Below are 57,829 nucleotides of genomic sequence, written 5' to 3'. Positions count from 1 at the left end.
CCACTAACTTGACAGAAACCATTAAATTGTCACATCATGCCCAATAAAACTCCATTTGGAGAAGGGGGTGGCCTGCGAGCCACCTCCAACCCTATTCTGGATGGCTCGCGGGCCATCCTAAAGTTGGGGTTGGGCTTCAAGCCACACTTGGAGGTGGTGTCGGCCGCCTCTGGGTGGCTCGCTCGCCACCCCCAGCCTATGGGGTGGCTTGCAGGCCACCCCCAACCCCCCCCCCCCCCCCCCCTTTTCTTTTTTTCTTTTTTTTTAAAAAAATTATATTTTAAGTTTTTAATTTTTAGTATATTAATTTTTTTTTTTATTAAGAATGGCACTTATTGTGTTTTTATTACACTTGACATGGCAGCCTTTCATCAAGTAGTGGAAGGAAATTGACTTCATGGAGTAATTTGTCAATTTCACATACTATAGAGACCTCTTAGTTAATTTTTATACCATAGAAAGTGATTTGTAAATTAAGCCAATCACATGGACTAATTGTGCATTTTTTTTTCCTAATATTAATAAGGTGAGTTTTCTAGTAACAAATTTGACATAAACTTCAAGGAATACTTCCATGTTTTAGAGGCAAAGTTGAGACTTGAGGAGATAAAGGATTCATGGTAATTAGTTATCTAAATTTATAATGAATCAAAATTCAACTTGAGGAGATAAGGGTCCATGATAATTAACCGTTCAAATTTGAGCAATTAATGTGAGAAGGTTTATATGAAACTCACATGTTCGGATAGATAATCGAACAATCTAAAATAAGATGTGTTCGGTGTCATTTTCTTGGCATCTTTTTTGCAAATTCACAATTGAATATGTAGAATACACATGTAGTCTCATAGATTCTACATATTTCTAGTAAGGAGATAAACAAGAGATGTGCAAGAAAATAAAACAAACATTTCTCATTGCAAATTTATTTGGACAATTTTTCATATGAATCTTCTCACAATTAATTACTATGAATCCCGATCCAACTTGAGGAGATTAAAGTACCATTAGAGCTTAATTACTCTATATATATATATATACTATTATTAATTTTTTTTTTTATTTGACTTAAAAAGAAAGAGGATACGCTATTTACTGATTAATTTTCCAAACAAATACAACGTGGTAAGTATGATTAGACAATCCGGCGGGGAATATTTTCACGTTAGTGTCTCTGTGTGTGAGACGAGAGAAAAGGGCACCAATTGTTCAATAATTACGAATTAACCAATTTCTTCTTTTAATGATCGTTCATCGCCGCAGCGGCCTGAGTCACGACTCACGAGTCAAGCCCCCGGACAAGCGTGGGTTCGACTTTATTGTCTGGAAAAGGTGGGACTCACATGATCTCAGTTTTATTTTATTTTATTTTTCTCTTTTTGTTTTATTCTCTGCCCTCTTCCTCTCGAAACCTGCAAAGCCTACGTGTTCCATCTCTACACGTAGATTCCTTCTACAAAGTTACAGAAGTCAAAACACATCTCTCAATTACTACTATTACGGTATTACCCTTGCTTTTTTTCTTTTTTCTTTTTTTTTTTCTTTTTTCCCTTAAAAAAATTTGTCGTCTACTTTGATAGTTTTGTTTTGTTTTTTTTTTCTTTCCATTTGGACGGTTTGTGGGTATATTAATTATTACCTGTTAAAAGTACACAAAAAAAAAAAAAAAAATACATTTAAAGACATGTAGCTATAGCCCATCTGCATCCATTATTTTATGGTCAAGATTTGGGGTAAATGACCATACATTGACCAACTGTTTAATGTAATATGGAGTACATAATTATATATTAGTTAATTGTTCTATAATATCAGTCTTAGATTATGGACAATATATTTTGGGAGTCTAATTCGCAAATTTTTAGTCATAATAAATTACATGCATTGTAAACTTTTAACAATTACAGTTAAATTGGGTCGTAAGTTGTTGCTTGAGTTGTTTTGGCGAGATCACAGTCATTCAGCGACCTTTTGATTGTATAATATTAAGGTATCGTTTGGTTTGCAGGATAGATCTATGGAATAGAATGACTATTCCATTCCTTTGTTTGATAGGAATCTATTATTTGGGATAGTTATTCCCATTATTCCCTTACGAATAGGAATAGTTATTTCTTTATGAATATATATATATAACTCATTATTTTCTATTTCCTCTTATTTTTAATTTTATTTTTTTTATTAATTTTTTTATAAAAAAAAACCCTAACCTACGTTACATCTGTGGTCGGCCAGCCACAAGAAGGCTCCGGGGGTGGTCACACCACCCCCAAAACATTTTGGGGTGCCCTAGCCATCCCCGGCCTTTTTAGTGGTCGGCCACCCAGTTTTCAATTTTTCTTTTTATATATAATTTGAGTTTTTTTTTTTTTTTAGAAAAAAAAAGGAAAAAAAAATAATGTGAAGAGTTTTTAGTAATTTTGATTTGATTCCAATTAAATATATGTGTCGTCACCAAACTAAGGAATAGGAATAGCTATTTTATTTTACTCTCTTTCCTTCCGAGTAATATCTATTTCATTGAAATATTCATTCTGCAAGCCAAACAATGCCATAAGCTTTTATCAATGCTATTATTTGGGATTACGGCCTACTACAAGTCTACAACCACCTCTTAATGATTTGTTTAATGAAAATAGCCTAAATAGCCCTTCTTTTAATGGCCTTGTTTACACATTCTTTTCAAACCTCCTTTCATATTATGTATATTTTTCTTCTTGAGTCCCAAAAAAAACCAGCCCTTAACAATTTCTTAATTCACTGATGATGGTGTGTTTTTTCTTAATCAATCTCGTCATCAATTGTAAAGTTAGGTCGTAAGACTAAGACCTAACTATTTTCTTTTCCCTTTTCCCTAAGCGCCAATCAAAAAAACGCTTATTTAAATAATGTTTACTTTTTTATATTGTCAAACAGCAATCTCGCATAAGACAGTGGACCTCTCGCTTTCCAACCACCAAAAGTCAGCCCTCAATTTCCAAGCTGCTCCAGTGCTCCTCCTCCTCATGATTATTTTTAATTTAATTTAATTTAATTTAATAGGATTAACTGTTCACCGGAGAATCTCACCGTCGCCCATCGAAGACAAAAAAGGTTCAGTGAAAAGGCTGTTTGGCAGCAGAAACAGCCCCTTTTAGAGGTCAAACCTGAAACTCTCAGTCTCCCATGTCATGCCTTGCCCTCCGCTGACGAGTGTGCGAGCGAATCTCAGAGCCTGAATATTCGACGGAGACAAATAAGGAGCGGTGGTACCTGGAGTCCCACGCCCAGGAGAAGGCGCGTCGGATTGGTGACTAGATCGATCTGGCCCCGTGGACCCCACCAACGTGGCTTTAACAGTACTATATATAGATGGGAAAGCCAGCTTCCCAAGGCTTGATCCACGTGACGACTTACTACCGTGGCGCGTGGGGTGTTACGTACGTACAACCTATCCTCCACCTGTTCGTTATAAATGACAACAATTAATTGTAAATTATTTTAGGTGTGTTGTATTTAGCTGTACATGTGGTGTCAATTTCAAATTTGAAAAATCTAATCTAAACTACTGAAATAAATAAATCTTATCCACTTCACAATTACTTAAAATTGAGATTTCTATCTATTAAATTCCATTAAACATTATTATTTATACTTTGTTTGTGTTGGACGGAAAATGTTTTTTGTAGAACAATACTTGCAATGAAATTATTTTTAAAAATATGTTTTTGGCGTTTGACTCGTACGAGAAATGAGCAACAACAAAAAACGATTGGCGAATTTTGGCAAGCTCCGATTGCGGGTTCTTGCGAACTCCCACAATTTAAGAATAAAACGTACAAATTTGAAAAATGATTTATTTTTTTGAAATAGAAAAAATTATTTTACAAAAATGAAAGAAAGTTTTCTGGTTAACCGAAAATGTCTTTGGTTTGAACACGATTTTTAATAGTAGTAAACACCGAAAAATAAAAATAAAAAATATTTTTTAGAAGATATTTTATATCAAAACAAACGGAGCCTTAAATTTAAATGAATTTCTAAGGTAATCTACCCGAGTAAAAGTTATTAAAAAGTAATTAAAACCGGAGATTAGTATTATATAAGAGTGACATGTGAAGGAATATATGTCAATCTTATATATGGGTCGTATGAAATTTCATACAAATTGGTTTGTAGGAAATTTTTGTCCTTAAATTTAGATGAATTTCTAAGGTAATATACCCAAGTAAAAGTTATTAAAAAGTAGTTAAAACCGGAGAGATCCTTTTATGTTAGTATTACTCTTTAGTCTTAGAAAAATGCTAGGAGTATCAAATCTTTTATTAAGATATAGGTACTCAGATGTGGTGGAGCTTATTCATTAGAAACTGTAGCATTTTTTTTTTAATTAATTGTTTTGATTTTCTTCAATAAATAAGTTCAACATCATTTTAATACTCATCTCTTAAAAAAAAAAAATTAATAATAATTTTAACATTTCTCATACTTTACTAAGATATAGGTACTCAGATGTGGTGGAGCTTATTCATTAGAAACTGTAGCATTTTTTTTTTTATTAATTGTTTTGATTTTCTTCAATAAATAAGTTCAACATCATTTTAATACTCATCTTTTAAAAAAATAAATAATAATAATTTTAACATTTCTCATACTTTAACTTAAGAGAAGTACTTTTATATCATAATTAATTTATTTTTGTTGTTGACTTGGAATATGGAAGTGCGACCAAATCAAGGGGAAAGCTAGGAAAATAAAAGGCTTGTGTAATAAGCTTTCTATGTATCTTTTGGTCACCCAATGGCATTAATGCTCCTTTCTCCTAAATATTAAATAATAAATAATAAATATTAAATATTAAATAATAAATAGCATTAGTATTAGTATTAAATAAATAAAGTAGTACTGCTAGGCTTTGGAGTTTGGATAACCAAAGAAGAGAGAAGTGAGAGAGAAAGGTGAGGTACATAAATGTTCATCATCATCATCTCATTTAACAGTCTCTCACTCTTTCTTCCTCGATCACTCTTCTCTAATCTATCTCTATTCTCTGTCGATCTACTCTCCCTCACAAACAGAATGAGAGCATAACACCCCACCATACCCACCATATTTACAGCCATGCCATCCCGCCCATCACCACCACCGGAACCCCTCAATTACCACCACCACCAGCACCGCCACCACCACATTCCTCTCCTGTCCATAGTCCTTCCAGCGACCCTGACCCTCCTCGTCCTCCTCTTGTTAACTCTCCTTCTTCTTCTCCACCGCAAGCTCTCCCGCAACCGCACCACCCCCTCCGACGAACACCAGCGCCGCTTCTCCTACACCCTCCTCCGGCGCTCCGCCTCCTCCTTCTCCTCCTCTGCTCTCCTCGGCCACGGTGGCTTCGGCGCAGTCTACAAGGCTACCCTCCCCTCCGGCCAGTGCTTGGCTCTCAAGCTCATGGACTCCCCCGGCTCCCTCCAGGGCGAGCGTGAGTTCCACAACGAGCTCTCAATCGCCTCCGCCCTCTCCTCCCCGCACGTCCTCTCGCTCCTTGGCTACTCCTCCGATCGCCGCCGCCGCAAGCTTGTGCTCGTCTACGAGTACATGCCCAACCGTAGCCTGCAGGACGCGCTGCTCGACAACAAATGCGTGGAGCTCATGGAGTGGAAGAAAAGGTTCGACATTGCGACCGATATCGCAAAGGGTCTGGCTTACCTGCACCATTTCTGTGACCCGCCGGTGATCCACGGCGATGTCAAGCCCAGTAATATTCTGCTCGACGCTGATTTCAAGGCCAAGATTGGGGATTTCGGCTTGGCGAGGTTGAAGACGGAGGATCTCGTGGAGAAGAGGGAGGGTGTGGTCGAGTGTGGAGAGGACAACGGGTCGATTCTGGAGGAGACGGAGAGCGTGACTACTGGGTTCGATGAGGGTGGTGCTGGGGTGGTTACTGATCAGTCCCCGGAGAGCTGCGTGGTGAGAATTTTGGATTCGGAGGCGTCGCCGGAGAATATGGCGGTGTCGCCGGAAGTTGGGCTCGACAAGGCGAGCGCATCGGACGGGTGCTTCGATAAGTTGAGCGTGGATAGCGGCAAGGATTTGATCGGAAATGGTAGAAAAAATGGGGGTTCGAGGAGGGATTGGTGGTGGAAACAGGACAATGGAGGTGTGTCTGAGTCTGGGAGAGTGAAGGACTACGTGATGGAGTGGATTGGGAGTGAGATAAAGAAGGAGAGGCCCAAGAGCGAGTGGATTGCGTCCCCGAGCTCGGCGGAGAACGATGGGTTGGGCTTAAAGGTTGAGCAGAAGCAGAAGCAGAAGCAGAAGCAGAAGAAGCAGAGGAAGAGATTGGACTGGTGGGCTTCATTGGATGAGGAAAGGATGGCGCGAAGGAAAGAGAAGACTCGGAAGCCGAGAGAGTGGTGGAAGGAGGAGTTTTGCGAGGAGCTTTCTAAGAAGACAAAGAAGAAACGAGCGCTTGGTTCGACTAGCGGTACAGAATTGTGGTGGCAGAAGGACGATGATGACGAAGAGGATGTGGTCCGCCAAGAGAGGAAGAAGAAGAGGAAGAACAAGAACAGCAGAGGTAGCATTGATTGGTGGTTGGACGGACTGAGTGGCGAGCTTAGAAGTGGGCGGAGAAATAGCCAGGATTGGACTAATGGAGGAGGAGATATACCCAAGAGCGGTGGTGTTAGTAGCACCCCCAGCATGCGAGGAACTGTTTGTTACATTGCTCCTGAATATGGTGGCGGTGGGCTGCTCTCCGAGAAGTGCGACGTTTATAGCTTCGGAGTTCTGCTATTGGTCATTGTTTCTGGGCGTCGGCCGCTCCAAGTGACGGCGTCGCCGATGTCAGAGTTTGAGAGGGCCAATCTGATCTCATGGGCTCGGCAGCTTGCTCGCAATGGGAAGCTTTTGGACCTTGTTGATTCGTCTATTCATTCGTTGGAAAAGGAACAGGCTTTGCTCTGCATCACAATTGCACTTTTGTGTCTTCAGAAATCGCCTAGTAAGCGACCCACAACCAAAGACATCGTGGGGATGCTGACTGGCGAGGCTGAGCCACCCCACCTGCCGTTCGAGTTTTCCCCGTCGCCGCCTTCTAGTTTTCCGTTTAAGTCCCGGAAGAAGGCCCGGTGAGTTTGTTTGATGCTTGTTGCTATTTCCATTAACTGTAGAGATCAACGTACTGTTCTGTTGTAGGGCATTTCTAATTTTTCGTTGTTTTGTAGAAATCGATCAAGAAAGAAGATAAACGGATTGTTATATATATTTGATGAATGAATTCAGGCTGTTTTTGTTCTTTTGCTTCATTGTTTGGATAATATCTTCTCTGGCCCACAAATTACTTTTCATTTTGAACTTTCGGAGAGCTATCATTTAGGTGCAACCAACCCACTCTTGTCCTTTGCTCCCCCACAAGTTGTTGAATTTTAGGAATCCCAGGCTTATTAATAGTAAAGGCCTAAAAGGAGGCATGGAGACATTTCTTTTACTTTTGAGAAATTTCCTTAGTGCTCTGAGACTCGAATGAGCAGACTTTAGGACCTATGGGGCCCCGGGAAGATTATCCTTTTTTGCTGTATGCAACCTTTTTGATTGTTGGCTGATTTTTATGCCAAAGTAGCATCAATTTCAGCAGTAGAAGACTAGAAGGGAACAAATCCTGGGCCCAGCCGTTTTCTTTTCAAAAGTGATTATTGTCACAGTAATGGAAGTGGGAGATCCACTGGGTCGAGTAAATGGTAGGATTAGGAAAGATGTAAATACCAGTTCTTCTTTTCTTTGCAGCAGTTGAAAAGGAAGCAGGAAACTGATGAATTTCAGATTAATTCTTTTATTCTCTAACTTAGAATATATCCCGTAATGTTTATATTCCAGGTTGCTATGCCTTTTAACATGTTTGTGACTTGTATTGGATTGATGACAGCTATGGTGGGAATATGACCTTTTATGGTATCTGTGATGACTTTTTTAACATTGCCTTCTACGAGCTTTTGTGTTGCAATTGATGCTGTATGTATCTCTTGTGTCAAGACTCAACACTTGTTACAAATTTGTGTACTAGAGAGCATTGATTTTGTTCTTTGAACCAAGGAGATGATTCTGTACAACTTTCAACTTGGAAGAGATCTCCCACAGATTGTAATGTTGAAAAGCAGAGAAAGATTTCCCATAGCTTATAATGTTGACTACGAATTTGCTTCTGCTCTATCATCTATGTTCATTTCATTGCTTTTGCACTCTGACAGTTAATGTGCAAATCTGTTGCATGAAATCTAATTAACAAGCTTTTACCTGTATTTACCTCATATAGATTGAATGATCGAATCTTGTAGTAAATGACTTAATCAAGCTTATAGAAGATTATGGAAGCAGCTCCTCTTCCTTTTTCTTCCATTTTTTTTTTTTTTAAGAGATGGGAGACATGTCAGCGATTATGAAATCCATCGCCCATCGGTGATGTTTTTAAAAGCATTCTAAGGGCACTAGCAGCAGACACCCAATCATTTTCCCTAAATGTAGAGAATTAAACTACTTTTTGCTTCCTTATCTAAAAACACTTTACAATAACTTCCCTTAATTTTTCTATAAACCATTAAAATATATATATATATATATATATATATATATATATATATATATATATATACACACTTTTACTTTATTTTTTTTCTTTCATTTTATTATTATAAGGAAAAGAGAGGTGAAAGGAGAGAGAATTGAGTTTATAATTATAATAATCATTAGGAATGCTACGGTGCTTCCCAATGCAAGAATGCTACAATGCTTCTCAATGCATTGGGAAGTACATTGGGAAGCAATGTAGCATTCCTAATGCTTAGGAAACCTGTAAAGAATCTGCTGCAGATGATTTTTTGTGATTTTTTTTTTTTTACGTTTTTCCTATATTTAGAGAAGAGAATCACCTATAGGGTATTTGTTATTAGAGCACTAGTAGCAGTTATCCTATATTGGTTCCATTTCCTATATTTAGGGAAAATTTCATGAAAAACATCAAAAAACCTTCCACAGCAGATGCCCTATATTTAGATGAGGGGGTTGGGAATGAATAGTGATTCCCTATGTATACATGTCTACTATTCATTCCCTATGTATTATTTTAATATAAAAGAAGTATAATTAATTGATATAGGGAAGAGAGAAAAAGTAAGAAAGAGAAAAAAAGAATAAAATAAGAGTAAAAAAATAATATTTAATTGATATATGAAAAAGTAAGGGAATCTATTGTGGGGTATTTTTTTATAGGGAAGCAAAAAGTAGTTTTGTTCCTTAAATATAGGGAAAATGGTTGGGAATCTGCTGCTAGTGCTCTTAGAGTACCAGTAGCAGTTATCCTATATTGGTTTTCTTCCTTATATTTAGGGAAAATTTCATTAAAAACATCAAAAAACTTCCCACAGCGAATACTCTATATTTAGATGAGGGGGTTGGGAATGAATAGTAATTTCTTATGTATACATGTCTACTATTATTTCCCTATGTATTATTTTAATATAAAAGAAGTATAATTAATTAATATAGGGAAGAGAGAAAAAGTAGGAAAGAGAGAAAAATAATAAAATAAGAGTAAAAAAATAATATTTAATTGATATAGGGAAATCTAAAGGAATCTATTGTGGTATATTTTTTTTTTTATAGGAAAGCAAAAAGTAGTTTTGTTCCTTAAATATAAAAAAAATAGTTAGGAATCTGCTGTTAGTGCTCTTAGTGTTGGAACACCAAAACCTCCTTTAAGCAATGTCATATGGCTCCTTCCCCACCAATACTCACTTCCTTCACGTTACCATTTTGTTTTGAATAGTTTTGGTAGCTATGTAAAGGTTCAATGAAAATGAAAATGAAAAATATACGATCATAAGTCACAACCAGAAATGGGAATTGCTTATTGTTGGGCATTGACTAATCGACTTGAGTACATACACAAAACACCACATTGGATCCCCTCTTTTAGCATGTTAGCATTGGTCTCCGTGATGCCAACATAAAATTCTTGTTTGCATGAGTAGGGAAAGCAGCAATGGAAAAGCCTCCAACAAGCATATGGCATGGCTGGTGGTTAGGGCAAATCAGCTATAAAAGGCATTAGACACTAGGTAAAATTGGGACTTTCGTCTATTTCTATTAGACATTATCTTCTACTTTCTTAGATTATTATCCTCGATTATAGCGACTTGAGCATCAAAGCTATCTCCCGCCGTCTTGTTCCATGACAAGCTCTTGTGCTAAAAAATTTCCTTTCTTTGCAAGCACTTTGGATTGTTACCTTGGCCCAAGGTCAACTATTTTAATAGTTTGGCGTTATCTATGGGAACCGACAATAGTTATTTGACATAATACCAAATGCTGAATATGCGATCGAGAGGTGTTCGTCATAACGATTATGCCACCTCCAACCCACTCAGCACGGGTACCTCTCAAGACCAATGTCACCACATCTTCGAGGCCATCTCTTGCAGCTTTCCCAGAATATGGATGCTTTGATGTAGTAGAACCATGAAATTATGGAGCTCCTTCAACGCAACCCATTGATGCGCGAGCCACATTAGCACAACAGTTGCTCAACCTAGCTCGGCAAGGATGAGGTTACTTGGAAAGTGTAGAAAGCGCAAATGGAGGTCGTAATGGTAAGGACCGACTGTCGTCCCGCTGAGAAGGGCCTATCATCCAGGTCGCCGAGCGGAAGGGAGTCAAATGAGTGTTTGCCTTGACGTGCTGCAGGTAAATTATGATGAGATGAAGGAGAAGCAGTCTTTGGTCGGGACTTGCTCTAGAATACTAACCTCCCCTTCACGGCCAAGGTTGTGGAGTTGCTATTGCCCCAAAATTTCAAAGTCCCAGAAATGCACACATTTGATGGGTCTAAGGATTCTATTGAGTACATTGAGATGTATAAAGCTCATATGACCCTCCACGGAGTCCCGGACGAGATAGCATGCAGGGCCTTCTTGGTCACCCTTAAATGAACCTCGCGAAGGTGGTTTGGAAACTCATAGTTGAGGTCTGTCGGGTCCTTTGACGAACTGTACTAACAGTTCCTCATAGTTCATTGTCGGTCGAAGATAGAGAAGACCAACGATGTACCTTTTTACTTTCAAGCAGAGAGCGAATCTCTCAAGTACTTTAAGACGCGCTTTAATAAGGAGAAGCTAGCGGTTGATGACCAAGACGAAAGAATAGTATTGGCCGCCATCCTTGGAGGAATATTGCTTCAAAGCTCATTTATGGTAGAGTTGGCTCGAAAAAACTCTTCGTCCCTTCAAGAGTTTATTAACAAAGCGGAGGAGGTCATAAACGCGAAAGATACCATTATGGCCTTCAAAAAGCCGAGCCAAAAAGATAGTAGACAATCGGATAACAACAAAAAGGACATCCCTCATACAGATAGGTGAGAGGTTACAGAGACGCTCTAGAAAACATGAGTGTCGTAGCAGATGCCGAGATCGTTTCCCTTCTTGGCCCACCGATTTGGACCTAAAGTCCAAATATCATGAATACCGTGAAAATTCATCTATAAATATTGCATAAAACTTACAGCCATTAACAAACATCACCGGTGAAGTCCAAATATCAGTGTGAACTAATTCTAAAGAGGAACTAGTTACACGTTTGCAATTTGGAAAAAGGGTTTTGTCTACTCTTGGCCAATTGACGCGGTATACATAAATGAAAGGAAGATTGAGAAGCTAAAATGGGAAGGTGCTGTAATGAAATGACCAAGCCTACTATGCCATACTGCCGCTGAAGTTTTAACACCAAGAAGGGATAGAGGCCATCTTCACTAGCTCCATACAAGAGTATTTTCCTGGTGAGGTTGTCCCTGACAAGAAAATAAGAATAGATTAGTTTGAAATAATAATGATTATCACGACATAACTTATTTATGGAAACTAGATTGGCTTAGGCTATGGGACAATGTAATATGCCCTTTAAATGAAGAATAGAATTCTGAGTTTTAAAAGACTAAGATCCAAATACTACCATTCCCAATTTACCAATAGCTATCAGCCAACCAATTCTCATCTTCACGCGATGCATTGGACTTAGAGACCCTGGCAACAAGCTTATTCTCTAAATTAGGTTTATCGATATTTATCTTATTTAAGTTTAGGGTTTCTTGTTCACTACTCATTATCTCTTTATAAATAGAGAGTTACGTAATAATGTTTAATATAGTGAATAGATAAGATGTAGCTCATACGTCTCTCTCCACTTCCGTTCTGTTTTTCTTTCTCTTTCACATAATATTATTTCTTTTATATTTATTTCTACAAGCGAGAATACTTGACCATTCTATTCCGCTTAATTTATAGTAATTACAATTTGGTATCGTTTGGTAAAGTATTCTCTCCATATTTTCAATTCTCCCAAAAAAATTCATCATCCTTTCAAAACTATTACCAAACAATTTTTTTTTTCACTTTTCTTTCACAAAAAAAAAAAAATCAAATCTCGTTTTACCTTTATATAGCATTAATCATTTCTTACCTATGAGTCCTACATATCTAATGGTTGATTTTTTTATTTTTTTATTTTTTTAAAAAAATATTAGAGTTGTTCAAAAGTTGTACAGAAGTTTTGAAGTTGTAAACGTATCATATCTCTTATATAAACAATGATCCGCAAGACTTCCAATAGCAATAGAAGAGCATACTCTGTTAGGCTACTTGTATCCTCACAAATATAATATACACTTTGCAAGTTTACCTTCTTCGTGGGGGGTGGGGTGGGGGATTGCTGACTAATGAGTAATGGCCTATTTGCTAGTTGTTTTGTAAACATTTTTTCTATTTCTAAAATAGCAAAATGCGTTTATGTACTGTTGATGTGTATTTGACCAACCGTTTTAAAAAAAAAAAAAATTCTGGAAACAACTTAATTATACATGTTTTCGAAAACAATTTATGATGATTTATTTAGTCTTTTTTGTTTTTCTTCCATCGTTGAGATATATATATATATATATTGTTATTTACTTATATTGTTATACATATAATTATATATCACATACTTATACATATATAATCTATTATATTTAACTATATGCATACTTATATTAATATTAGTATATTATATAACATATATAATAAATTATTGAATATACTTATAATTTATAGCATTATAGCATATACTTGTATGTTTATAGGTTATATATAAACACACATACGAGTCAAGTCTTATACGAGCTTGATCTTGAATATTAATTGAGTTAAGTCGAGTTTATACGAGTATGCATCATTTAATAATTGAGCCTAGTCTAGTATTCACTAACAACCCCATTTAATAATCGAGTCCAGCTTGAGCCAAACCTGAGTATGTTAACAAGTAGTTTTGTTAATTTACAGCCTTCCTTGCTTCTCTTCCATGGTAATTTCTCTTTCACTTATATATTCTGGGTTCCATTCCACAGTAAAAATGCAATATATTTTTTGGGAAAACTTCACTAAACTCTTTTGAATTGTCGTCACTTTTGCAATTACCCTACAAACTTAAAAAATTCTCAATTTAGTGTATCAATCTTTCAATTTCACCATTATGATATGATTTTCCATTAAATCCTACAAAATTTTCAAAATACCTCTGTTTTTTTGAAAATAAATTAATATAAAAAATTCAAAGAGGTGTGAGTGTTTTTGTAAATTCCGTTAAATCCTTACCAATGCTTATATCCTCCTTGCAGTTTGTTTCTCTTTTTTTTTTTTCTTTTTTTTTTTTCCTGAAAAAAAGAGAGGTATTTTGAAAGTTTTGACATGCATCTATTATGATTTAACGAAAAATTCTAATAGATTGATGAAATTGAAAGATGAATACACTAAATTAAAAGTTTTTGAAGTTTAGGAAGATAATTACAAATGTGATGGAAGTTCATGGGGTTAAGTGAAGTTCCCCCTCCCCCCGTTTTTACCATTTCGATTGATCTTGGGTCCCAAATTCAACTTATTTTTTAGTAATGGTGAAATAAGTTTGTTACAAATTTTGTAAGAAATCATTATGTGAGAAGAGTAATTGTTTTCAGAACACTTGTCCAAACGAAATTAGGCAAGTTTTTTGTTTTCAGAAACTGTTTGCCAAATGTTTTTTTTTAACGACAAAAAAACAAACAATTGTTTTATGTTTTTATTCTCGAAAAGAATTCTCATAAACAAAAACAATTGTTTTGTTTTTAATTTTTTTTTTTTTTTTTTCTTGAGTGGATTGCTGAGTAAGTTTACATTCAGGTTCATATACTGTCTTAATTTATTTGTATTGGAAGTCTGCATATTATTAAAAGGTCAATCTGTCAACAAGGCATGATTGTGAACCTTATGCTTTACCCTATGCCATTAATTATCCCAACCCCTTTCCCTTTAGATTAGGATGAATTCTGGCTGAGCTTTAATGCCATCATGAATAGCATGAAAAATCAGTTTTATTATTATTATTATTTTTTGTTGTTATATGACGTAAAAATAAAAATAATTTTGACTATTTTATGGGTATTTAATGTGTTGATTTGTTTGTCAATATTTTTACTTTTTTATTAAAAAAAACAAAAAAAGCATTAACAAAGGAGTCCTAAAACATCTCCACTCTCCAGCAAAAATACACTAGTAAAAAAGTGCAACTCTCCATTTTAGCTATGCTTTTTTTATACACTATTCTATCTACTTGTTTTTTAAATATTATTTCTCAATTTTTTTTCTTATATTCTATTTTTTATATTTTCATTTGAAAGAAATAAATGATGAGAAACAATTTTTTATTTGGACATATATACTGTAGCACCCTATGTATTTTAGCACACCTCTAACTAATCTACTAGAAATAAAAAAAAAAGAAAAGAAAAGAAAAGAGGCACAATATTAATTAAATTTAACTAATATTAACATTTTACCTCGTACCCTCTAAAACATTTCTCTTGGGGTTGATAGAACTGCCATTTACTGGGACAAATATTTCAATGTGAACCGCTTAAGCCTTGATCTCGTATATTTAATAAATTCCAGAATTTTATATAAATTATGTATTGTTGTTTAATGAAAAATTAAAAATACACAGTTTCTCTTGAATTTTGTTCAGGAAAAAAATAGAGTTCCACCTTTTTTTATGTTTTGTTATTATTGTTATTATTAACTAGAACCCATCTGTTATTCTAATTTAACATATATAATTGGTCGAAGTTTAGATCCCCTAATTGACATAATATTTGGGTGTAAGACATTTTAAATATTTAAAATTTACATGGTCGTTAGTACTGGTTAATTATAATTACAAAGTTGAACATATAAAATTTGCATTTGTTAAAAAAACGTACCAAAAAAAAAAGGAGTAATAAATAATAATAATTAAAAAAGAAAAAAGAAAAAAAAACTCACGGATATACGGAGACAACCTGCAAATTTATATTTTTATGTGGGGGCTGAGGTAAAGTACTGCTGACAAGTATACCTTCCCGTTCATACACCGACTTTATTTGACCTGTGTTTGGAAAAGAGTTTCCAGAGAAAAAAAAAAGAAGCTAAATAAGTGGTTGATGTGATACTTTTTTTTAAAATAAAAAAATAAAAAAAATTAACAAATAGCATGTACTATCATATATTATTCAAGAAAGTTCCAGTGTAAGGACAAAAATAAGAGGTACAAGACCCTACACCCTAATTAAGCCAGATAAATCTGACTTGAACAGCAACCAAAACAATACAGAATCATTACAGGGACAACATTGAGCCACTTTTTACATTTAAGCACAAACAACAAATAAAAGATGGCAGATCTAATACTTAAGCCAAAAAATAGTCTAGTAACATTTAAGCATCAAAGAGGCAAATTGTGAAAAGAAAAGAAAAGAAAAAAACATAAAACACCCTAAACAAAAGCCAAAACGAGGACTGGCATCGGGTGGCGTTGCGCCAGCAACGGCACGTGTAGCTACTGGAGACCTCTTTCACAGCAGAAATCTGTTGGAAGACCTCGGATCCACCGAAAAACCCCTAACCGCGCCCTGGAAGACAAGTCGTGACCCACACGCGCCGAGCGTGAAGAACTGGCACGGTCGTGGCTGGGGCTACTGAATTGGAAGAAGCCGGAGACCACCATGAAGAGGCGCGTGTCTTGAAAAAACTAGTCGAAATGAGCAAATCTGACTCCAAAGAAAGAAACCAAAACAAAGAAAAACCAGGTCAGAAACTTCGCCGGAAAAACACACTAGAAAATCGCTCAGGAACCCAAATCCTGTGAAGTCTTCTGCCAGGGAACATCAACTACTACCAGATCTAACCCAGGGAACAAAAACTCCAAAGTCCTAATGGTTGGAGGACACCAAAAACTCCACTGACTCTAACCAAGAAGGAGCAAAAAACATCATCCACCCTATAAGGGGGATGAGGGAAACACCACCGGGGGAGGGAGGTGTGGAACCTCCCCCCCGAATACCCAGCCACTTAGTCTTCTTTTGCTCTCTAGGGTCGGCTCTAGAAACAAGGCAAAAAAAAAAAAAAAAAATCAACTTATATCTATTACTTATTCTGATTTTCTGATGTGATATAAAATAGAAAAGAATTTTGAATTTTGACTATACTTATTTTATATGGGTATGACTATGGTAGTACCTGTTCGTTGGGAGTCACACAAAAAGGACAAAGACGGTGGGAATCGAAGGTACTCTCTCAAAGCTAATTTAACCATAACTTGACCTAACCATATTAAGGTATCAATGAGTTCTATGACGATTAATACCGATAAGATTAAAAATTCTCATTCAAAAAGTCAAACTCTTACCATAATATATGTTCAATTACTTTGAAATTTTGTTGAGGTCCCTTACGCTTTAGTCTATGAAATTAATGTCCACCCCTTTAGGTAAGGACAAGGGTAATAGCCAGAATTTGGCTGAGCATTAATGTCATCATGAATAGCATAGAAATACCATTTTTATTTTTTCCTTCTTTCCTTTATTGGTATTGAAAAAAAAGAAGACAAAAACATGTAAGTAATTTATTTCTTTTTAAATGCGTTTTAAGGAAAAGCTTGGATCTTGAAATTAATTCGTTCATGATAAAATATAGAGAAAACTTGCAACCTAAACGGACTATAAATCACCATTTTTATAGCCTCTAATAAATCACTAATATGTTGGCTAAAAACGTCATCTTTGAGCCTAAACCAAATATAATTGGGAAAAAAAAAAAAAAAAACCCTTTTCTCCTACTCGTTCGTTTGGCAAAAAAAAATTGTTGATAACAATTGTATGTTTAAGATTTCTTTTGATCCGACTCACACTCGCGTTCGGCATCATACGTTAGTGAATTGAATTTTGGTGTATCAAAAAGAATTAAATTTCAAATCACTCCCTCTTAAAAGATTTGAAACACCGAGGGTATACTGATTTTAATCACTCCCTATCCATTGCAAATTTACCCACCATCTCAACAGCATCCAACCAAATCAGACTGAAATGCGATTCAATTCTGAGAGGCCTCAAGTGTATGTCTAATTAGACGTTTTTCTTCCTCGCAGTAGGCGGCTCTAAAGTTGGAGTGTTCCTTTTCTGCAATCATTCCTTTTAGAGCTCCCATTGTCCTTTACCTTCTTAGAAAAAGAAATCAACAACCAATGTGAATCATTTTTTCTTCGGTCCACTTAGAAGTAGAGTCTTCTTTGAGTGTGCATATCTTCTATTCTTTCTTTCTACTTTGAATAGATTTGCTATCGGCCACTGCTCAACAGAATTATCTCAGTGACATTTTTGTGGAATTGCCAAAACCAAGGGATCTGCCCATTCTCAGAGCAGAGAGAACGCATAAGGACCTGAAGAGAATCCTAACATACACACCCTAATCAAGGAAAATCACCCAAGAATCTCAAGAGAAACCCTATCACTCTCTAGCCAAGCAAGATACACAGAGAAATCTAGATAAAAGACATGAAAATCTAGAGAGAAAAGAGGATTAGAGAGAGAAGCTCCCCCAACTCATTCATTTGAGCAAGATTGACACCCCCGTCCATCCCTCTTCCCTCTACGGTAGAGTAAAGCCCATTGTTGTGCCTTTCCCCACTTTCTTCCCCTCTGACTAGAGGCGAAGATCGGGGATGAGTTGCCAATGGCTGAACGACTCAGCATCAAAGTTTGAGAAGAAGTCGCTGGGACGGGAGGCAAGGATCGTGGCCAATATACATGTCGTTTGTTGGTTTAAGAATTGCTCGTCGGAGTGGGGATGAGAAAAGTGATCGATGAGTTGGTTTGGCTGAAAGATATGGTGTTTTCATCCTATTATTCTATATAGTGTTTTTTTTTCTAATATATCAAATTTCTACTGGAGGTTGTAAAAATAGTGTTTTATAGCCAATCTGTATAGAAAGGGATCTCTAAAATATATGGACTTATCGGCGAATATTATGTAGCTTGTCACACAACAATCCCTTAGAGCATTTCCAACAGTTATCCAACCCCCCCCCCCCCCCCCCCCCCCTTTTCTAAATGTAGGAAACAAAACCGAGAAATAATTGTTATACAACTTTTGTACAACTCTAACAACTAATATTTTCCAAACTAACCATTGGATCTATTTTCCTACATGTGAATCCTAAATATCTAATGGTTGATCTTAAAAACCATTCAAATTTATCACAATCCCAATCCCAAGCCGGGCTCATCTATCATGAGCCTGAGCCGAGCTCGAACTTATTTATCATGAGCCCCGAGTTTGAGCTCCTGGTAAATTTTAAAAATTAAGCTCAAGTCGGCTAAATGAGCTCGAGCTCGATAAGTGTTAAAAATTAAGTTCCGCTCGGCCGATTTTGTTGTAAGTTAGCTTATTTAACATACAAAAAAGAGGGGTGATGTTACACTCCGTATTTTAAGATATTGAATTTAATATATTAAAATAAGACTTATGGCCTAATAAACTAAATATAAATATTTATTCATAAATATTCATCAAGATATGTTCAAAGAGATTAAATGTTTATTGAAAAATATGTATAAGTATATCGGCATGTTAAAACGGATCTTAAACTTTAGAATAACAAAAATAGGGTCAAATGAACTCTATTTTGGTCAATTCAAAAGCTTGAACCCTCGTCTTGGAGTTCTCTATCTACCTATAAAGTTTCATATAAATCAAATTTTTGTAGGTTTGCCGAAACTATCCTTGAACCTACTACCCTTGGACTGGACAACATGCGTGCGTGGCAGCCCAAGATTTTGCCACATCACCTTCCACATCACCCTATTGATTTTCTGATGCTTTATTGAGTTGACAAGTGTCCATTATTGTCTTGTATGGTATTTAATAGTTATTATAAGGTCAAGTGAATATTTAAGGATAAAATTACATAACTATAGGATAAGGTTAATAAGATAAAAGATATTATGAAATATAATTATGATTGTGATGACTCACTAACTTGCCATTCAAATTGGTCTTCTAGCCATTAGATCAGATCAAAATGGATTGATCTGGACCATTTATTTCTCTATATAAGGATGGCTCCTTTCAAAAATTGCATCTTCTTCTTCTCTTGGAGAAATTCTCTCAAATCTCTCTCTTGGTTCTTTCTTTCTATCTTAGTGTTCTTCTGTTCTTGCAACAGAAATCAGAGCATGGAAGCTCTGATCTTCCCTCAAATTAGCAGCAGCCTTCTCCCTTTCTTTGTTGTGCATTATTAGAATAAAAAAGTAAAGAAATCAAAGAAGAAGGATTGCATCTTTTTCTCCTTTGGACGACAACTTTTAGTAAGTCTCTACCTTCTCTTCTCTTGATTTCTCTAGTTCTTTCATGCTTCTTTGCATCACTTCATCCATGGATGCCGTAGCATGAAGAGCTCTTACTCTTTTCCTTTTAGTTTCTATTCAAAAGAAGAAGAACTCTCTTTCCTTCTTCACGAACATATATATATATATCTCTAACTCTCTCTCTACTTCTCGGATTGGTACAAGAAAAGGAGAATCAAGGATCCTCTTCGTCATACTCTTTAGCCGGATCTCATCTCTCTTGGGTTTGCTCGTGCCCTTAAGTTAGTTTTTATGTCATTAGTGGTAGAATGAGATAAGAAAAGGAAATAACACTTTAAAAGATAAGAGGTAGAACAGATTAAGAAACGAAAATAGTATGTTTTATGAATATGTATGTTACAAAATATCCCATAATATATTTTATATATTTTGGATAAAATTTTTATTTTTTAATGTTATAAGTTATGTTTTAAAATAAGGTTTTCAAAGTAGAGTTTAATCCCCTGTTGTTGGTTGAGCGTTTGAAGTCTAATTGACCAAATATTGGGGTGGTGTGAAGAGTTGGGTGATTTGGGTTTTAAATATAAACTCTGTTGTTGTGAATAGTTGGGAATCTTAGAATTGTGGTAGTTGGCCGAATAGACTGTAATGTAAGGATATTGTAGATTTGCTGATCTAGGGTTGTGTAGTGTTAACTATGTATTGATTATGTGATGTTAAAATTGGTATTTTTGAAATGGTATTTTGGCAATTGTCATGGTTAAGGGTATTTTAGTAATTTAATAATGAATGCAATTATAATGCCCACATGAAATGTGTGGCATTATAATTGAAGAATTTTATATGTGGTTACTATGTCAAAATAATTGGATTAAGAAATCAGAATTGAGTATTGGGTTAAAATCTATGTTTAGTGAATTGTACTGATTCACTATTTGCTTGTATTATATATGTATATTGCAGTGATTATATCTGTGGATCAATCTTTGTAACAAGAAAGAACTGAGTATTTCTTACTCACTGAGGGTGATATGTGTGGTTTAGTCTTTAGTAATGTAGTGATTTCTATTTTATTTGATTATATGCTAATTAATGTTTGGCATTTAATATGTGTAACATGTTTTGGTTGAGATTATGGATGTGATGCTATTTGCATGATTATACTGTGGTGTGATATAAGTCTTGATAAAAAAACTGGAGGTTTAGATACCAATGAGTCAATGAATTGAGGAGACCAATGGATAAACAAAAGTTTAGGTACCAAGTCATCAATACACTGATAAAACCGACGAATGAACCAAAGGTTGAATGAATAATAGAGAAAGCAGTGATAGAAGAATGAGGTATGTGGTTGACTAATGGTGTGTTAAATTAGCAGAGAAGATAACGCTAATAATGTGTTAAGAAGAGATATGTCTATGAGTAGTAAAGAGTAAAGTAGATGAACCAGAATGATAATATGTGGATATGGTTATGTGGATGTGTAGCATGATTATATGTGAATGTGATTATATGTATGTGGATATAACTGTCAACATTTGGATGCATTGTACATGGTTATATAAATCAGTGTCATAATGTGGTTGAGGACCGTTGACTCACTCGACCACAGTATGTGATTGTGGTGTTAACTACAATCCCATATGAGTTTTGCAGGAACAAAGGCAGGAGTTGCTAGGTTATGGATAAGCTCCACATCAGTTAGTAATGTTCAATTTGTAAAAGTTTAAGTACATGTAACATTTCTTATACTTATTTATAAATCTGATCATATTAGAACTTGCCAAAACACAAACATTGGTGAGAGTCCAATGCCCCAAAAATCTAAGGATTCGTCCACCAAGGGTGAGTTAGGGCCTAAGATTAAGTCGAAAGGTGTAGTTAATGGACACCAGGTGAATATTTATGTATTGTCCCTTATTGGTCTCGAGGGACAAAAGAGGCTAAATTAGCTTAAAGACGGTTATCAGTTTAAGAACGCAAGATGCCCATACTTTTTCAGGGTAAGGAGTAGCAGAAAAAATACCCTTTGTAAATTATTATATAAAAAAATTAATAATACGCTAGCTATTTTTCTTTTTAATATATGGATGGTGTACTACTAAAAAAAATTTTGGTGAAGGGAAGGATCAGGTCCTGGCCGTGCTGCAGTCCTATTTCTCCAGTAATCTCCAATTAAAGGAAATTATTGATACATGCTTTTTTTTTTTTCTTTTTTTTTTGAGAATAAAGTTAATCTTTTCATTAATCAAACTGGAGTACAACCAACAAAAGATTACATAAGTTACCACCAAACTGGTGTACAACCAAACTGAGTTACAAGGCTCAGATCAATATAGACAGATGCTACAAATAAACCTAGTCAAACAGCAATAACTAGGTTAAAAGCACTACAAAACAACTTGTCAAACACAGGAAAAACATCTAAACAGAGCTACCGTTAGAAAGAGTTGCCGCTGGAGACGGTGTGTGTACCCACGTGCCATCCACGGAAGACACCCTACAGTAATCATTTACCACAAACCATCGAGCACCTCCAGACACGACACCAAGGATGGAGCGTGGCCATCACGAGTACTCCAGGGTGGCAAAAATCCTCGCGCGTGATAACCACGCACCGAGCACAGAAGGTCAGAACGGCCGTAGCAAGCGGCAACGAGACTAGAGAATGGTGGCAAACAAAGCTGGGGGGGGGGGGGGGGGGGGGCGTGTCGAGCAGAAAACGACAAAAATGCACAGATCTGGACCTTGTGATTGGTCTACTGAAGCTCGGCCAGAAACATACTGCTGGCGACACGAGCGGAGCGGCCGCTCCCATTCAATACCTCTCGAAAGTGCCTTCCTGCTAGAAACACAAAAAAAAACACACAAAAAAAAAAAAAAAACACAAAAACCTCCATAGTCCAAAAAGACTAGGAGAGACACAACCGCCACCGGATTTAACCGTTGGGACAAAAACTCCACAGCCCTAAAGGTTGGGAGACTCTAGCCTCCACAGGTAAAACCCATGGAGGAGCAAAAAGCTAGAGCCGGAGGGAGGGAGGCACGAGGCCTCCTCCCCCACGGCAACAGAAGAAACGAAGGGTTAGAACTTTTGGGTTTATAGAGAGAAACTCTAGGTTTAAAGAGAGAGATATTTTTGATACATGTTGTTATGCCTCTTTGTTCAATTGTTTTTTACTTCTCTTAAAGGGCAAAATGGAAAAGAAAAAAGAAATTGTTTTGTGATTTAAATTTTTATTTTATTATATTTAATTGTATATATAATATTCTTGCATCAATTTATAAATAATTTTTTTTGAAGGGTTAAATATTATTTAGGCCACTCAACTAACATCAATTTTCGATGAAGCACCACGAACTGACAAGTGTCATGATTTAACCCTTTAAACTGCCAATTTATTATTATTTAGTCACCTTCAATTTAGATCATTATGTTGGATGAAAAATCAAAGTTGACCAAAGTGTAACGAAAAATGCCCCTTATTTTGGCCATTAAAAAAAAAAAAAAAAATCAAAATTACCCTTTATATTTATTAATTAATAGAAAAAGACTAAAAAAGAAAAAAAAGAAGACTATTTGTAACGTAGGCAAATCACATAGATTGATATTGCATTTACCCCTATATTTTTTTTGTTTATTTATTTATTTTTTAAAAATAGTATTTTTTTTACTAATTAATAAATACAAGAAATTTTGATTTTCAATGGTAAAAATATGAGTATTTTCGAAATACTTTGGTCAACTTTAATTTTCTATTCAACATAGCGGTTAAAATTGACGGAAATGGCTGAATAATAACATATTGATAGTTTGAAGTGCCAAATATGATACATGTTAGTTTGTGATCCTTTATAAAAAGTAATGGTTGGTTGAGGGAGATAAATAATATTTTAATTTAATTTAATTTTTTTTAAAAAAAATCATAGTATTTCTCCATCACAAAATTTATAGCGATACACCAACCGCGACCTGCTGCCTAGCCACTTATTAATTTCCTGCCGTTGAAGTATGTTCTTGCTTTCTCACTCTCTTTCTCTCCTTACGTGTCTCCTTTCATACGCACAGACGAAATACATGGCAGACCAAATATCCTCCATCGATCCCTTAAAATTGCTCAGAATCAGCCTCAACCCAGATGGCTCACTCACCCGACTCGCCCCTTTTCCCACAGCGTCAACCACCACCGACTCCAACTCAGCCCAACTCGCCCTCTCCAAGGACATCCCTCTCAACCCCACCACCAACACCTTCCTCCGCCTCTTCCTCCCCCACCCTCTCCCTCCAAACCAAAAGCTCCCTCTCATCATATACTTCCATGGCGGAGGCTTCATTCTCTTTAGCGCCACCTCACAGCCTTTCCACGATTCGTGTTGCAGACTGGCAGCTCAAACCCCAGCTGTAATCGCATCCGTTGAATACCGTCTCGCGCCTGAACACCGTCTTCCGGCGGCTTACGATGACGCCATGGACGCCATCATGTGGGTCCGGAACCAGGCCAAAGATATCATCAACTCTGATGCGTGGTTGAGAGAGTACGTAGACTTCTCACGCTGCTTTTTAATGGGTAGTAGTGCCGGGGGCAATATTGTGTACCATGCAGCTTTACGCGTGCTTGATGTTGATGTTGAACCGGTTGAGATCCGAGGGTTGATACTTAATCAGCCGTATTTTAGTGGGGTCGAAAGGACGGGATCCGAGATGAGGTTTATCAACGATCGGATTTTGCCGTTGGCTGCAAATGACTTGATGTGGGCACTGGCCTTGCCAAAGGATGCTGATCGGGATCATGAGTATTGTAATCCGATGGTGGGCGGGTCCCATGATGGGAAGATCCGACGGCTGCCGAGGTGTTTGGTCAGGGGCTACGGTGGGGACCCATTGCTGGATAAGCAGAAGGAGCTTGTTAGGATGTTGGAGGCACGTCAGGTGCACGTGGTGGCCCAGTTTGATGATGATGGTTTCCATGGTGTGGAGCTCTTTAACCCTGCGAAGGCTCAATCTTTGCTCATGGATGTCAAAGATTTTGTTACAAGTTGTGCATCTGGCAGTAATGATCTTGCAGCCAGATCTACCATGTGAGGCTGTCTTCATATATATTATATATATATATATATATAATAAATGGAAGCTCTTCCTGCATTAGTGGTTGTTCAATTGGCTCTCTCGACCTTCACATGCTACTTCTTTTATTTTAGAATGGATTCTCCGACGGTTATTCTGACTGTCCAACATCCAAAGATCACGCAATACTGATGTATTGCTTCAATCATATCTTACATCCATATAATTGTTCCGCTCACTATTAGTTGGTCAGCTAATTATGTTAATTGAAGTATAAATTTCTGTGTCCATCATGTGACATCTTGGACTGCAATAAAAATACTTCATTTTAGCTGTATTCACTTTTTAACCTCTTTAATCGGATCCTCTCCCCCCTGTTTTGGAAAGGAATCTCTTCCTCTTTCTTAGTTACTTAATTTCTGTTCTTTTCATCTTGTACTCTAAAACAAAAAAAAAAAAAAAAAAAAAAAAGAAGAAAAAATGTTAGAAGTCATGTGAGCCGTGGTAGAGCAATACGTTCTACTCGATCGGTTGATGCCTAGCTAGCTAGGAAGCTATATCCTTTCATATTCAAAAAAGCATATGAATTGGCTAGAAAGAAAGAAAAGAAGAAAAAGCATATGAATTACATCTCTATTTTTAATTTTTTTTTTTTTTGATAACAGGGGAAAGGGAAAATAGAGTGAAGTCACAACACATCGAACCAATTTTAAGAGGAAGAAATAGACACAGACAATCTTACAAGCTTGACCCAACGTATCTCTTCAAAATGGCATATTCCTTGAAGTGATAGAGGAGCTTATACGGCCATCTCACTCTATTTTCTTTTTCGATGTGGAACAATAACACACTTTTTTGTAGGTTTGACAATTCGGGTTCACGAGTCGGGTTCGTGTCAACCCGATTGTCTAAACGGGTCAGACACGAACCCGACCTGATTATTAATTGGGTCAGAACTCGTGACCCGAACACGACATGTTAAACACGATTAGTAATCGGGTAACTCGTTAACCCGACCTGACCCAGCTTTTTTGAAATGATTTTTTTGAATGCTGTTCGACAGTTTGAGGCGAAACCCATAAATGAAATGAAAAAAAGGGGCGAAACCCAGAGAAGAAAACCAAAGAAATTCAACAAAATAAGCAAATTCCACCATTTCAAATCAAACCAATCAACAGATATACATTGTTCCATCAAATCCCAACTCAGTAAACACAATGTCAGGCCCAAATTTGGAAAGAAACACATCCCAGAACAAAAAGCAAAATAATATATAAAACTTACAAGTCTTAGAGGGAATTCGGGTTCACGGGTCGGCGACCACCGGGCGGAGGAGAGAGAGAGAGAGAGAGAGAGAGAGAGAGAGAGATTGCGTGAAGATGAAGTGTGAAAGAGACACTGAGTCACTGAGATAGACTGGACTGGAAGGGCCTCAAGGGACCGAAGGGTGAAACATTGAAAGTCTGGAAGAGAAGACGAGAACTCGAGAAGTGCGGCGTGCAGGCGGCGGGCCGGTTCGACCGTGCGGCTAGAGGGCTAGGGTTCGTTTCTTTGATTCTTTCGAGTGAATACATTGAATTGGCAATTGGGGTTTCTCAATTCTCACTTTCTCCGTGTCTAGATTCTTCGTTCTAGTTCTACCATTTTTTTTTTAATATAAACAGGGTCTAATCGTGCCATAATTGGGTCGACCCGATTATGACCTGAATCCGATTATGATAAACCTAAACCTTGTTTTTCCGTATCGAGTTTGCGGGTCGTGTCAAAAATTGACAACCCTACTTTTCTGTTTCTTTTTTCTTTTTATAACAGGGGAATGGGGGAAATTTTAATAATACATCTCTAAACACCATATTATAAATCAAATGATTGTATGATTGTATTCACCGTTCACAAATCGGTATTTTTTTTTTTAATTATTTGGAAATGGCATTAAATACCATATTATAAATCAAATCATAAATTCTCTCATTATATTTAAAACTACTTCAGCCCGCCGAGGGTCCACCAAATGAATATTGTGGAACCCAACATCATCGAAACAGGCCTCGACAGGGACCCCACATTTCACCAACATGGTCACGAACTCCTGCTGCCGATCGATCATGGGGTCCTCCCCGAAGCCGATAACCAGACACCTTCCCAGCCAACGGATCATATCGGCCATGTGCGGGCCCTCGATAATCGGATTACAATACCGATGGTCCCGATTGACCCCTTTTGGCAAACTGAGTTTCCAAGCAAGGTCCAACACAGGCAAAGGCCAAATCTCGTCCGTAGCCAACTCAATCTCGGATTTAGTTCTTCGCTCACCCGCAAACATGGGTTGGTTCAGTATAATCCCAGCAAGCCCCATTTGCAACTCAAAAGCCTTCAAAGACACAAAGAACGCCATGTTTGCGCCATTTCCGCAACCATACAGATATAACCTCGCCGAGTCTCCGCAGTCTCTTATCCACTGCTCGCCTTTGGGGTTCGCTACCTGTTGTTTCACCCAGTTGATGGCGTCCATGGCGTCGTCGTACTGCGCTGGCAGCCGGCTCTCCGGCGCCAGCCGGTAGTTCACGGACACGACGACGGCCGGGATTTTGATCGCCATTCTCGCGCAATCTGCGTGGACGTTGGCGTCTGCGGCGCTTAGGAGAACCCAGCCGCCGTGGTGGTAGTAGATTATGATTGGAAGCCGAGCGTTGGAAGGCAGTTTTGTTGGCAGAAAGACGCGGACCCACGTTTCGTTTTCCTCGTTGAGTGTGACGTCCTTCGTGACCACGAGGTCGCCGGGAGCGGCGTTGGGTTTTGCCTCGATCTTTGGGATTTTGAGGTGGCGTGTCAGCGTGCCGTCGGGGTTGAGGGCGATCTTAAGGTGGTCGTAGGGGTTGAATTTCGACATTGTTGTTAAGGATATAGTACTTCAATTCAGGCCGGGTTTTTCTTCGATCGATCTTCACGTACGTACGTAGTTGTGAGCATGAAAAGATGAAGACAGACGTGAGAAAGCCTTGGAACCATGAAATTAATTGGTGTACGTGTGGTGCTTTCGGTTGTTGAAAATGTCCAAGCTAGCGGCCATTCCTAGCTTATTCGGTTATTCCGTGCAAATTAAAAGGTGGCAAATGTCTCTAATTTCCGCACATGAAACGGTCTAATATTTCAGGTTAAAAAGAGTTCTCTAGATTTGCAGCGAATTTGTGCTATATATTTATGTGCACTATATATGCTCCGAAATTAACTCCATTTTCCCTTTTTATATAGCTATGATTTCCAAAAAATATGCCATATAAAAAGGAATATCTGAAATTGGAGTGGATGAAATTAAATAATTAATTAAACTGAGCCGCAGTTACTTCCTAGCTAGACAAATAAATAAACATTTATATATACACAATATCTTTCAGATGCATGATAATAATTAATTATGTAATTTAATGAGACATTGTATTGTATTAATTCGATCTAAAATGAATCAACATCCGATCCTCTTAGAGTTCGTTTGGTTCATAAAATAGATCCTTAAAATGAAATAGCTTTTGAAATAGCCATTATTTTGTTTGGTAGCACATTATTCTAAAGAATAGCTATTTCATTACTAAGAGGAATATATATTCCTCTAAAAAGATAGAGGAATAGCTATTCATTTAAGAATAGATTATATTTGTCAAAAAAAAAAAAAACTCGATCACATTCTTTTATAATTTTTTTTTTTTATCAAACTCGAATATTCAAATAAAATAAACTAAAAAATAAAACGGAATGAAAGACTGCATATTAATTAACATTGTTGATCTGCAGCAAAAAGATTGTCGTTGATATGCAGCAAATTAAATTAAAAGACTGCATATTAACATATTGTTGTTGTCCCAATTTCCTGGAAATAGTGGAAAATCATCTTCGGAATTCGATCCCCCTACTTGAAACTGCAGCATTTTGTAAGTGATTAAAAAGTCAGAGGTGATGTTGCATGGTGCACCAAGAATGCCGAAAAGTTTCCCATTGATGCTTACAGAATCGATTTGATGTTCTTCAACTTAATTCAGCCACCATATTCAGAGAGGATTTCATCTCGTGGATGCGAAATCATGATTCCCATTGACCATAGTCTTTGGAATCCCTTGGAACTCTATGTAATTTTCTATTCGTTTTTTTCTCTGGTTATGCAATTAATTTTTTTTTTTTAGCAATCCAGAGAGAAGGAGATCCACATTTTGTGAAACCACTTCATAATCAGGTAAATTGGGTATTTTAGTAATTTTGATTGTATTCTAGTGAGGCAATATGTATTGTCACCAAACTAATGATTATGAATAGCCATTTCATTCAACCTTTGTTTATTTTTAATAATAATTTTTTTTTTAATAAAATAGTTATTCCACGATGCTTTTCGTTTGTTAGGGCTCAAAGTTGTTCTTTTTGTTTCTCCCAAATGACAAACAACTTAAGGGCTTCCGGTTTGGAATTTGAAATTTGAATGGATCAGGATATTCTCAAATTTTTTTGTTCGAATTTGAAAGAAATTTGAATACGCTGATGTGACATCTTTCATGACTTCGAAATTGCGGGGGGAATCTTGTCCTTTGACATGGGCCTTGGTTTTACCCAGCTGGAACTTAACAGTTGGTCCCAAATGAATACCACATTTTCAAGCCCAAACTTGCTGGTCCAAATACAATTTGCATGTGCCTTCCTTGTGTTCCAAGATCAAGTACCTCTAATTTAAGAATATTTATACGAAAACAAACGTACCCTTTGACGAAGACTATAAAAAGCATTATATTCTATATCTTACTGATATGAGATGTGTTTGATGTTATTTTTTTTTTTTAATTTATAAATTTATTATTGAATTTGTAAAATTTATTATAATTTTATATATTAAAGGCTAGATTTACACGTCTTTTATATGGAAATTGACAAAAAATATATATAAAAAAATGAAACAAAACATTTATTTTTATAGAATATAAAAAGACAAGTAATCCTACATATTTAAAACTCATCTCATTTTAATACAATTAGACTGACGTGACTGCACATAAATTATTAGATTAACCTTTATTAAAAAATACAAAAGATTAAAAATGAATGAAAATTGTTACATCATTCCAATTAGGTGAGATAAAAGTTAAATATTCAGGGTTTATTTGGATGTGAGATTTTTTGAAAAATTACAAATATAGATAGAATTATTTTTTGAAATTATGTTTGGATGGTTTAAAAAATTTAAGATAAAATAAAAAAAAATAAAAAAAAATGAATAAAAATTTGATATTCAAAAAATATTATTTAAAAAGTAATTAGAATTTTTTTTCTCACCCAATCATGCCCTTAGAATTGCTCTAAATATATGTACGTAGGAATTGAGGAAACCACCGACATTAAAAGCGCCGCCACTATTAACTGTAGACCCTCTACGACCGTGCAATCCGCATAAACGGCTGTAAACGACCACAACATCGTTCACGTAACGCAGTGAGGTTTGAAATCTGAACACTCGCACCCAAGTAAGGGATCAGAATAATCACACCAGAGATTCCCTATTCCTTTAATGAGTAATAAATAATCGAATCCAATGGAGACCAGATGGTCCAACTTCAATTCGAAAAACAGAACTTCATAGCATTTCAATTATTCTGTCCTGGCTCTCTCTCGTCAGAACTTCACCCAAGCCCACGCGCAATGAGCGACGGTGGAGGTGGAGCTCTGCCTCCTCCGGCGACAAACGGCGGCGAGTTCCTGCTCTCTCTGCTCCACAAGCAGCAGCAGCAGCACCAACAGCGCCAAACCCCGCCACAACAACAATCTCCGACCGTTGATCCTGCCGTCGCAGCTGTTGGCCCTCCCCTCCCCTTCGCGCCACCACCATGGTCGTACAATTCCAACGGCCCCGATCTTCCTTTCCCTCTTCCTCCTTGGCCCCACTCGCTCTCTCCTCCTCAACCTTTCCCTCCAAACTTCCTAGGGTTTCCGCAAAACCCTTTTCCTCCTCCTCGGAATCAGTTTTCCGGAAATCAAATTCCACCAAATCACAGTCTCTTCGGCGACGATCCCAGAAGAGTAGGGTTTCCTGGGATTGACGCCAGAAGCAATAGTAGAATCGACAAGTTTACCGTGCAGCAGACACATCAAGAGCCGAAGATCAAGTTCGGTTCTTTCGCTAGCGAAATTCGGAGCCCTGAGGTTTTGTCAAATGTGATTTCTCATAATTCTTTGGATACTACGAAGTTCACCGCTCCGAAGGAGGGCGAAGCGGGTTTGGGTAACAGAAGCTATAATGGGTTGGATAGGAATTGGCAATTCGAGCCGCGGGTGAATTCGAATTCGAATTCTAATCCAAATTCAAATGCTTTCCAGCGGGCGAATTATGATTCTCGAGAGCAAGAGCGACGAGGAGGCGATAAGTACCACAGTGAGAACTATCGGTCTACTCCACCACCGGGGTTTCCGCGCAAGCCGAGGGGAAAAGGGAATTGGGATTCTGGGAATAGGAGGAGAGGGTTAGAGCACAATGTGGATAAGCAAAAGGCAAATTATCTTGAATTTGGTAGTAGCTATATTTCCTCGGATGCTGAGGATGAGAGGCTGAGGAGATTATCAATGGAAGGTGAAAAGTCAAGTGAGCTGAGGCTCAGTAGACAGCTTGATCGCCCGGGGCTGACAGCGGGGAGTAACCTTCCTTCGGTATCGGGTTTGGACATTGAAGAGTCCATATCAAATTTGCATAGTGAGATTGTTGAATTTGGTGATGGCAATAGTTTTCAGGGTCGAGACAAGTTCAAGGAGGATGGAAGTAATGAACTAGATGATATTGGCGAACAGCTTGTTGATTCATTGTTGCTTGAGAATGAATCTGATGGCAAGAATGGCGCACGCAAACATCGGACTTCTCGTGAGAAGGTTGACTATTTGTATTGCTTCTGTTTCTTTCTATTCTTTTATGATGTGTTAAATAGGCTTAAAATATTTGGAATTTACAAATAAAGTTTTATCCTGATGGAACTGATATTTGAATAGAGATCTATGATATAAATATGATGTATGAATACTTAAGGTTTTGAACTTTTAGCTTCCATATACTGTGCTAGTTAGCCGTTGTTAGTGAAAAAATGTCAATCATTGTGTATTCTCAAGGGACATCTTCTTGAATGGAATAGAGGTTGAAGTTATTATTAGCGTTGGAAGATTAAATTTTGTGTGGAAAGTTAATTAAGAGAAACAAACGGTTTAAATGTGGGATTCACTTGTGGGTTGTTCCTTATCGGGTCGGTTGTGAGGCTGTTGCTTCTTGTATACTCCGTGTGTACTAGGGGCGCCTTACGCTGTCTTCTAATAAAATTGCAATTACTTATCAAAAAAAAAAATGTGGGATTCACTTGTATTTGTTATCATCAGGATGCAAGGTCAGATAGCAGAGGGCAACGACTGCTTAGCCAAAGGATGAGAATGTTAAAAAGACAGATGCAATATCGAAGTGACATACACAGATTAAATGCACCTTTTCTTGCAATTTTTGAGTCCCTAGTACCTGCAGAGGAAGAGAAGGCGCAACAGAAGCAATTGTTAGCATTATTGGAGAGATTAGTTTGCAAAGAATGGCCTAGTGCTCGGCTCTATCTTTATGGATCATGTGCAAGCTCTTTTGGTGTTTCTAGAAGTGATATTGATGTTTGTCTTGCAATTGAGGATGCGGATGTTAACAAGTCTGAGATCTTATTAAGGTTGGCGGATATTTTGCAGTCAGATAATCTCCAAAATGTGCAGGTATATTAGATTGCTCCTTTTGATAATCAAAGAGTAGACACTCTTAAAATTTACTTGATTGAAACTGTTTGTAGTGTATATTGATGTTGCATTTGTAGACCAGTTTAGATCCTTAGATTAAGTAGTTTGCTTATATTGCCCTTGATTCCTAAGTTAGATGATGAAAAATGACTGGGCATGGCAGAAGAACCTGAATTGAATGTCACCTTCTTAAGTTAAATTATCATGCCATATTTTCATGGTCCTTTTTGTTGCTGAGGGGAACATAAATGTAAGTAGTGACTTTTTATTGTTTTCTTATATTAGAAGAGTAGATTTCAGTCCAGCAATTCAGCGTTTTATTTCTTTCTTTCTTCTTCTTCTTTTCTTTTCTTTCTTATTTTTTTTTTTATTTTTATTTTTTTTTTTCAGTCGAGTTTATTAGCCATGTGAGCTGCGCCTCCCCTGGTGCATTTGCTAGTTGTGGACTTTCTTGCATGCCTATAAGAGTACTCTTACATGCTCTCGGATGCCCCTTATTTTGGGTTTTTTTTTGCCAATTGCTACTGCTTCTTGGGAACTGACGCTTGCTATTTTATGTACACTGTGATTCTTTAAATATCATTGGCCTTTCATAGCATGTGAGCAAAATCCATTTGCTTTTTTTTTTTTTCTTTTTTTTTTTTGTATAGCCTGTCAGGTTATATAAATATGGCCATGTTTGGCACGGGGTTATAAAGAGCTGGACTATATTTATTGTATTGTATTGTATTGTATTGCATTGGGTTGGATAAAGAGTTTCCTACCCCAAGTTCAGAACATACTTGGATTGGATTAAATATAGGAAACTCTATTTATTTTATAGTTGGCGGGTTGTTGTCGATGTTAAGAGATCTGTGGTCGAAAGGATAACTAATAAAAAAAAAATTGATGGTTAATGTTGCTGATAAGCTCAAGTGGTGGTAGTTGGCCATTGATGGCAAACTCGAGTGGCTGGAAATATGTTGCTGATGGCAAGATTTAACGGCATGTGGTAATCTTGAGATTGTTGGCAGTGATGGCAAGGTGATAAATTGCAGTTTTAAGACAAATTGACAAGAATCCATATTATTTGGTTTTTCACGAATTCCATGCTAGAGTTAAGTTTGAACTGAGCCTTAATGTTACTTTTATCCCCTCATCTCGAAGATCCTAGGGGTTGTTGATCCCAAAGACTTTCACTCGATTAGTCTTGTGAGTGGCATTTACAAAATTATTGATAATATTTCAGCAAACAGGCTTAAGATGGTGTTAGAAAAATTATTTCAAAGTCTCAGAATGCTTTCATCCAAGGTAGGCAAATCCTAGATCTTGTTCTTATTGCCAATGAATGCCTTGATAGTAGATTAAGATGTAGGGAGCCGGGCGCTCTTTGTAAGCTGGACCTAGAAAAAGCCTATGATCATGTTAATTGGGATTTTTTGGTGTACATGTCGAGGAGGTGTGGCTTTAGGGGGAAGTGGTGTTCTTGGATTACCCATTGTATTTTCACAGTGTGGCTCTCGGTTTTGGTTAACGGCACTTCCATTGGTTTTTTTAGTAGCTCCCATGGCTTAAGACAAGGGAACCTTTCGTCTCCTTTATTGTTTGTCATTGTGATGGAGGCTTTGGGTATGATGATTTTTGCTGTAGTGAGTGGGGGATTGTTATTTGGCTTTTTCGTGGGGATAAGGTTTGATTGTTTGTGGATGATATTTCGATTTTTTGTGAGGCTGACCTAGATCATCTTCGCCATATGCGGTGCATGTTTTTATATTTTGAAGCTGTCTCGGATTTGAAGGTCAATTCGACTAAATTAGAATTGGTTCTTATGGGTAATGTTGCTATGTAGATGGATTGGCTGGTATTATGGGCTGTGGGGTTTCCCTTTTGCCTTTAAAGTATCTTGGTCTTCTGTTGGGGGGGCTTTCTACAAGGCCAAGTCTATTTGGAATGGTGTTATTGAAAAGATTGATAGTTGGTTGGCTAGTTGGAAAATGATGTATTTGTCTAAGGGTGGTAGAGTCACCCTTATTAAGAGTACTCTTTTCAATTTACTTATGTATGTCACATCCTTCTTTCCTCTCCCTGTAGGTGTTGCTAAACATATTGAGAAGCTTTAACATGATTTCTTATGGGGTGAGCTAGGCGAAGAGTTCAAATATCACTTGGTAAGCTGGTCCAAGGTTTGTTCTCCGGTCTCAAAGGGAGGGTTGGGGGTCTGAAACTTGCTGTTGTTTAATTGTGCTTTCTTAGGGAAATGGCTTTGGTGCTATGTGTATGAGAGTGACTTGGTGGAGAGTTGTGATGGACTCTAAATTTGATAGTTCGTGGGGTGAGTGGTATTCTAATGAGTCTTTTGGGATGTATGGGGTGGGATTATTGAAGAATATTAGAAGGGGTTGGGGGAAGTTTTCTAGCCATAATAGATTTGAGGTGGGAGATAGCTCAAAGTTTAACTTCTAACATGATCTGTGGTGCGGGGATATGGCCCTTTGCCTTTTCAAATTTATATGGCATTGCTTATGCAAAAGATGCCTGTTGAGGCTCACTTCGAGATTTCGGGTGGCTCCAATCAATGGAATGTAAGCTTTGCTAGAGTGGCTTATGATTAGGAGGTGGATGTCTTTGCCTCGTTCTTCAGGGTGTTGTATTCAACTAGAGTGAGACGGGTAGTTGAAGCAAGCTTTGGGCTGTCTTGGGTTATTCTTAGACGAGTGGTCGACTTATATGCGTGTTGGTGGATTGTTGGTAGTGCCCGGAGTGATGCTGTGTGTAAAACGGTGCCCTAGTTTTTGTTATGGTGTTTATGGAAGGAAAATAATGGCAGAAGTTTTGAGGACCGTGAGAGAATTTTGGAAGAGATTAAAGCTTTATTTTTTAATACTCTGTATTTTTGGACAGTTGCTTTTATTTCTCATTTTGTGATTAGTTGTCATGATTTCCTTATTCTTTTTTCTCCTTCTAGCTAGGTGTTTTATCTTGTTTATTTCCTATGTACTTGGGGGCGCCTTATGCTTTTAATGATATCTCGATTACTTATTAAAAAAAAAAAAATCCAAATTATCCCTATTGGTGGTATGTAATAATGTCACCTCCCCTATTGTGTTGTTATTTATATACACCATATGGAGTATTAAAAGATCCAAAGGAATTGTTATATCCAGTCTCAAAGGACATGCCATACATTGGATATGGATAACTTTATCCAATCCAGCCTCTATATACAGTACCAAATGTGGCCTATACGTATTAAAGAAGTTTCTATATTCTCAAGATAACTCTTAATTGGCAAGGCCAACTATGGAAACGTCGATAAGGGTTTGTATATGTTTTTTGTCATATCATGATGAACACAGTTTGTCCTAATGTGAGAGCTTCTGATCTTGTATGGGGAACTTATTGGCTATGGTCCTATTTAATTTTTTTTTCTTCACATTTAGTTTCCTTTGTATTTTGGGGAAAGTAGAGAAAGGGTGAAGATAAGATTTAATCCTTACTTTCATGCTACTAAGATATTAACCCCCTATTTGGATCCATGTTCCTTAATTCATTTTTGTTAGGAAACGTTAATAGATTGCTTTGGGAATTGTGCTCCTGACTGTGAAAAGAAAACTTTGTTCCTCTCTCTCTCTCTCTCTCTCTCTCTTTGCGGCCGAGTCCGTCACTTCGCGAGATTTGTTACTTGGGCTTACTTCCGATCGGCCATGGCTCCTCCGGTGCAGTCTCAGCGGTCTCCCTCACATCTCAACCGTCCAATTCTTTAGTCCCGGTAGAGATGGAGCGTTGCTTCACTGTGGAAGCTAAAGGCTTCTCCTTTTTGGTGAAGGCAGAAGCTACTGAACTTCGCCTAGAGGAGAGGAGGAAGGGGTTTTGTGGGTTCATCTTTTTGGGTCTGCAAGGAGCAGCATGGTTGATGGCCACCGTTGTGGAGGCATTGACAGCCCTAGTGAAGAAGGATTTCGTCAATTATTTTCGGGAGGATGTGAAAGCCTTGATAGTTTGAGGGGGTGGTAACAAGGTCAGCCGCTACCTAGAGGTGGTAGCCTACGCTAAGGGTGGTCGAAAAGGGGCCATTTGGCTCCCGGAAGGCTGTGAAGGTTGGGGTTGGTCTTGGGTTGTGGGTGAGTTACAGCATATGTTGGCTTTCCTCGAAGCAAAGGAGTGGCCACTAGTTTCTGAGGTGCCTGTTTCGGGGGGGAAACAGAAGGAGGGTCTTCTATCCAGTCGCTCCTACACGGTAGTACTACGTTCGGTGGACAGAGTTGATGAGAAGACGGTGGGGTCAAAGCTGGTGTCTGTGACTCCTCTTGATTTGCTTCCATTGGTGTTGGCGTACAATGGTGAACTGCTTCGAGCTTGATATCTCTAGGTTGTCGGCGGTGCTTTCCAGTGTTGCAGTGAAGAAGACGATAGAGATAGAGACGAAGGGCAGTTCTGTCATTTATTGGCTGAAGGTGTTTCTAGGGCTTTCTCGATTAGTGATGGATCGGATCAGATGATATTTGGGCCAGTTAGTTGGGTTGAGTTCTAAGTTCAATGGGTTCAAGCCTAAGAATATCAACAAGAAACCCATTATCCACCTTAAAAAAGTTTGCAAGTTAGGAATAAAGATTATCAGTTTCAAATAACTCATTAACTTCCTTTTTGCTTCCCCCTTCTTCTAATTGTCTTCCTAGTAGATTACATAGTTAAGATGGAGAGGTGGTGCTGGGTGGAGGCGAAGTCGTTTGTGTTTACGGGGGTAGAAGGAGCCTCGGTGGTGAGAGTGGAAGAAAGGAGGAGGAACTTTTCAGGACTGGTTTTGCTTGGTGCTTAAAGTATTGGGTGGCTAGTTTCGACGATAGAGAGTCTGTTGTGGTTTCCGGGGGATAAGGATTTTGTTAGGTCTTTCAGGGAGGGGTCAAAGGTTCTCATTGTTAGACGAGGTGGTAATGTAGCTGGTAGATTTCTCGAAGTGGCTGGTTACGCTGTGGGGGGTCGGAGAGGGTTTATTTGCATCCCTTAAGGATATGAGGGGCGGGGTTGGAGCAAATTTGTTCTTGAGCTGGGTAAGGTCAAAGATTTTCTCAATGTTCCGGATAGGCATGGCACGGTTCGTGTAGCTTCAGTTCCAAATTCGTGGAGGAGGTGTGGATGTCAATGAAGTTTCTGTCCCCTTTATCCCGGTTTGGTTCTCCCAGCAAAAATGGAGTTTCTTCCTTCGTGGAAGTTTTGCGTAGAGGTGCCAATTGTCCGAGGGTGGAAAAGAAACTGCCTCATCCAGTGGCTCTGGTAGGCGAGAAGCGCCGTGATCACTCGGTTGAGGAGGAGCTGTCCCGAACAGAGAAGCCATTGGAGAAGGATTTTTGTGACTGTTGTGGCGTAGAGAACGTGAAGGATGGAATGGGTGGTAGTCTGTTGCCTATGAAGTCTGCTGCTCGAGGCAAGGGTGGTAGCTTCTGTGGTGATTCTGCGGTTTCTCAGCTGACAGGAGAAGAGGTTTCCCTCTCTTTTGTTGTGGAAAAGCCAGCTGGAGAAGCTGAAGGCTGATGTGGATCAAGCTCTTAGCAGGATTTGTGAAGGGCTTTTCTCGTTTGGGCCTGGGTCTAAGTCCAAGTGTATTGGGCGGAAGAAAAAAATTAAGAATAGGAAGAGAAGACTGCGTTGGGTTCCGAAAGCCCCAAAACCCAATTCTTTTGACCCGTTAGCGGAATTGGTAGGGCGTCCTGAGGTGGGTCCGTCGTCGACGTTGGACTGCGGCGGGTCTGAGATTCCTCCGGCAGTCTCTGAGCCTCCAGGTGGGTCGTGTCCCATGTTAACGGCCGGTCTCTCTGTTTCGGAGAATCAGTTTTCCAGTCCCGTGCAGGGCCCTCGGCCTGATTCTGTTGCAGCGGATAGGGAGGATGGAGCGGGTCCGTCGGTGAGGATGGGTTCTTCTCCGGTGACTCCAGAGGGTTCCGGTGGATCATTTTCTTCTAATGCTGTCCACGAGTTGGTTAGATTGGTCTATCAACCGGAACCTTTTTCTGGGGCTGTTCTTGGTCTGGAGGGTCCGGAGGCCAATCTTGCTGTGGTCGACTATCCGTTGAAGGCAGAAGATGCGCTGGTGGTCGGGGCTGTTTCGGACCCATCGGACACTTTGGTTATTTCGGATCTTTCTCCCTCTCCTTCTTTGGTTTCTGGCCCTCTCGGTTTGAGGTCTAGGAATGGGCTGGTTTCTGTTTTGATCTCTAAGGGGGATGGTGTTTCTTCTGTGGGCATTCCAAGAGAGCAGGAGGGCTCAAAGGAGTTGTCCTATTTCAGTTTCCATTTTGATTTCAGGTCTGTAAATGTGGAGGGTGGTGTAGGGGATGAGGTGGAGGGTTTGGGCCCATTATCGGTTTTGCCTTTGGCAGTGGAGTTGGACAAGGATTCTGCTTCGAATGTGTCTCCTAGATGGGTGATGGAGAGGGTGAAGGGTTACTACAAACTAGTAGGAGTGTCTTGTGACCAATTTGAAGATAAATTGTTGGCTTTGTTTAAATAAATTGAAGCCAAGCGGGACCAATCTTTGGTTGATTCTTTGGCTTTGGTTACTTCTGTATCAGGAGTAAAAGGCCAGAGGGAGATTAAGCGGCTGGATTGTTCTATTAACTATGAAAAGAAGGGAGAGCAATCTTATAGAAGGAGAGGAAAGGGCAAGGGCGTGTCTTGTGTTAATGAAGCTTAAAATTCTTTCTTGGAATGTAAGGGGGATTAATGAGCTGGATAAAAGATTGTGTATTAAAGGGCTCATTAGAGAATGGAATGTTGATTTGGTGTGTTTGATGGAAACAAAAATGGAAGTCATTACTAGTGAGGTGGTTCGAAGTTTATGGGGTTGCCATAATGTGGATTGGTGTTATATGGGGGCTAGTGGGGCATCAGGTGGGATTTTGATTATGTGGGATAGGAGGGTTGTGGAGAAGGTTGATGAATGCATGGGACGGTATACTTTAGCTGTTTCGTTGCGTAACGTTGAAGATAATTTCTTATGGGCTTTTGGGGGTGTGTATGGGCCTAATGATGATGGGGAGAGGAGGGTATTGTGGAATGAGATGGCTGGCTTGATGAGTTGGTGGGATAGACTGTGGTGCTTTGGGGGTGATTTCAATGTGGTGCGGTTTCCGAGTGAGCGATCGGGAGTTGGTGGTTTTTCTGCTGCTATGGAAGATTTCTCGGAGTTTATACATGGGCAGAGTTTGGTGGATATTCCTCTCCAGGGAGGGCAGTTCACTTGGTCCAATAATCAGGTATGGTCTAAAATTGATAGGTTTTTGCTATCTCCGGAGTGGGAAAAACATTACCCTGATGTGTCACAAAGTCGTTTGCCTAGACTTTTATTAGACCATTTTCCTTTGATGTTGGATTGTGGATCGCATAGAGAGGGGAAAAAATACTTCAAATTTGAAAACATGTGGCTCAAATCTGTTGGCTTTGTAGAACAAGTGCAACGTTGGTGGGAGTCTTGTGATTTTCAAGGCCTGCCGAGTTTTGTGCTGGCTAGCAAGTTGAAAGCTTTAAAAGTGGACTTGAAGATTTGGAATGCGGAGGTCTTCGGTGATGTAGGGAAGAAGAAGAAAGAATTATTAGAAGGTATTAAAGAGCTAGAGTGTTTTGAAGAAGCTCGGGGGTTAGTGGAGGAGGAGCGGGTTCAGAAGTCAGACATGATCAGAGAGCTGGAAAAAACTCTCCTGTTTGAGGAGGTTAATTGGAGGCAAAAATCTCGGGCTCTGTGGTTGAAGGAAGGGGATAATAACACTAAATTCTTTCATAGGGTGGCCAATTCGCATCGGAGGTACAATCATGTGGGAGTTTTGAGGATCAATGGGGCTTTGTCTTCTGATTCGGTGGTAATTAAGGATCATATTGTAAATTATTATGACTCCCTGTGCACCGAGCAGAGTTCGTGGCGGCTAAGGGTGGATGGTATTTCTTTCTCCTCCATTGATGCGGATGAGTGTCTTTGGTTAGAACGAGGTTTTGAGGAGCAGGAGGTGTGAGAGGTGGTGTGGGGGATGAACGGGGATAAGGCACTGGGTCCAGATGGTTTTCTATGGCTTTCTTTCAGAAATGTTGGGGGGTTCTCAATAAAGATATTATGGCGGTATTTTTAGAATTTCATAATAGTTGCCAATTTGAGAGGAGTTTGAATGCGACTTTTGTTTCCCTTATTCCTAAGAAGGCTGATGCTTTGGAGGTTAAGGACTTTAGGCCTATCAGTTTGGTGGGAGGGGTCTATAAAATTATTTCTAAGGTCCTTGCTAATAGGCTCAAATTAGTGTTGGGGAAAATTATTTCGAACTCTCAGAATGCTTTTGTTGGTGGTAGGCAAATTTTGGATTTGGTTCTTATAGCCAATGAATGTTTGGATAGCCAAAGGCGGTCAGGGGAGGCCGGATTATTGTGCAAACTGGATTTGGAGAAAGCTTATGATCATGTGAATTGGGATTTCCTTCTTTACATGCTTCAGAGATGTGGGTTTGGGGAGAGGTGGAGGAAATAGATTAAATTTTGCGTTTCTATGGTAAAATTTTCCATTTTGGTAAATGGCGTCCCTTCTGGTTTCTTTCAGAGCTCGCGGGGGATTAGGCAAGGTGATCCTCTTTCTCCTATGCTGTTTGTGGTGGTTATGGAAGCGCTTAGCAGGATGTTGAATGCGTCTATGCTCCAAGGCTTGCTTTCAGGCTTCTCAGTGGGCTTCATGGGTAATGAAGCTTTAGTGGTGAATCATTTACTGTTTGCGGATGATACCTTAATTTTTTGTGGAGCTCAAGCCGAGCATGTTCGAAATTTGAGGTGTACCTTCTTATGTTTCGAAGCGGTGTCAGGGTTGAGGATCAATTTAGGCAAATCTGAATTGGTCCCTATTGGCGAGGTGGAAGATGTAGAGTCTTTGGCTCATATTCTGGGTTGTAGAATTGGGTCTTTGCCGATGACTTATTTGGGTATGCTGTTGGGGGCGTCGTTCAAATCTATTTCTATTTGGAATGGGGTTATTGAGAAGGTGGAACGAAGGTTGGCTAGTTGGAAGAAACTATATTTGTCCAAGGGTGGTAGGGTAACTTTGATTCACAGTACTCTTTCTAGCATTCCTACTTATTATTTATCTCTGTTCCCTATTCCTGTGAGTGTAGCAAAGAAACTGGAGCGGCTTCAAAGGGAGTTTCTGTGGAGTGGTTTGGGTGATGAGACTAAATTTCATTTAGTCAATTGGCATCGAGTCTGTACTCTAATTAAGGCTGGTGGACTGGGTGTTCGTAATGTTATTAATTTTAATCAAGCCTTATTGGGGAAGTGGATTTGGAGGTTCTCTCAAGAGCGTGATGCTTTGTGGAGATCGGTGATTGAGGTGAAGTACGGGAGTGTGAGGGGAGGTTGGTCTTCTTTATCGGTTACGGGGCCTTATGGTGTCAGTGTGTGGAAGTTTATTCGAAGGGGGTGGGATAGTGTTGCCAAGTTTTTGCGTTTTGAGGTGGGAGATGGGTCTCATATTCGCTTTTGGCATGATCTTTGGTGGGGGGACAAGCCTCTCAAGCTCTGTTTTCCAGCTTTGTACTCTATTGCGCGTTCTCCTGATGCTTGGGTGGTGGATAATGTCTGTGGTTGGAGGCGTGGTTCATTGGAATGTTCTCTTTACGTGCTATGCTTAGGATTGGGAGGTGGAGATGGTGATGTCCTTCTTTGATCAGTTATACTCTACTCGGGTTCGACATGGGGAGGTTGATAGGGTGGTGTGGAATCCTTCCAAGAGGAGGAATTTTGAAGTGAAGACTTTCTACAAAGCTTTAGTTTGTCACGAGGCGGTCTCTTTTCCTTGGAAGGGTATATGGCGTGTTGAGGCTCCGAAGCAGGTGGCGTTCTTTGTTTGGACAACGGCTTTAGGAAAGATCTTAACTCATGACAATTTACGTAGGCGTGGTATTGTGGTGGTTGAATGGTGTGTTATGTGTAAAAAGCATGGGGAGTCCGTTGATCACCTTCTTCTTCATTGTGATGTGGCACGGGTTGTTTGGAGTTTTTTTTATAGCTTGTTTGGGGTGGAGTGGGTTATGCCTAGTAGTGTTGTGGATTTATTGAGGGATTGGGGCACTTTGCTGGGTCGTGGTCCTGTTTTTCGTATATAGAAGCAGGTTTCTTTATGTGTTTTGTTGGGCTTGTGGCGTGAGAGAAATTCTAGGCTTTTTGAGGATGTGGAGTCTTCAGTTGGGGCTATTTGTAGAAAGGTGCTTAATTTGTTATATCTTTGGGTGTCTGTGCATAGCCCGGGTAGTTTGTTGTTTGCTGACTTTTTACTTTCTTGTTCTTTCATTTCCTCTGTTTAGGGGCACTTTTGTATACTTCATGTGTACTAGGGTTGCGCCCCTCTGCGCTTTTTAATGAATTCTTACTTATAAAAAAAAAAACAAGTTTGCAAGTCTTCGGGTCAGGGCTTTAAGGTGTGTTTTTTTTTTTTTTTTTTTTTTTTTTTTTTTTAATTTTTTAATTTTTTTTTTTTTAGATCTTCCCTTCAGCCCAAAGTCTTTGGCGTGGACCTTCGGTTTTGGCAGGAACTTTTGGAGCTTTTGATGAGATTTCTTCACCGATGATCTTGACGGAGGAAGGTTTTGGGCTTGTCCCGGTGGATGGCTTGGTGTTGGGGTTGCCGGAGGTTGGGTTTGAGATGTTCTCGAAGGACCACCGGTTGGGTAACGAGGTTTTGGTTTCCATTGCTCGGGATGGGCTTGTCGCTGTGAGTTCCGGTCCTTCTCCTTTGACATCTCTGCTCGAGCAAGAATCAGCTACAGTGTCTTTGGAAGCTTCTCTCAAGTTTGAGGGGTCTGCTTTGGCTCCGGTTCACCTTTTCCTCGGTGGTTCTTCCTCAGGGGCTGTTGAGTTGGGAGAGAGGCTTCGTCTTTCTTGTCCAATGGCATTTACCTCAAAGCCGTTCCAGAAGTATTATAGGAAGGCTAGGGAAGGTTGAGTTGTGAAAATGGGAAGTATTATAGGAAGGCTAGGGAAGGTTGAGTTGTGAAAATGGATGAGCGTTTATTTTTTGATTCCGTTGCGGTGATGAGATTAGATTTTGCTGATGGGATTCATTTTCCTCTCTCGGGTGCCACTCTTGAGCCAGAGCTTCCTTTGGAGTCTAAGCTAGTGCAAAGCTCTTGGGTGCCACCCCTTGTTGACGAGGCAGCTTTTGTGAAGGATGTCATTAAGCAAACTCCTTCGGAGAGGGGTTTCTTACAGAGCGGTTTTCTCAACTCGAGTACGGCAAGGCAAGTTTCGCCTAAAATGCCGGTCGTGTCGCCATCGACCCTAGTTAAGGAAGATGAGGTGGTAGGGACTCCCTCTCATTTGGGTCGTTACGTCTCTCCATCAGCTGATAAGGGTGAGGACCTTAGGGTGAGCTGTCTAGTCGAGTCTCAGAAGTGGCCGATTGGTTTTAGTCCGTCTGGGGAGGTTGTTATGTGGGATCAAGGCACTGAGGTCTGGGATGGGAAGGATGGAGTATCCCCTTTCCCTTTGGGTGTTAATCCGCCCGATGAAGAGGATGAGGCTTCGCTTTTGGCTATCTTGGATGCCAGTGTTAGCGAAGAGGAGTTTCATCGGGAATATATGGTCGCGCGTCAAAAAACTTAAGGTAGGAGAGAGATGTTGAATTTGAAAGCTTTATCAATTATGGCGATGATTATGCAACCTTTTGGCGTCGGAAAGGCAAGGCTCACTTGATATAGTGTTGAGTGCCTCGTGGGTCTTAGGTCTTTTAGGTTTTTAGTGTCTCGCGGGTTTGTTGGGTCTCTTTCTTTTTGGGTTGGTTTGGTTGCTCCTTTGGATACTTCTTGTGTATTGAGGGGTTCCTTTACGCTTTTTAATAAAATTTAGTGCTTCATAAAAAAAAAAACTTGTTGGCTATTGTGATGCACTAGGTGACTGTTGAACTCTGAATATATAGACTACCATAGGTTGTTCAAGGTTGCATGAAATCTGGAAGGCACTGCTTTCATAAATTGGGAATCTGTCCCAAACTGGGGTGTTGGTAAAATACCACGATTTTGGAAGTTTCAACAATTTCATTTTCTTATAATTTTGGAAGTTTTTGTTTTTGGATTAACCTATTAGGCATTAAACCCTATTATGCATATGCAGGCTGCATTGGAATATATGGACTTTGACTCACCAATAAAGTGGCTAATTAATATGTCAATCATTTTCTAAATTTTCATGTTTATTTTGCGAAATTGTCAAGTTGTTGGATTCCTATGTCCTGTTGCATCTCGAAAATGACATTTATGTTCCTCTTTGAATGATTTCAGATTGTTGGCCCTAAAATCGAGTAGTGATAAGTTTTGCAGATTATTTTATGTTATTTTCTCTAAAAATATTCTTCTTCTTCAGCGTGGCCCTTTCCATCTAAATCTGTTCTTTTAAGGCTTTGCCTGTTAAATTGTTACTTGGGACCTTTTCTCTTGCATGAGGTTATGAATTAGAAAATGCTCTAGAAAAGCATACCATAAAAGTGTCAAGTCACTGTCAACCGAAGTTTTGCCTCGTGTAGGGTGGTGTGTGAAATCACATTCATAGGTTCTTGTATAGTACATCATTATTTCGTTTGTTTTGTATTTAAAGCGAATTTGTTTATGGGTTCTTGATTTAAGTTTTGTTTACAGGCGCTGACACGTGCTAGGGTCCCCATAGTAAAGCTTATGGATCCAGTGACTGGAATTTCCTGTGACATATGCATTAACAATGTTTTGGCTGTCATAAATACTAAGCTTCTTCGAGATTATGCTCAAATAGATGCGAGATTACGACAGTTGGCTTTTATTGTGAAACATTGGGCCAAGTCAAGAGGAGTCAATGTAACTTACCAAGGAACCCTGTCTAGCTATGCGTAAGTTAGCTATAATATTTACTTGTATTCTGAAACTCAACACTTAAAAATTGAGCAACATTTGCCAGTGATGGTATCATGAGACTGCTTGACCCTTGTGAATAAAAATAGAATCACAAGAACTTACCTATTTGGTGCGATCTTCACAATCCTTTTTTTTTTTTCAAAGTCACAGTTCATAAACATGCCTATGATGAGGATGTGCCTATTACTATCTTTTTTTGTGTCTCTTTATTACATTCTTATTTAACTACTACTATTTTCTTTTCAGGTACGTCATAATGTGCATACATTTCTTACAACAGCGCAGGCCTGCTATCCTGCCTTGCTTACAGGTGTGTATTAATTTGATTCAGTTTCAAGCATGCCAGGATGCAAGGCATTTGTCATCCCACATTTTCTTGCTAACAAGTTTCTATTGCTGTGCGTTGTATGTTGTAAAAATGTATGATAATGTGTTAGCAACTACCAAAATAACAAACATAAATTGATGCTTTGCCGACTTCTTTATCATTCTATTAAGTACTTTTTGGGCTTCCATTCAGGATGTACCTAAAGCTGTCCCCTATCATTTGGTAAACTCCTGGTATGGTTTTTAATTAGTATGTTTTTCCTTATTATGTGTTTGCTCCCTGGTAGGGCTGTATTTGAGCTGAGCCGAGCCGAGTTTGGGGTTGCTGGACTCTGCTCAAATACATTATTAGGGACTCGGACTTGGCTCGAGCTCGAGTTGAGTTTGGGATCAATGTTTGAATTTGGCTTTTCAAGAACCTATCAAAAAAAGAACCTAGTCAAGTTTGAGCTTGGTTCAAACTCGGCTAGGTTCACGAGTCGAGAATCCAATCTAGCTCGAGCCTATTTTTATACATATATATTTATTAGGGGGCGGTGTTATATTTATTTAACCTATTTTTATACATATATATTAATAAATGTGTTTATATATAAATATATACGAGCGAGCTAATGATTCGAGCCAAACGAGTCGAGTCAAACTTATACAAGTCGAGCTCACGAATTTTATCCGAGTCGAGTCGAGTTTATACGAGTATGTCTCATTTAATATTCAAGCAAATTCTTGTGTTAACGAATGACTAATTTATTATTCGATCTGAGACCGAATCGAGTTTAACTAAGCTGAGCCAAGCCAATCCGAGTTCACGAGCAGCTGAGCTCATTTAACACCTCTACTTCCGGTCATGATACTTGAACTCACAGGTTGAGGATTCAACTTTAATGCAAAAAAGAATACTTTGACTTCATAGCAATTGTTAGAATATTAATTAAATGATTAAATTGACTATTTTCTATCAGCTTGAGCTTTTAGGACTATGATTTAATATAGTATTAGAGCAAAGGTTCTAGGTTCGAACATATTCCAGTTAAATATTTTACGTGTTTGGTCTATTTTTTATTTTATTTTTGGGGGGTGAGGGGAGTTTGAGCCCACACATGAAAGGAAGTGCTAGAATATTAATTAAATTATTAAATTCACAATTTCCTATTAGTTTAAGCTTTAGGGACAATTGGTTATTTAACAACAACAAATGAATTGCTTTAGTATGATAAGGCAAATTAGAAAGTGTGAACCATGTGATGTCATGAAAAGGCTGAAACTTGTAAACCTTACTAATTCAAACTACTGTGTTCTGTACAATCAAACTTGTATGTTGGTGGAATGTTACCTACATGTAATGAAGAATATCCTTTTGGTCTATATTTGAATTTACAGAATCCTATCTAAAGGTATTATCTATTAGATAGGAGTCTTGTATCCGAGTTTGTTGAAGGAGTTGGACGCTGACTAATATTCTGCACTAGAGAGGAGTCTTCACATTTAGATGTATCTGGACATGTTGAGATGACATTGATATTGTTTACATTGGGATGGTCTTTTGAAAAGGAAACTTTTCACTATGTATGAGCTTATGCTTTTTCAGTTTTAATTATTAATTGTGTATAGTAACACTGTTATTCTATATCAATTACATCACTATAAGAGTTTGGCCCCATTTTTTCCCACCTGAATGGAAGGAAGTACGAAAAATACTTTAGACATAATATTGCTGTACAAAATTTTAAAACAAAATGGAGCTTTATTATCATGCAAAAGATAACAAAGAGCTCCTTTCCTATGCATTTCAATGTGCGAATGGTGGTTGCCACATCGTTTTTCAAAAAATTCTGAATGATTTGTTTGTTTTTTTGTCTGACATTACTTATTATATTTTAGGCCTTCATATGATTAAACAGCGTACCAAGAATTGGTTTTGGAACATGGTTGTTGCTGGGTTGTGGCTTACTATGGCCTTAAATTGGTGTACATAGACTTATCGTATTAGACATGTTGGTTCTTCCTTTATCTCACTCAGTACTTTCTCTCATGGACTTAGTCAGCCTATTTTCTAACTTGTTGCTTGGTTTATTTACTTTCAGGAAATGGAGCCTACTTACTCTGTGACTGTAGATGATATTGAATGTGCTTTCTTTGATCAAGTTGAAAAATTATGTGATTTTGGATCCCGTAACAAAGAAACTATTGCTCAGCTGGTGTGGGCATTTTTCAATTATTGGGCATATCGTCATGATTATGCAAATTCTGTTATATCTGTTCGTACAGGAAGCGTAATCAGGTTAGATGTCAAATATGGTGGCTTTGTTAGAATTCTGGTTTACTTATTAGAAATACAGAAGAGGAATGATTATGGAAAGTTTAATAATTATTGTGGCTCCTGTCCTTATAAATGACAATTGGAACATATATACGTCTGCCATTTTCCTTAAAGCTGTTGCCAGATTGTTGCCCCTAATTCTAATCCTTTCGTTGAGGTCTTTCTTACATGTTGAAGGTCGGATTCATACATATGCTGTGGGTATGTTTTTATAATATATATCACTGTTAGCTTTAATAGCCATGCTTCAACATTGGAAAATTGGATATGGATAATCTGTTTAGACAGTTAGATAAGATTTTCTGTTTCAGCTTTTGGCATTAATCTTGGTTGTCCTGTTAATGTTATTTTGTTAAATAACAAAATAGTTCTTTAAATTCGTTGAATCTAAAACATGTCTGATTTCATTTTCATTGAAATTAAAACTGTAGTTGGTTCTGTTCCTGTGACTAACTGAATATTCTTCGCGCTGTTAATATGTACAGCAAGCAAGAGAAAGACTGGACAAGGAGAATTGGGAACGATCGCCATTTGATATGCATAGAGGATCCATTTGAGGTATCTCATGACCTCGGCCGAGTGGTGGATAAGTACAGCATAAAAGTTCTGAGGGAGGAGTTTGAACGAGCAGCCGACATTATGCAGTATGATCCAAATCCTTGTGTGAAGCTCTTTGAACCCTACGTTCAAAGTTGACGTGTCGATTGCTTGTTTGAGCAGAATGTAGATGTAATTGTGGTTAAGGTAACCAGTCTTTTGCCCCCCCCCCCCCCCCCCCCCCCCCCCCCCCCCATCTTCCTCCTTTTGGTCCTGGCATTTTGTCCATAGAATGTATTTAGCCTTGTAGGATTCTATTCAAATGTCCAAGAGTGTAAAGAAGTTTGGTTCTGTAGACCTCTGGTCTGGATCTTTCCTTTCAGATCAGAGATAATTCAGTGAACCTACTTTTTCCCCCTTGCGGGGGAGGTGAGGGGCATTCTCCTTTCCGTGCTGGCAACATGCATGTCCTGTGTGGACTTATTGGGGAAAGTGTGGGTGCTGAATTGGAACTTTGAAAGTACTATATGTTTGAAACTTATCAATCTCTGGATTTTTTGATTAAATCAGATAAAAAATCTGAAGTTTTGCTTTTTATATAAATTCTTTTTGTATGGATGATAATCTATATATATTATATATATATATATATATATATATATATAAAAATTGGAGACCAATATAGAGCAGTGCTTAGGAGAAGCACATTTTCCGGAATTCATCCGGAAAGTGTGCTTCTCCATGGCACACTTGTAATTATTAAAATTATAAGTGTGCCATGGAGAAGCATTTTTTCCGGATGAATTCCGGAAAAAATGCTTCAGATAAGCATCGCCAGCAATTGAAGGAATTTTACTCTGTACTTTTCGCTTTCCTGTTCAAATGTATTCTATAATAGCTTTAGCTTTTTTTTTTTTTATTTTTTATTTTATTATTTTTTTTTTTTTTATCATTTAAAATTTCTTTGTGAGGGAAAAAAGAAAAAGAAGAATGATTTTTTTTTTTTTTTAATAAAATAAGTAAAATGAAAGCTAAAGTGCTTACTTAAATTTTGGATAGTACATAGCTTTCCATCAGTTTAGGGAGTGGAAGGAGAATTCGCTACAGGTGAGTTTTAAAAAATTTAGTTTCACTCTAAATTTAAAAAATTAAGTTAATTTTTGTTTTCTTATTCAAATACACTCTAAAATAGCTTTTCTTATTTTTCTCTATAGCATTTATTTTATTTTATTTTTTATTCTTTATTTATTTTGAAAAATTATTTCTTTATTCTCTCTGCCAAAGCCACTCTCTGTCCCTCACTCTCAATCATGACATCCACTTTGAGGATGTCTTGGTTGGCATAATAGATCTTCACACGCTTGGCTTTCAAGGATTTGATCAGCTACCCTATATTTCTTTCGGATTTTATTTTAATCCCATGTATGGCTTGCAAAGCTACATCCTCATATCTTGCAAATCCTTTCAATTATTTTTTAAAATGTCTATCGGCATATTCATACATCGTTTCACTTTTTGTTGCAAGTACGAAAATTTCACGAAAACTGACTTATATGGGAGTAACGCCTTTTTTATCGACTCTTGAGAAGTAACTTTAATATTAATAACATTGTCAATCCTTTAGGTTAATTTTAATTAAAAAAGAAAAAAGTAATGATAAATTGACAATGTCACACCAGCGGAGAAAGATGAAAAAAGAACAAGAGAATACAAAGTATCATTTTTTTTTTTTTTTATCAAAAGTTGTCTCTCTTTATAGAAAGAAACAAATTAGATTGTGGATAAGAGACTTGACCTATCTATAAATAAACGTGTGATTCTCTATCGGTCACTACTTTAACGTGGGAAAAAGAGAGGCTTAAACATATTGTGAGGGTTCTAAAATCCTACAAATTCACATACTTTTAATTATTATTTCTTCAATTCAAGCATTTACCCAACAGTAACAAGATGCAGGTGTTTTTGTAATTCTCTTTTATATTTGTACCTTATTTTTCTCATAAAATCTTATACCCATGACTTGGAGGATTATAAATTACATCGTGAATCATGGCTGTTTATATAATTTTGTGTATTTTATAATGTCTATTAGCTATTTAGCTGTATAGCAGTGTAACTATTAAATTAAATATTGAGAGGTCAAATTTCGCTTATTATGTTTAAGTGTACTTGAGAGTAAATTTCAAAATATTATTTGAGCGAAAAGAGAAGTAGAAAAGAAAAGTATAACCAGACACAGCTAAGATTATCCAAAGAAAATGAGATTCGCTATTTAGCATTTTCAATTGACATGACATACTTAATTATATAAAAAAAAAAGGGTGTTTTTTTTTTTTGGTAAAAAAAATAATGGTGAATTGAGTATACTGCGTGTAGAACATGTTGAAAAATTGCTAAATTGCATTCCTCAAAGAAAAATTAAAATTCTACCAAAATTACATATGGTTTGATCATTTTCTATTGATACTATCAAAATATCATGCTTAAACATAAGGTTAGCAATTTTTAACCTGCGAATCCGATACGAATTCAACATGAAATTAATTAAAATATTAAGATTGAGGAGTTTGATATATTTAATTAAATGGGTCGAGTTAAAATTGACTTATATATATATATATATATATAACCATGTTTCGACATAATCTGAACTCGATACACGACATAATGACAGACAATTTTTGACATGACTTGAGAATCCGACATTAACCCAATATAAAATTAGAGGATTAGGTTTGAAAGGTTTGATCTATTTAATTAAATAAGTCAGATTAGAGTTAACTAATATAACATTATACTCATACATTAACACAACCTGAACCCGATACACGAACATCTATTACCACTCCTACTTAAACACACGTGGGTATTGCATAGAAACGGAATTTACGCCAATAACGCAGGGCCTTGTGAAGTATACACAACTCACACGCCTTAAAATTTGACAAACGGGAAAGTATAGAGAGGAGACACTTGACTGTCCCCTCTCTCCCTATTTTCATTAAAAAAAATAGATTTTAATTAAAAAGTATAATCCCTTATCACTTTTTTTATTTATTTAATTTTTTATTAAAATTTAATTTTTTAATAAAAAGAAGGAGAGAGAAGACGGTGAAACATATCCGTCCACAGTTGCATTTGCGCCGAGATTCACCGGCCACCACTACATAGTGATTCCTGAAAGATTCCAATTAATATATATTTATTTTGTGGGTATTGAAATGGAAAAACATGATATTTGAAGGGTCAATAAAAAAAAAAAAAAAAATTGTGGTCAAAGTGGAGGAGATCGAGAAAGTTCGCTGAAGAAAGCAAACAAAAAAGCATGATGTATGCACGTCTATTGTCAGCTCGATATTAAACAAAGTGATGTGTGGGCTATGCTATCAACAAGAAACTAATTATTTTTCCTCCAATTTCAGTTCTTAAAACTCCCAAAACAACATCAATGGCAGCTCCTAATCATCAAGTAAATCATGAGTATGAGTCCGGAGAGCTCCCACAAATTCTAGTCCTTGAGCCACCGCCGATCATGCAACTCTATGGGGACCAGTTCTTGAAAGATTTCCGGGTGTTGAAAGCGTGGGAGTCACCACTTCCTCTAGACCAATTCTTGACCACCCATGCACACTCAGTCCAAGCCCTCCTCTCTTCTGGAAGATATCTGCTCACCGGCAACATCATCCGGCTGCTCCCCTCTCTGCGGCTCGTCGTTACCACCAGTGCCGGCCTTAATCACATTGACTTGCCGGAGTGCCAGAGGCGTGGCATCGCCATAGCCAATGCCGGGGATGTGTACTCAGAAGATGTTGCCGATATGGCGGTAGGACTACTGATTGATGTGTTGAGGAAAGTATCAGCTGCTGACCGTTATATGAGGAAAGGGCTTTGGCCTACTAAAGGAGAGTTTCCTCTTGGCTCTAAGGTAATCATCTCTGTTTGATCTTCACATGTCTTGATTCAATTTGTTTGTTTACAGGGAAAGTAGTGATAGCATTTTTCAGGTATATATATATAAATTGAATAACAAATTAAATAGTACTTCTTATTTGATATATATAGTGATAAATTAATAACTAGAAAATGCTTTATATCAGATGGGGATTCTGTGATAGTGATTAATTAGATTTCATGTTTGAGAAAATAATTTGCAAGCACAACAGCTTGCAATGTAAATGGTGACATGAAAAGTAGTTCAAAAAACAATGGTAATATTTGTGGTTGCTATTATAATTAATTTTCAACCGAAAGCATTGGTCATAGTGTCCTCTCCATCTAACGTGAAATGAGAACGATTCATTTTACGGTTAAGATTTTGTTTTATTGTATCTAATGGCATACATAGTGTTACCTCATTTACGCATGGTGCCACGTTATTTACAATTTTAAATAATATGACAACATATACACTATTACAGCATCTCTAGCAGTAGTGGTTATAATTATTTTAGCTACTTAAAATACACATTTTTCTATTTTAGCTACTAGTTTTTCAATATAAATTCTTACAGATTATCTATTACACTCTCTACTTTCTTTAAATATTATTTTTCAATGATTTTTTATTGTGAAAGTTGAGGGAGAGGGAGAGAGAATGGAGAGAGAGAGGGAAAGAGAGGAGATAAAAGAATAAAAAAAAGAGGACTAAAATTTACTACAATGAACTTTCATATGAAAGTTCACCGTAACAAAATGGATGGAGATCGATGCTCTATTTTGAAGCATTTGTTGAAAAAATAAGGTAGCTCATGATAGCTACTTTAAAATGGATGGAAATACTTTATTACGAGCCATATATATATATATAAAACCTAATATCAACTATAAAATAAACCATTCTTGTTTCACTTTAAATGAAGAGGATCCCGATCTTGTCACCCCGACGACAACCTGTCTAATCTTAAAATGATAAATATTAATTGTTACAGTTGAAATTACTTATCATAATGTTTCTTTTCTAATCCCAGTTGGGCAGCAAGCGAGTTGGGATAGTTGGGTTTGGAAGCATTGGCCAAAAAGTGGCAACAAGGCTGGAGGCGTTTGGCTGCAGAATCATGTACAGCTCGAGGAACAAGAAGCCATTTGTTTCATATCCCTATTATTCCAATGTTGTTCAACTCGCAGCTGACAGTGATGTCCTGATTGTCTGTTGTGGTTTGACCGACCAAACACGCCACATGATTAATAAGGAGGTTATGTTAGCGTTGGGAAAGGAAGGAGTGATCATCAACATAGGACGTGGGCCTATAATCAATGAAAAGGAACTGGTGCAGTGCTTGCTGCAACAAGAGCTACGAGGAGCTGGTTTGGACGTGTTCGAGAATGAGCCGAACGTTCCCCCACAGCTTTTCACGTTGGATAATGTCGTGTTATCACCACACAGGGCTGTCCATACGCCCGAATCTTTAGCAGCAATGTGCGACCATGTCAAAGGAAATTTTGAAGCTTTCTTCTCAAATAAGCCCTTACTTTCTCCAATCCTGAATGAATGAACATATCATTCTATTTCTGTGGAAGTGATTCTCTAAATTATGCTCTCTCCGTTTGTGTTTCGATGTAAAATGATTTTCGTATTTTTCGGTGGTTGGTATGATTGAAAAATCGTGATCAAACTAAAAACATTTTTAGTTGATTAGAAAATATATCGTATTTAATTTCTGTAAAATGATTTTTCTTTTTTAAAACAATAAAACAATTTTGGAGAAACTTCACAAAAGGTTATCAAACTATAGCGCTTTTTCACTTAAGGGTACTGATGTTGCAAAACGTTCAATTGAGTGTATGCATTTATCAAAATCGCTCAATGTCGGGTATTCCGTCAGCCTCCGTTCTAAATCGATGACGGAAGTGGAGTCACGTGACTTCCACGTGATTTTTAATGGCGTTTTTCCTGTTATGCCCCTTAAAAAAAATGCTCAAATACACATAAAGGACAAAACTTATAAAATGCTCCCAAACGACACCGTATTAATAGCATCAACCGCCAAGGATCAGAAGCTTTGTCTTCGTCGTTGTTTTTGAGTTCAGTAAACAAGGGCGGCTTGGGAAATTTCGTAGCCGCATATTCTTCGTTGCTGTCGTGTGTGCCCAGTGCCCACAGACCACAGTTCCGTGTGAAACGAGGACTGAAGAGCTAGGTTCTTGGGCTCAATAAAACCTGGTTCTTGCCCTGGTGGCGGTGTATGGTTCGAAAAATTGTAGAATATTGCCGTCGTGTTCAACCATTTCCCTAGCTTGAATCTCGTTTAATCCATAAACACGTGCAATCCCGTCTCCAACTGAGACCACTCGACTGATCTCATCAACTTGAAAATTCGTGTAAAAGTTGGTAATTTTTCCTTCTAACAGAGTCGTTAGTTCTGAAAAACTAATATAGAATAAGCATTGTAAAACTAATCGAGTCATTGGTAACACCGCCTCATTTCGGAACCGGATCAAAACCCGACACTCTTAAATGTCCTAGCGAGGGGTATTGATACCCAAAACCTGCTTGCTTAGAGAATCAAACTGTTCCTGTCTGCTTTTTCTTTTTTGATTTTATGACCGATAGAAATGGAAACTCTTTTGTTATATGCCCTATACCCAAATAATTTCTTTACACCGGAAATGGCACTGCGTTTATAGCAGAGCAGAGCAGAGCAAGGCGTACGTCATGTGGGCAACCCATCACATACACTCTGTTATACTCTGTTTATGGAAGTTAAAACAGAGGAAGTGGCCGAACATGAATCCAACGAGGTGAGTTAGTTTTGTTTTCATAATCTTATTAAGTTGCTATTTTTATGTATTGACGATGGTATATTCTTAATCTCTTTGACAACCAAGAAGTTTGGTGTCACTGAATTTGTGAATCCAAAATATCATGACAAGCCTGTTCCAGAGGTTAGTTCAACACGTACATCATGAGTGCTACTATTCTGGAGCTAGCATGCAAGGACTTTGTTTTAGTGCATGAAATTACACTTAATCACTCTGTCTCTATTCAATGGGTGCATGCACAGCGCCACTGGGACAGGTGTGCAAGACCGCTTTCCACGTCTCCCTTCTCTCGGCTCTTCTTCAGGTTTCACCTTGCTGCAAGCCTTCCAGGCCATTCTCCCACAGTCGATGCCTCCAAGTGGCCTCTTCGATCGCATCGCTCGGTATCAAGAGGGGCCACGTTGTTTCCGTTGTGGCCCCCAACGACCCTACCATGTACAAGCTCCACCTCCTGTACAACCTCTTCCCCAAAGGGGGTGGTCCACTGCCACAGGGGGATCTTCATCATCACCACAACAGGTTTGATCTCACCTGGGTTTGCTTCGAAAGGCTTTGAATGGTTCTGCGTTTGCTGTGTTTGCTTGTTTTCTTGAACCAGTTGCTGCTGTGCCAATGCCGCCATGGTTGAGCTTGGTCATTGCAACTTCTTCGTCTTCTTAGAAAACCCAGAATGAGTAGTAGAAGAAGAAATAGAGGGTACTATTCCATTAGGCTCCAAATCTTTAACCTCTTCTTTCACAGAAAGATAAAGTTTCAAGCTTATTTCACCTCTAATATGTGAAAACAGGCTTCTCTTATCAAGGGTGTAGAGCTGTTTGTTGCGTTTTATGTGATACTGTTTGTTGCGTTTTATGTGTTGTGTATTGGGTTTTAGATGAGGGGCAAAATGGATACTTTGCCCTTAAAAATCACGTGGAAGTCATGTGACTCTACTTCCGTCATCAATTTAGAACGGATGCTGATGGAATACCTGACATTGAACGGTTTTGATAAATGTATACACTCAATTGAACGTTTTGCTACATCGGTACCCTTAAGTGAAAAAGCGCTATAGTTTGATACCCTTTTATGAAGTTTCCCTAACAATTTTCGAGTTTGAGTTTTTTCTTCCCAAATTTTTGGAGCTTGCCGAACCCTAAAAATTTAAAATAAAGAAAGGGTCAAAAACCTAAAAGAAGTTGTTGGGGTGGCTTACCCTGTTTGTGGTTTTTACTTATATATACGTACGTATGCAATCATTTAAGGTGCATATGTCATGTCTAATTCAGAGTAAGCTAATGGCCTCTTGAATTGTGCTCCACTCTTACACTCTCTTGGGCTAGTGTTTATGGTGTACAAATAATAAGCATGGACTGAAGGACACACAAATAGTAAGCCTTAGCTAGTGATCAACTTAAACGATGAAAAGATTTATAAAAGCTATTGGTGTATCAGGTTCATAGCTGCTTTAATGTTTAGTTGTGATTCACTTGCAAACTCACGTAACAATAAACTCATGTGGACAACAAATTATATTAACAACATTAAAAGATACCCCATTTTACATCCTTAATAACAATGGCCACAAAGTTGATCCTCAAAGATGTTAAGGTCCAAGAAATAACATTACAGCTGATTATAACAAATAATAATAACACAATACCTCAAATACAATTATGACCAATTTTATCTGTTGTTACCAGGACACTTGATCTAAAATAACACAAAAACTAACAAAAGTGCAACAGATAATCCCCATAACACAAATAAAAGGACACGTGATCACTTCTCCTTTTTTGCTTGTTTACAAAGTTCTTCCAAAGTCTTAATCGTCACCCTCATTTCAAGAAGGAGCTCATTGCCACGTTCACAAATGCAAGGTTCAAACTATTCAAAAAACTTGCAATGTGGGCTTTTGCAGTATTGAGCGCATCTAAAGAACCGTCTTCCTAGATTTTTCTTAGTCCATGAAGTCCTTAGATATATTCTCATACCACAATAGCATTCCTGCGACTTCCCTATCGTTTCCCGAGGATGACCACCTTGATGACATCTAAATCAATAGACACAAATGATTTCAAATTAACAAAGATATCATGCGATTCCCGAATTATGTATACTAGCATATAACCCGCGTCATGCGCGGGTGTTTACCAATTAAAAAGTAATAAATAATGTACAAAGTAATTTAAAAAAACAGTTGTGTTATTCTATTAGAATGCTACATTTAATTTAATACATAAAATTAAAATTAAGGAATAAGAATGCAAATACGTCAACATATATAAATCATATGTATTCAATTTTTATTGATATTAATTCAAAAGACCTTTTTTAAAATAATATAGGAATTCACAAAACAAAGAACAAAATAATGCATTCACATCATTGCAATAACTTGTATTCAATATTTACAAATAGGATAGCCAATATTAAAATTCTACATATAATTTATTAAGTCTATATGCATTAAATTTAAGAAC

The 57,829-nt window shown here is 37.9% G+C and overlaps 5 protein-coding genes across 6 annotated transcripts; 4 read left to right on the top strand and 1 right to left on the bottom strand.

The window, feature by feature from the left end:
• The first annotated feature begins 4,898 nt into the window (after positions 1-4,898).
• Positions 4,899-7,286, top strand: LOC133862934 (receptor-like serine/threonine-protein kinase At2g45590). The gene has a single exon (XM_062298859.1). It carries the CDS (start codon positions 5,101-5,103, stop codon positions 7,111-7,113), a length of 2,013 nt encoding a protein of 670 aa, XP_062154843.1. The 5' UTR covers positions 4,899-5,100; the 3' UTR covers positions 7,114-7,286.
• Positions 7,287-23,689: 16,403 nt separating this feature from the next.
• On the top strand, positions 23,690-25,114 carry LOC133862940 (probable carboxylesterase 8). The gene has a single exon (XM_062298867.1). The coding sequence runs from the start codon at positions 23,721-23,723 to the stop codon at positions 24,789-24,791; it is 1,071 nt and encodes a 356-aa protein (XP_062154851.1). The 5' UTR covers positions 23,690-23,720; the 3' UTR covers positions 24,792-25,114.
• A 1,610-nt stretch (positions 25,115-26,724) lies between these two features.
• Positions 26,725-27,663, bottom strand: LOC133862942 (probable carboxylesterase 9). Its single transcript, XM_062298868.1, has one exon. The coding sequence runs from the start codon at positions 27,661-27,663 to the stop codon at positions 26,725-26,727; it is 939 nt and encodes a 312-aa protein (XP_062154852.1).
• Positions 27,664-30,326: 2,663 nt separating this feature from the next.
• LOC133862933 (UTP:RNA uridylyltransferase 1) lies at positions 30,327-49,222 on the top strand. Of its 2 annotated transcripts, XM_062298857.1 has the most exons (6): positions 30,342-31,664; positions 32,160-32,528; positions 45,176-45,399; positions 45,671-45,734; positions 47,836-48,032; positions 48,557-49,222. In XM_062298857.1, exons 1-6 carry the CDS (start codon positions 30,351-30,353, stop codon positions 48,765-48,767), a joined length of 2,379 nt encoding a protein of 792 aa, XP_062154841.1. In that variant the 5' UTR covers positions 30,342-30,350; the 3' UTR covers positions 48,768-49,222. The 2 variants fall into 2 exon arrangements, with proteins under 2 accessions (XP_062154842.1, XP_062154841.1); XM_062298858.1 differs by lacking the exons at positions 47,836-48,032; positions 48,557-49,222 and adding an exon at positions 47,633-47,745 and having other exon boundaries at positions 30,327-31,664.
• Positions 49,223-51,974: 2,752 nt separating this feature from the next.
• Positions 51,975-54,250, top strand: LOC133864407 (glyoxylate/hydroxypyruvate reductase HPR3-like). Its single transcript, XM_062300735.1, has 2 exons — positions 51,975-52,533; positions 53,576-54,250. Exons 1-2 carry the CDS (start codon positions 52,057-52,059, stop codon positions 54,098-54,100), a joined length of 1,002 nt encoding a protein of 333 aa, XP_062156719.1. The 5' UTR covers positions 51,975-52,056; the 3' UTR covers positions 54,101-54,250.
• Positions 54,251-57,829: the final 3,579 nt, after the last annotated feature.

Source organism: Alnus glutinosa, chromosome 3 (assembly GCF_958979055.1).
Source record: "Alnus glutinosa chromosome 3, dhAlnGlut1.1, whole genome shotgun sequence".
Classification (NCBI taxonomy): Eukaryota; Viridiplantae; Streptophyta; class Magnoliopsida; order Fagales; family Betulaceae; genus Alnus; species Alnus glutinosa.
Note: the sequence above shows the minus strand (reverse complement) of the source record. Positions and strands in the feature narration are given on the sequence as shown.

Excerpts from the sequence above, each read along its gene's own strand:
- LOC133864407 (XM_062300735.1), top strand. The coding sequence starts at position 52,057 with ATGGCAGCTCCTAATCATCAAGTAAATCATGAGTATGAGTCCGGAGAG. Across the intron at positions 52,534-53,575 it reads AGTTTCCTCTTGGCTCTAAG|TTGGGCAGCAAGCGAGTTGG; the intron begins GTAATCATCTCT and ends TTCTAATCCCAG.
- LOC133862942 (XM_062298868.1), bottom strand. The coding sequence starts at position 27,663 with ATGTCGAAATTCAACCCCTACGACCACCTTAAGATCGCCCTCAACCCC.
- LOC133862934 (XM_062298859.1), top strand. The coding sequence starts at position 5,101 with ATGCCATCCCGCCCATCACCACCACCGGAACCCCTCAATTACCACCAC.
- LOC133862940 (XM_062298867.1), top strand. The coding sequence starts at position 23,721 with ATGTTCTTGCTTTCTCACTCTCTTTCTCTCCTTACGTGTCTCCTTTCA.
- LOC133862933 (XM_062298857.1), top strand. The coding sequence starts at position 30,351 with ATGGTCCAACTTCAATTCGAAAAACAGAACTTCATAGCATTTCAATTA. Across the intron at positions 32,529-45,175 it reads ATAATCTCCAAAATGTGCAG|GCGCTGACACGTGCTAGGGT; the intron begins GTATATTAGATT and ends TTTTGTTTACAG. Across the intron at positions 45,400-45,670 it reads GGAACCCTGTCTAGCTATGC|GTACGTCATAATGTGCATAC; the intron begins GTAAGTTAGCTA and ends TTTTCTTTTCAG.